We start from the raw sequence: 72089 nt of genomic DNA on the forward strand, positions 1-72089 counted from the left end.
GTACACTATGCAAAGGTTATCCTTGTATTATTCCAATGCTGATTTCTTTGGCCACATTTCTGGTTAAAATTCTTCTTCTGAGAGTCTCCTTTCTCAATGCTGTGTAATCATTGCTCCCCAGTGATTGATTGGTTAATTAATCTAGCTGATCATTTAATTACTGAGCATAGAAGGGAATAATTCTGGATTTTCTCCCAACCAGGGGAATTGGAGAGGCACCAGAGAGTGGGGATTCTCCACCAGGAGAGAGGCTAGGATTCAGCATGAGAGCCAGATCAGTACTAAAATGGAAAATATTTGGCATTTGGGCTGAGAGGTAGCCAGGTTAGTTTAAAAAATTAAAATAGATTAATACTGCTCAGTTTTTGTGCCTTAAACCTGTTTAATAAGTCTAATGGTCTCCTTTTCAGTTGTTTGGGAGCTAGCTAGATTAACAAAAAATGGCACTTTAAAATTTACACTGCCACAAAAAAATATTTCAAAATGGAAGACGGGCCTTAGTTTAAACCAGGAAATACAAACTTTTAGAAGAAAACACAGGGAAAGACTTTCAAGCTACTGAGAAAGGCAAGTATTCTAAAAGCAGACCACCAAAGGCAAAAGAACATAGGGATCAACAGGTGCGACTAATTGAAAATAAAGATGCTGTGTAGCAAAAGAAACAATCATGGCTGAATCCTAACCTAACAGGAAGCTAAGGAGCCAGGTGTTCTGTCCACAACACCAGATGTCTCAGCTCTCCCAATCTGATGCTGTAGCTCCTGAGGATTCCTAGAGAGGTATTGGTCTCATTTGTGATGGAATTCTGAAGAAGTAGATTCTTCAATCAAGGGAGGAGCACCTCAGCAATGGGATGGATGCAGCCAGAAAGGATGGGATAAGCAAGGAAAGTAAGCCTACCTTTCTCCATGTCCTTTTATGCGAGCTGCCACTAGAAGGGCTGACACAAATTTAGGGTCCGTCTTCCATGTCAAATAACCTACTCAAAAAAATCTCACACTGTTGTGCCCAGCTGCTTGGGGTTGGTTACTTCCAAATGCAGTCAAGTTGACAAACAAGAGGAGCCATCACAGGCTATTGTCCAAAACTTACAAAGAATTTCAGAAATTAAACACCAAGGATACAAAACTGCCAATCCACAAATGAGCAAGTGAGTGAAATAGAAAATTTCAAGAGGAAGAAAGGAAGGAAGAAAGGAAAGAAGGGAGAAAGGAAGGAAAGAAAGAAGTAAAAAACTATTTTTAAAAACTTATCCAATATTCTAGAAATTAGTTAAATGCAAATAAATTCTACTTTTAAATGCCACCTCATCTCCCTCAGAACAACTATCACCAAGTCTGAGAACAAAAGTTAGGGAGGATATGTACAGAGAGAAACAGTTTTTCACTGGTGGTGGGATCAATATGGACATTGTGGAAATCAATTTGGAGATTTGTCAAAATATCAAAAATTGAAATGCCATAGGACTCAGCTATTTTATTCCTAGGAATATACCCAGAGATCTCAGTACTCTACCTCAGAGGTATTTGTACCCCCATATTTATTGATGCTCTATTCATTATACCAAATAATTGGAATTCCCCTTGGTGACCATCAAAATATTAATGGATAATGAAAATTGGATACTCTCACAGGTGTGTCTGTGTGTATGAGCCTCTGCAGCGCGAGCACACACACACACACACACACACACACACACACACACAATTACTTGACTCTAAAGATAAAATGAAGCTAACAAACTTGCAGGGTATGTTGTGCCTTCATTTTTATTAAATTGTAAAAAAGTCTTCAATTACTTTGGTTCTTCAATATCCAGAGATCATTGAGTAGAGTTGTTCCCTTTCAATGAGTGTGTAGGCTTTCTGGTGTTTCTGTTGTTGTAGTCCAGCTTTAATCCATGGTGGTCTGAAGAATGGATAAAGAAAATACGGTATATCTATACAATGGAATAGTATTCAGCTATTAAAAACAAAGACAACATGAATTTTGCAGGCAAATGGATGGAATGTGAGAATGTCATCCTGGGTGAGATAACCCAGTTTCAAAAGGACATGTAAGGTATGCACTCACTTATAAGTGGATGTACTGGCTAGTTTTGTGTCAACTTGACACAGCTGGAGTTATCACAGAGAAAGGAGCTTCAGTTGAGGAAATGCCTCCATGAGATCCAACTGTAAGGCATTTTCTCAATTAGTGATCAAGGGGGAAAGGCCCCTTGTGGGTGGGACCATCTCAGGGCTGGTAGTCTTGGTTCTATAAGAAAGCAGGCTGAGCAAGCCAGGTGAGGCAAGCCAGTAAAGAACATCCCTCCATGGCCTCTGCATCAGCTCCTGCTCCCTGACCTGCTTGAGTTCCAGTCCTGACTTCCTTTGGTGATGAACAGCAGCATGGAAGTGTAAGCCGAATAAACCCTTTCCTCCCCAACTTGCTTCTTGGTCATGATGTTTGTGCAGGAATAGAAACCCTGACTAAGACAAATTGGTACCAGTGGAGTGGGGTATTCCTGTGACAACCTGACCATGTTTTGGGGAGGACTGTGGAAGGACTTTGGAACTTTGGGCTTGAAGATCCATCCATTGTTAAGACCTCTGTCGGATGTTGTGTAGGAGCTTGGAAGATAATGTTGAGAACACTGCAGAAGTTGGAGCTCTGGTGTGTGAAATTTCAGAGGGAAAATTAAAGACTCTTTTCAGGGCCATTCCTGTTTTGATTGTGAAGATTCTGTAGTTCTGGTTAGCTGGGGCTGAAGAATCAGCTGTGATTAACAAGATACCAGAACTACTAAAGCAAAAACTTTGCATTACTGGGACTATTGATGCTGGTTAGCTGGAGCTAAGAAATTAGCGGTGATTAAGAAGAGACCAGCATCATTGAGGTGACATCTTCTGGGAAGTATTTTCTGAAAGCACAGTGGCTGTGTTCCAGATATAGCCAAAGTTGTACCTTGTGCTGTGGCTGGACTTGGTAATGTGTAAGGGTCACCCAGGTGGTACTGGTTTTGAAGGCATGAAGGAGTTGAGCAGAGCAGCTGAGGCTTGGCACAGTGAGAGGCCATGGAAGGCCATTGGTGAAAGTGCAGCCTCAGTTGCAATTGATGGCCCAGGACTGAAGGGGTCATGCAGTGTTTTGGAGATGCCAGTACCATGAGATGACCACCAAGAGCAGCAGCAGCAGTGGAGTACAGGCATCTGGAGCCTAGAGGATGACTCGTGTGCTACAAAGGGCCTGGCTGGAGAAGTGACCCAAGCCCTTGGAGGAGCCCAGAAGATCGTGAGTTGGATCCCAGACATTGGACAGTTGGAGATTGACTTTTGCTTTTGATTGTGACTGTGCCCTGATATTTTCCCTCTTGAAGAAAGAAACTGTTTTAGTGGAGCCCACAGTTAAGAGACTTTTAATTGTAAAAAGACTTTGGATTTTAAAAGAGATGGATATTTTAAAGAGATTGAAATTTTAAGCATATGTAAAGACTGTGGGACTTTTAAAGTTATTTAGAATGGGGATGAATAAGATTGTAAGGGTTGAGGCTTACTAGTGATGTTTTTGTGTGTCAAGTTGACAAGGGGTCAATTGTACTGGCTAGTTTTGTGTCAACTTGACACAGCTGGAGTTATCACAGAGAAAGGAGCTTCAGTTGAGGAAATGCCTCCATGAGATCCAACTGTAAGGCATTTTCTCAATTAGTGATCAAGGGGGAAAGGCCCCTTGTGGGTGGGACCATCTCAGGGCTGGTAGTCTTGGTTCTATAAGAAAGCAGGCTGAGCAAGCCAGGTGAGGCAAGCCAGTAAAGAACATCCCTCCATGGCCTCTGCATCAGCTCCTGCTCCCTGACCTGCTTGAGTTCCAGTCCTGACTTCCTTTGGTGATGAACAGCAGCATGGAAGTGTAAGCCGAATAAACCCTTTCCTCCCCAACTTGCTTCTTGGTCATGATGTTTGTGCAGGAATAGAAACCCTGACTAAGACAGTGGATATTAACCAGAAAATACAGGATACCCATGCTACACTCCACAGACACAAGGAAGCTAAACAAGAAAGAAGGCACAGTGAGGAAGCTTGAATCTCACTGAAAGGGGGAATAAAATAGTCATAAGAGGCAGATGGAGGAAGGGAGCTCAGTGAGAGAGTGAATGGGGAGGGAAACTGCTGGGGTCAGGATCACTTGTGGGGAGGGGCAGGAGACATGGCCACATGGCCATGGGAATGAATGGAAATCTGCAAACACCATGGGTGGTAAGGTAGGGGTCATCTTCAGGATGTGACAGAGACCTGGGATAAAGGAGGTGCCTAAGAATCACCAGCTTAGCTGTGATACACAGCATTGGGGATATGGAACTTGAAGATGCTGCCTCACATAGACAGCCAGGAACCACAATGGAGCGATAGGCACACCAACCACCCACAGAATTTCAACTCAAAATAAATCTATCTACAAGAAATTCGGGGATGGAGATTAGAGCAGAGATGGAGGTAATGGCTAACCAATAGATGGGAAAGCTTGAGATCCATCTGTTGATGTTTGGTCCTGCTGTCTATTGAAATGCTAAGTGTGGGTCCCCAAGACCTGGAGTCTGCATGTAGACCTGTGACCCTGCCCCTGAGTTATTTCTGAGTGGTATAGCAAGATGCCAACACCCAGTAGCTGGCCAGAAGTGGCATAAATGGCGTAGCTTTCCATTGCTTGGGGTCAGAAAAGAACCACAAGCAGAAGAAGGTACAAGAGCAGGAAGAAGAAGCTGCCATGGGTTAGGAGTCAAGAAAGCATGGCCGAGGACTGCCCAATTGGAGTTAAGAGCAGCCTGAATAAAATATAGTAAAAACTCGGGGTTATAGATAGAAAACTAGATTATTTTTTTAATTTTTTATTAGATATTTTCTTCATTTACATTTCAAATGCTATCCCAAAAGTCCTCTCTACCTACCCCCTGCCCTGCTCCCCTACCTACTCACTCCCACTTCTTGGCCCTGGCATTCCCCTGTACTGGGGCATATAAAGTTTGTAAGACCAAGAGGCCTCTCTTCCTAATGATGGCTGACTAGGCCATCATCTGCTACATATGCAGCTAGAAACGCAAGCTCTGGGGGTACTGATTAGTTCATATTGTTGTTCCACCTATAGGGTTGCAGACCCCTTCAGCTCCTTGAGTAATTTCTCTAGCTCTTCCATTGGAGGCCCTGTGTTCCATCCTATAGATGACTGTGAGCATCTACTTCTGTGTTTGCCAGGCACTGGCATAGCCTCACACGAGACAGCTATATTAGGGTCCTTTCAGCAAAATCTTGCTAGTGTATGCAATAGTGTCTGCGTTTGGTGGCTGATTATGGGATGGATATCCGGGTGGGGCAGTCTCTGGATGGTCCATCCTTTCATCTTAGCTCCAAACTTTGTCTCTGCAACTCCTTCCATGGATATTTAATTCCGTATTCTAGGGAGAAATGAAGTATCCACGTGTTGGTCCTCCTTCTTGATTTTCTTGTGTTTTGGAAGTTGGGTCTTGGGTATTCTAGGTTTCTGGGCTAATATCCACTTATCAGTGAGTGCATATCAAGTGACTTCTTTTGTGATTGGGCTACCTCACTCAGGATGATATCCTCCAGATACATCCATTTGCCTAAGAATTTCATAAATTCATTGTTTTTAATAGCTGAGTAGTACTCCATTGTGTAAATGTACCACATTTTCTGTATCCATTCCTCTGTTGAAGAGCATCTGAATTCTTTACAGCTTCTGGCTATTATAAATAGGGCTGCTAGGAACATAGTGGAGCATGTGACCTTATTACCAGTTGGAACATCTTCTGGGTATATGCCCAGGAGAGGTATTGCTGGATCTTCCAGTAATACTATGTCCAGTTTTCTGAGGAACCGCCAGACTGATTTCCAGAGTGGTTGTACAAGCTTGCAATCCCACCAGCCATGGAGGAGTGTTCCTCTTTCTCCACATCCTTGCCAGCATCTGGTGTCACCTGAATTTTTGATCCTAGCCATTCTGACTAGTGTGAGGTGGAATAGAAAACTAGATTCTAATAGCATAGAGGGTAGGTATTTGTCCAGATCATGTGCTATTTAATGGTTATTGTGATTATAAAGGTTGCATGTGTCTTTTACCTGGGCCCTGAATAGTGAAAAGCTGGGTAGAAATTCAGGGACAGGATTAAAAATTTCTACAACCTGTTGGTGCCTTAGCATCTGGCAAAATTCACTTTTTAAAACCAAATTAATTTCAGATTCCCAAATGGAAAACACATTTGGTCCCTTTAAGACTAGGAGGCAAGGAGATTTGTTTTGTTTTGTTTTTTAACTGCATGTTTTTTTGCCCAACCCCAAGGGGGTTTGTACTAGGACAAAATAAATGCTAAGTCGGCATGCTTGATTCTGGGGTCCATAGCATAAACTAAGATACAGCTGCACTCCCCAAACTGAACCAAACAACACACCAAGGAGCTCAGCTTGGTGTTATCAAATGATGTTCTATGCTAAGAATGATTTTGAAAGTCTATCCTCCTATCTCAGCCCAGGAAGAGTTGGAATGACAGGCAGATATCACTGGACCTGGCTCAGAAGCAAAAACAATAGAATGTGATCATTTTGGGAGGGGATAATTTGTCTGCCTACACCTTTGATTTGGAAACTTTGGATTGCAGCTTTGGCTTACACTTTCAGCTTAAAGGATAAACTACTTCAAGTGGGCCATCAGCCTGATCTTGCAGTCAGTTTTGTTCTACTGTGGCTATTTTCCTCCTAAGTGATCCCATGATGCTTTCAGGCCAGGCAGCCCTGAGCAATATGGCAAATGAGCCCATTCCTGCTCTTCTGTCCTGACCATGTTGGGTGAAAGCACATGATTTATTACCTGTGTATTACTGAATAAGATACCATGATGAAGGCAACTTCTGGTAGATTGTCCAGTGTTCATAGCTCCAGAGGCATATGAATCCATCTCTGTTAGGGGCATGGCAAAAAGTGGCAGAGAGAGCAGGAAGCTGAGGGCTCAAATCATTTATAGTAAATACACAGACACACAACACACATACAGAGAGAGAGAGAGAGATACGGGGGGGAGAAGGAGGGGAAGGGGAGGGAGAGAGAGAGAGGGAGAGAGAGGGGAGGAGAGAGACAGAGTTAAGAATGGCATGGAGTTTTAAAACCTCAGAGCTCCAGTATTATTCTGCAAGGCCATATTTCCTAAACCTCTGCAAACAGCACTCACAACTGGGAACCAGGGGTTCAAATACATGAACCTAGGGGGTCATCATTTAAATATCCACCAAATAAAGGTAAGTTGGGACAAAAGTAGAGACCAGAAAACTGTGTAATAACTAAGTCCACAGAAAATGGTACGTGCACACTATTAACTAGGGACAGAACAAAGGAAGTATAGCAGTGCATATTTCCCAGCACAAACTGGGTAAACCTTGACGCATTTAGCATCTGGACTGTGTCCTCCATGGGTATCTTACAGTCTTCTCTTGCTGTGATGGGACTGCAATGGCCTGGAGGAGCAGAGAGTTTGGGTCTAGATCAGTTGAAGCATTTCCTTTCAGCAGAATGGGTAAAGTGGGGGGTTGTTTTGTTTGTTTGTTTGTTTGTTTTTTGCCTTTATCATGGTGTTTTATTTTATTTTATTTTATTTATCTTTTGTATTAGATATTTTCTTTATTTACATTTCAAATGTTATCCCCTTTCCTAGTTCTCCCTCCAAAAACCCCCATCCCTTCCCCCCTTCCCCTGCTCACCAACCCACCCACTCCTGCTTCCTGGACCTGGCATTCCCCTGTACTGGGGCATAGAACCTTCACAGGATCAAGGGCCTCTCCTCCCACTGATGACCTACATATGCAGCTGGAGCCATGAGTCCCACCACGTGTACTCTTTGGTTGGTGGTTTAGTCCCAGGGAGCTTTGGAGATACTGGGTAGTTCATATTGTTCCTCCTTTGGGGATGCAAACTCCTTCAGCTCCCTGGGTCCTTTCTCTAGCTCCTTCCTTGGGTCCCCTGTGCTCCATCCAATGGATGGTTGTGAGCATCCACCTCTATTTGTCAGGCACTGGCAGAGCCTCTCAGGAGACAGCTATATTAGGCTCCTGTCAACAAGCTTTTGTTGGCATCCACAATAGTGTCTGGTTTTGGTGGTTGTCTATGGGATAGATTCCCAGGTGGGGCAGTCTTTGGATGACTATTCCTTCAGTCTCTGCTCCAGACTTTGTCTCTGTAACTCCTTCCATGGGTATTTTGTTCCCCTTCTAAGAAGGACCAAAGTATCCACACTTTGGTCTTCCTTCTTCTTGAGTTTCATGTGTTTTGCGAATTGTATCTTGGGTATTCCAAGCTTCTGGGCTAATGTTAAGGGAGGACAGTATGCTCTTTTGCCAATGGTAAGGATGGAGAGGTACTTCTATAGATCAGAGGAATCTGAAGCAGGCTGCCTCTAGGGCATTTATGTGCATCTAAGTCTACTCACATATGTGCTCATGGGTATCAAAGCAAGCTGGCTGTGAATAGCTTTAAACATGCAGCCCTAGCAGGAAGCAGGGGTCTGAGCATGGGCTCATCTGACTGTTGATAACACTGAAGGTCACTTCTTCCTTGGTGGCCAGGGAATCCTAGGTTCAGGTTCTGTCCTAGCATATTTGATGTAGGGGTCTGCTGTTGGCTCAACTACTACTTTTTTGAGAAATATTTTCTCTCCTTCTTAAGGATACACAATTGTGATTTTCAAAGTTATTTTAAGCCATAGAACCACTGCCTCAATGTAATATAGCACCCACACTGAATGCATATTTGCCTGGGTGACTGTCAACCATGTGTTGATCTTCCATTCTGCACTTTTCTTGCTTTTGTAGTCTACAGCGGTGCTAGGTTCTTAGAGTGTCTATAGGGCAGGGACTGGTTTCCAGTTTTCTTTCACAAACTGTGTGACACTAGCTTCTCTTCCTACATACATACATGCCATTGGAGTTTATGGGATCCAGAGGGAAATTTTACTTCATCTCACAAAAGAATGTATCACTGTGACTACTAGGAACACAGAAACATTAAGGTGTAGCTACAAGTCATGACATCTGTGAAGTTTCTGTTGCTACAAGACCCTCAAGCCAAGGCTACTTAGGGTTTCTATTTTGCTTAAGTTAAATCAAGCAATTTTTAGTGGACTCATGGGGATCCACTTGCCTCTGCCTTCTAAGTAGTGGTTTACAGGTGTCAGCCCCCAATCCTAGCAGCTTGGACTTTTTATCAAAGTGAATCCAACACAGGGAGACTTGTGTTTTACATAAAAGCACACATTCTTCCTACAGCCTCATGCCAAGAGCTGTCTAACGTGGAGAGAAGCCCAGGACATCTTGCACACTGTGGACACAGCAGTCGCTGCAAATTTCTAACTTCTCCATGCCAGGTTTTCTTTTTTTCTTTTTTTTTTTTAAACAGCCTCCTTGATTCACGTTCATTTGTGTTTCTGAATTATGCTTCTGCATACGTGCATCTCTTATGACTTCAGCCCATACAGTGGTCATTTCTGTTATCTTTAAAAAACACACACACCAAGGCCGTCCCAGCTGTATTGTTCTCCAGCAACTGCCCTCTCCCCGAGACAAAAAAACCACCGCTGTTCACACTAGGTTCCCACTAGAATCTCAGTGAGTGAAGTCATCTGCAAACCTCCTGCCCTTCTGTGTTGTCTCACAAAGAAGTAGACTTTTCTAGGCCTTTTAACCATTTGGATATAAAACATGGATAATGTCCAGGTGACCAGCAGGGATTCTTAGCCTAGACGTTGCAGTGGCTGAGATGAACTAGCTGAGAGAGCCCATGCTGCTATGGATGCTGAGCACACAGTAGGGGATGGAGCTGATTAGGATGGGCTACCTTAGGCCTGGGCATGTAGGAGTTGGGGTACAGGGTTTTGGGGAGAGACGCTAACACTTCCGTCCTCCAGGGACCCTCTGTGATCCCACTTCTGCTCTGGACTTTTGGGAGACCCATCTCTGAGAGAGGACAAGTTGGTGTGTCAACACAGGGCTGAGGCCCTAATACACTGAACCACATGCTGCATTGGGTGTCCTAGGTCAGGGGAAGAGGTAGGATTGTGCTTAGACCCCCCATAGACTTTAAAGCACAGAAGTTGCTAGACTCATCTGACTAGGAATGAAAGAGATGGGGGAAGAGCTGGGAGGCTGGAGAAAGCCTGGCCCTGGTTCTAGAGGAGGACAGGGAAACTATTCCTAGATGAGGAACAGGGTTTACTGCAAGAGCTGTCCCCTTAATAGAGAAGCTGTGGGAGAAAGACATTCTACTCAGGAAGGCCCATCCAACAGTGACCTCTTCTGTGTCTCAAGGACAATGGTGCTTTCACTCTCCTGTCTCCCATATGACACAGAGGAGGGAGCAGGAGTCCCAAGACTGGAGTCACCCAACTTTTCTATGATGGTGCTCACTTTAGGCCTGTCAGAAGGGCAGGCACTGGAGAGTGGAACATGTAAAAATGAGCTGAGCCTTGGAGTTGCCTGAGCTGTGGGGAGATGTGTGTGTGGAGCTGGGATGAGCAGAAAGCACTGTTCCATTGACTTCCCTAGCACAGAGTTGATCCCTGTGAGTGGACACGAAATCAGTGTTTGCAGTCAGAGAAAGTTCTTTATTCAGTTGCTGCCATCTGTCCTAGAGCAATCCTGGACTCAGCTATGGGGAAGATGGCTGGTCAGATCAGGATCTAGTTTGCTTCTTGTAGTTAGCTGTGTTTCATCGTTTTCTTTATCCACGATACAAAACTCAAAACTCTTGTGAAGACTTGTGGAGCTGATCCATCAGTTTGCCCGTAGGAGACGATGCCTGCAGCTGCTCTTTTACACACAAGCGGGCCTCCAGAATCCTCCTGTGAATTGAGTGGGTACGGGACACTGAGCTGTTGTTCCCAACCTCCTTCTCATGTCAAGGCTCCTCTCAGAGAAGCATGACTTATGCTTATGGGAGGTCAGTCAGCTCTGACTGTGGACATGGTTAGGGCTGCACCTCCCTCCTGAGGCAGCCTCTGCCCTTTCCCCAGGTCTGTGATCCACTCTCTAGGAAGGTGTGTGGGACCCTCGTCTCTAGGCTATTGTTTAAGGACATGGGGACAGTGAGTGGGCCAGGTGTGAGCATGGAGGGGAAGCCCACTGACAAAGTGTGTGTCTGCTCAGAGGAGACACATGGGTGTGGTTATGACACACCCAGGGAGCCCAGCTTTCTACAGCCTGGGCCTGGAGACAGGTATTGTGTTGCCAACACCTCCTTTTGTACAAGCTACCTTCAGCAGAGACTCCTTAGTCAGCTCTGGGGGCCCTGCTTAGTTTCTGATTCCTGCTGTTCCCAGGGAGAAAGATCACAGCCAGTGGACAAAAGAGTTCCTTGAGGTCTCTAGGTCCCAGGTTCCTTTTCCCTCCAACTGAGCCCAGTGTTGAAGGCAATCCAACTTACCTCAAAGGAAGCTCCCTTGATCTTTGAGTCTCCCACACATATCTCATTAGCTCTGTTGTAAGAACTTTGGAACTGGGACTCACACACCTGATCCTTCTGTACTGTCAGCTTAACTTCGTGCAGTGTTTTTGGGAATTCCCCGTCCGGGGTTACCTTTCCCCAACCAGCCACATAGCACTCATCCCCTGGCTTCACATGAGCATTGCGCCTGGGCAGGTTGAGGGGCCTCACAGCTCTAGTCCTCTTGGCATTTCTCACCAGCTGATAGGGAAGAGACAGGAGAAAGAAGCTCAGCCAAGAGGGTGATGCTCTGGGTCACACTGAAACTTGTAATGGAAGAAGGGAAGAAGCAAGATCAGAGAAGGAGGGCAGGGAGGAGCCCTGTACCAAGCAGAGCACAGGCACCAGAGGTGGGATGAGGGGTGGGGGTATGTGACTGGGAGGATGGCAGGTCTCACCTTTAATAGCATGATGTCATTAGAACGGTCATCAGGATTATAGTCTGGATGGGGAATGGCTTTTGCCACAGGGATGATCTGCTGTGTCTCCTCCTTAGCCTTGATGTTGTGAGCCCCCAGTGTGACTGTCATTGAGCTGTGGAGAGAGCAGAGTGGAGAGCAGAGATGTGGAGTCAGAGGGGATGTAGTGCAGGACCTGTGTAAAGCAAGGTAGGCAGGATGGAACTGTAGCTGAGGGGACTTGAGGACACAGGAGGGTCTCAAAGACATGAAATTCCAGGAGGTTCACTCTTGCATCTAGGCATTATTCTGAAGTTTACATAAACTTTTAATGTGTTTTTTTTTTTTGTTTTTTTTTTTTGGTTTTTCGAGACAGGGTTTCTCTGTATAGCCCTGGCTGTCCTGGAACTCACTTTGTAGACCAGGCTGGCCTCGGACTCAGAAATCTGCCTGTCCCTGCTCCTTGGACTCAGAAATCTGCCTGTCCCTGCCTCCTAAGTGCTGGGATTAAAGGTGTGCGCCACCACAGCCCGGCTTAATGTGAACTTTTTTAAAAAATATTTTTTATTACATATTTTCCTCAATTACATTTCCAATGATATCCCAAAAGTCCCCCATACTCTCCCCCCCACTTCCCTACCCACCCATTCCCATTTTTATGGCCCTGGCGTTCCCCTGTACTGGGGCATATACAGTTTGCGTGTCCAATGGGCCTCTCTTTCCAGTGATGGCCGACTAGGCAATCTTTTGATACATATGCAGCTAGAGTCAAGAGCTCCGGGGTACTGGTTAGTTCATGATGTTGTTCCACCTATAGGGTTGCAGATCCCTTTAGCTCCTTGGGTACTTTCTCTAGCTCCTCCATTGGGAGCCCTGTGATCCATCCAATAGCTGACTGTGAGCATCCACTTCTGTGTTTGCTAGGCCCCAGCATAGTCTCACAAGAGACAGCTACATGAACTTTTAATCTCAACCACTACTTTTGTTTGGCCAGTGCAGTTGATCAACTCAAGTATGATGCTGGATTTAACCTCTCACCCTTTTACCTCAAATATACCTCTTGTCAGACATTAATTTTTGCAACCCTGACTTCTAGTGAGCCCTCAGGGGAGCTTCCACAATAGAGGACAGAAGCCCCTGTGGATGTTTCAGAAGATGTGAGCTATCTGCTTCTCCTCACCTTCCTTTGCAGTGAGCAGCTGTTAGCACGAATTTGTCTCGAACCAGGAAGCCTCCGCAGAACATCTTCTTCCCACCAACTTTCAGAAACTCATAATATGCCATGTAGGGACGGGAATGTGGACTGATCTCATTGCCTCCGATTATCTCCTCTGAAAGAAAAGCCTAGAATATTTGGTGTCTGGGAGCAATATTTGTGGCCAAGAGGAATCTAGGGAGGGAATAATTAAGAGTGGAATCTGAAGTCCCTCAAGGCTTTTGAAGACTGGATTCCTTGCACATAGAATAATCCTGGCTGAATCTTAAGCCTCATTAAAGCTGCTCATTCCCTAGGCTGAAATAAAGTAAATGGTGCACATTTTTGTATCTTTACATTCTCTGTCACATCTCTTTGTAAGGATGATCCAGTCTCCAGGTGATGAAAAAATGTTGGGAGAAGCTAGTGCCTACTAAGTTTTCTGAAAGCATCTCCTTTCTTCAGACCTTGTTGAAAATTAGGCCAGTGTCAGATTTCTAAGTCTGGGTTTGTTATGGGACCTGACATTCAGAAACATCCTGGGTCCAGTGCCAGAACAATTCCTGACTACCGCTGGGCAGAAAGTCAGCAGAGGTGCCATGGGACGGCATCACTGCCACAGGGGTGTTCACTCACCTGCTCCAGCTCTGAGAGGCAGAAGTAGGGTCAGGAGAATCAGGACTGGTGGCATCTTCCCAGGAAGGCTGCTCAGGATGGAGGAGGGCAGAGTAGACAAAGCCCTTGGAAGGGGAGGAAGGAGGTGTGGGCTCAGGGGGCTCACAGGCATTTTGAACCTATGCACCTCTGCTTCTGATTGACGTCACATTACTTAAGGAATTTTTCTGGTTTGGGTAAAAATGACACTGTTACCACACTGACCTCCTGAGGTAAGCTAAACTGGGATGAAGATCAAGAAAGTAGAGGATGTGGAGGCTGTGGTTAAGGAGGCCTGAGACCTCAGGAAGTCCATCATGACTGCACGGAGACAAACATGTGTCCTTTTCTAACTCTTACACCCTTTTCATTTCAATAAGATCTCCCTTGTTCTTTATCTTTTGCTTTCTTTCTTTCTTTCTTTCTTTCTTTCTTTCTTTCTTTCTTTCTTCCTTCCTTCCTTCCTTCCTTCCTTCCTTTTTAAAACAATATTGACAACCAATTTATCTTACAGCAGTTATAATACTCACAGTTACACAGTGCTTAGTGAGAGTTCACACTGTATTGCAGAATATCATCTCATTAATATTTGGGACTACTGATCATACTGTGGAACAATCTCTTTGAATATCCTCATGAATTAATCTTAACTCTAATTCTCCTGATACTGCTATGAAAATTTCACAAGAGAAATCTTAAAGGCAAGTGTTTGCCCCATATCCAATGACCAAGTGTTACAGGCATACATAGTTAAGTGTAATAACAAATCAAAAATGACACTTAAAGTTTACTAGGTATTGCCTTTTATCTCTGAGGCAAGAGCTTCAGGACTGAACTCAAAGATAGGTAAGATTAGATCAGCACTGGCTTCCATGCTGTTGACTCTCAATGGTATTTTCTACCACTTTGCCTAGCATTTTCTATCAAGTAAGAAAGTCCATTATTAGATCATGATTGTTATTTAATGGGCTACATCCAAGAGGGAGAGAGACAAGGATGCAGGTCTTGAAATGTTTGATGTTGACTGGGGGATCTGAGAGCCTCTTTTAGAACAGTAGATAGTAAGAACTGAGTGAGATTACTCTGGGAGGTGAGACTGGCTGACCTCACTCTAAGCATAGGTGTGTGTGTGCGCGCACGCATGCATCCAAAAGACTGCAGAGCTACCAAAACCTACATTTTTATCCTGCTTTATGGATTTCAGATACTTTTAAATTTTCTCCTGTCATATTTTGGAACCAAGAGAGGCTTTCTCATCTTAGTTATAGACTAAAGTCTTTAGTCTTTATGCAATTAAAAGTACTAACTGCCTAAAAATTAATTATCTAGTCCATGGGTATGCAGTATGTTGGCTTCTCTGCTCTACATTGAAAGGTTACTGGTTTAGGCTGCACATTGCTTATACAAGCTATAATAAATGTTGATCATTCACCCTGAAAGAGACTGTGCATAAATGACACAATATGTGCACACACAGATAAGCAACAAAAGCCTACAGAATAAAATAATCTTAATGATATGAGAGTCCATTTGTAGAGAATCTTTTTAAAATAATAGAGCAGGGTCCATGTTTGTGATATCTGAAAACCTGTAAGTAGTAATATTTATTTTGGTATGCTTTATCATACAAACAAAGGAAGACAACAAGAATCAGGGTGGATATTCTCTATTGCTTTTAAAAACAAAAGTTTCACTCTTTGGTTTGATCAACATAGCTCTGATCTTAGTGAATTCTTAAGCCAGAGGAGCTGAAGTTATAAGTGGTGATGAGCTATTCAATGTGGCTGCTCAGAAATGAACTTGGGTCCTCAGCAAGTGTAGTGTGTACTGTTAATACTTTTCTGCCATCTCTGCAGTCCTGTGTGCTCAATTCTTGAAACTAGTTGCTCACAAATGTAGGTGCTGTGAATAAGTGGTGGTGTGAATACAGTGTCATGGTAGCGTGTGAACATTTATCTCTGAGAAAGATCCATGAAAGTCCTATAAAAGTCATGAAGGGACATGATGAAAAATATTTTTCATTTGAATGAAGGATTATAGTTCTATGCATTCCATTTGAAGGACCAAAAATGGACTTTTGAAAATATCAAACTAATGGCATTATATCTGGACATCTTGAAATATGATTTTAAATTCTCATGTTAAATGTCAAAGCAAGGCCATGTCACTGTTCACAAATCTCCATTCATCTGGGTTGAAATGCATACAATTAATTGAGTTTAATTTGAACTCACTATAATTCCTTCTTTATCCAGAACATTCATGGTTTGAAACACAGTATTGACAAGTTGATTTTCACCTTAAAGATGAAATGAGTAGTTAAATACACTGGAAGATTAAAGTGGTAATTCAGATTTCATTGTGAAGTCTGTCCCAAATTTTGTTTATTTCATGCTAAGTAACTTGATAATGTTGCTAGAGTGTCCTCAGCTCAGCCATCCTACTTCTGAAATGACAATGATGCCACTGGAGTCAGCACAGTCACTCCTTAAGAATTCTTGGCATGGGAGATGATTTAATCCTGTGAACCTTATGAAATTCTTTGACAACTTTATAATGTTTTCAATGTATTTTGATTATATTTACCCATGATTGCTCTCTCTTATGCTTCTCAAATTCTCATTGAGACCTTCTTCCCTGTGCATAAGCTTTCTTGATGTTCTGTGCAAAGACCCTTTTGCCTACATCTCCAAACTCTAATGTCCCTTGCACTTAACCAGTCTCAGAGGCCTCATACCCATCATTCAGTTTCTTTTATCTAAACGGATTCTACACCCTACCTCTTCACCTTCAATACTCCCATATTCAGTCAAAAGTGAATCTTCCACTTATCCAAAGCCTCTGCTCCATCAATACTGCCTGTGTTCCTCTCCACCTTACACTATACTTTCCACTATCACTGGAAACACTACTCACTTCTCAATCCTAGACCTTAAAGGTAGTTTTTTAAAAATCTCTCTCAATATCCATGGATGCTCACTCTTGATATCATTTTGCCATCACTTGGACAGACCCCTATAGTCAACAATCCCAACAACTGACTTGGACTGTCTTTCTTCCAGGATTCAGACACAGTCCCTCCCCACCTTTTCTGGTCAGGCAGTCACTAAGGTCCTGTCCTGCCTTCCCCACTTTTCCCTACTGCCTGCTACAGTATGTGGAAGACCAACTGTGTGCTACAGTATGTGGATGATCAACTGTGTGCTACAGTATGTGAATGACCTCCTGCCTGCTACAGTATGTGGATGACCTCCTGCCTGCTACAGTATGTGGATGACGAACTGCCTGCTATCATATGTGGATAACCTTATGCCTGCTATAGCATGTGGATACCTTCCTCCTTTGTAGTCCTTCCCTCTCTGACAGCCAATCTCATACTGCCTCACTCACCACTGTCTTCAGCTCCAGGGATTCAGAAATTCAACTCTCTTCTCCTCAAGTCACCTATCTTGGAATTTCTCTCACCCCAACCCAGACCACCTTACCCATATCTGCTCCTTATCTCTGCCCTCAACAAAATCTGAACAGCTTCTCTTGGTAGGGGGGATCAGTTTTCTCTGCTCATGGGTCTCTGGATTCTCACTGCTACATCATCTATACCAAGTTGCTTCTGCATCTTTCCATGAGTCTCTCTCAACAAGCAATTCTTTAAACAAACAAACAAAATCTCTTTTCAGCCTGGCCCTCAGCCTCCCATATCTATGCAGAGCTTTCTGCCTTTACACTTCCAAAAAGCAATGCACTTTAAGTCTTGGGACACTTTCTAGTACTGATTTTGCCCCTGTAACTTACCTCTTCAGAATCTAAGAACCATCGTCCTAGGCTGGCATCCCTGTCTAAGGGTTCTTGCCACAGATTTCTGTTCATCTCTAAATTGAACAAGCTAACTCTTGGATTCCCCCTCACAGTGAATTCTCTCTCTCTCTCTCTCTCTCTCTCTCTCTCTCTCTCTCTCTCTCTCTCTCTCTCTCTCTCTCTCTCTCTCTCTCTCTCCTTACAAAGGACTCCAAACCCTTCCATCACCTCAGATTCTATCCCTTCAAGCTTCTCTTATTAAAAACTCATTATCCTCATTTCTTACCTGTCCTCCCCTCAATCCCTCCATATTTTCCTTTACCCCACCATTTACCTCTTCAGTTCTATCCAGAGACTTCCAAAGATCTTCTCCCTCATCCCTGTCACATAAAGAGGATCCTCTAGCGACTTCTGCTTATACTTTTTATACAAATGCAACTCCCTCCTCCCAAGAAGCCACAATGCTGCAGGTTATGCAGTGGTTGCAGATGATGCCATCATCAATGTGGACTTCTTAACCCCCACACACTATCAACCAACAGGCATAATTAATAGCCTTCACTAGAACCTTCCAATTTGCCAAAAATACATTATTAACAGAGTATACACACTTCATATATGTTTTCCTTGTCTTGCTAACATACTCGACCATCTGGAAGCAACAAGGATTTCAAACACAAAAGACAACTCAATTACTAATTCTTCACATACACATGACCTCATCAAGGCCTCACTTTTGTTTTCTCAAATTGGCTGGGTTTGTTGCAAGGCACATGAGACAGACCTCTTCATCATCAGTAAAAGCAATAATCACACCAACATGGAAGCCTTCCCTCCAGGCCATCCTACTACATAACCCAGAAAACAACATACCTAACCCTCCTTTAACACAGGACATTAGCTGCTACTTACATCAAGTATTTTACTCTAATAACTAAATTACTTCTACCCTTTTCTCAAAACCATATGACTCTCACTGCATCAGATAAGACTTTTTTTTTAACCTGCAATGTATGTCAGCAAACTAACACCACCTCCACTATATGATGCCCTAGTTTTTCTACTCACTAAGTTATAAAAGTTTGAAGTTATGAAAGTCTAAAATCATGTTCTAAGGTATGTAAATGCAAGTTGTAAAGAACTGAGAATTTAAAAGCTAAGCTGTGAGAATCTGTATGATGGACTAAAAAAGTGTTTTAAGGTCTGAAGATGTGGAAGCTTAAGTAAATTGAGAGGGTTTAGAGAAGTTATTTATGGGTCTGAGAACGTGATTCAAGGTAAATAAAAAGTTGTTTCAGATTTCTTTCCCTCTTTTTATGCTATTGTTTGTGTCTCCAAAATTTTACTATAATACAAAGATATAAATCTACTGCTCTTTCTACAATATGGATTTCAGTAAAGATTGCAAACAATGGTAAAATTGTATCTCTTTTTATAACTTAAGAATTCTCATTGCTGGTGAGCAGACAAAAGAAAGATCGCACTTGTTTGGGGACTACAAAGTGTATGACATCTGCATTGGTGAACTGCGTTTACTGTTCTAAGTCTTGTTGGCACAGTGGTGCACACCGGTGACCCTAATATTTGACGCATGGACACAAGAAGATCAAGAATTCAGGGTCATTCTCAGCAGCATAGTGAGTCCAGTGAAGTGAGCTTAGGCTACATGTGAGCCTCTCTCTAAAAGCAAGACAACAGCAACCAAAAACAAGGGTATGAAGGTGACTTATACAAACCTCACTTTGAAATGCTGTCATCCTGAGGTAATTATTCATCCTCTGAGAACTTGGTTGTTTGACTTGGGGCTGTAAATAGATTCTTGTTTCTAAGCACATTAGCAAAATTTATTTTTTTTAGAAAGTGCCCACTGTGAATGTCAAAGTATATTCCTAAACTTTTGTTAAACTGAATTGAGTTTTTGTTAAACTGAATTGAGTTTTTGGAAGATGTCTTAACATTACTTTTCATACTTGAAATAAACATTTATTTTTTAACGAAAAAAAAAAGAATTCTCATAAATTGACTTAAATCTACCTCATACAGGTTAAATGAACTCCAAATTGACTTCTGTCAATCAACAGCCTAAAATTTCCCCACCTGTCTATTTCTGGTCCTCTCTCCCTTTTCCATGGTATTGGGACTCCCCTCCCTAACTACCAGAACCATGGGCCTGGAAATTTCATATGTACACCCAAGATTTTTTTAAAAGTCTCCTGCTTGCTGCCCCTAGAGTCACTGTAGATGTGGCTGCTGTATCACATGTGCATCAGTAGGTGGCAGAGAGGAGAGGCAGTATGTCCACACTCAATGTTCTGACCTATGAATATCTGAATTAGTGTAACATTCCCTAGAGAAAGCAAGCCTAAGCTCCAGTCCAGCACCAAAGATCAAGACAGGGAGCTAGCCTGAGCTGAACACCAGTCTCCCACATGCAGGCCTGGGAGGGGGGCAAATTATACTCTCAATGACCCATGCCTGGCACCATAATGCATGAACAGGGCACAGCACTCCTGAGACTACTCCTGGAAGACCCCAGACACTCAGAGACCACAGGTACCACTAAGAAAAGCAAGCAAGGAATTAAGTAGTGGAGAAATGGAAAAGAAAGAGAAACAGAAGGATGTGGGCACAATGAAGAGAGGCAGAACTAGATACTTGAGGTAGTGAGAAAGAGTTTGTTGTGAGTATCTGGTGATGCTGCCTGAGACCATGATGAGGTCCTAGCCTGTGCTGCCACTGGGGGCCACATCTGGGGCCATGACCCTGCAGTAGCAGGTTTCTGTTATCATCAAAAGCCTGGTATGGGATGCCACCAGAGGATATATTGTTGTCTGAGGACTGTGCATAACGGGCCCCACCCCTCGCCTGGACATGCTGGGACAACTGACCCTAGAGGCATGAGAGCAGGAGAGCTGACTTTTCCCTTCTGCTGCTAAGCTGCAGTACTAGGGAAATCTGGGCCCCACACATTGCAGGAGTTATGAGTGAACTGGCCCTGAGGATACAAGCATGGAAGAGCTTGATCTACCACTCATTTCTCTGTTCTGGCATGAATGAATGAGAGATACCTGCCTTCTCCCTCACCCCTCACCACTTGTGGCAGGTGTGAGAACTGCCCCTGGGGTCATGAGAGCAGGATAATTAGCCCTGCCCTACCCCCAACACCACCACCCCCCCTGCTGCTGCAGCACTCTAAAGAGCAGGCCCTGCAACTCACCTGGGTAGCACAGAAGAGCTGGGCCTGGATATGGGACTTGCAGGTGAGCCAGCCCCCAGGGCTTGAGTGCAGAAAAGCTGGCCCTGTCTCTTGTTTGCTGGGCAGTGGTGCTGGTGAGGGAGAAACACCCTTCTCCCCTCCTTCAACCTCACCATCTATGGCATACTGAAGAGCTGGTCATATCCCTTATTGGCAACAACATGCAGGAAGAGCAGGCCCTGTACCTCACCTGGGCAGCAGGGTAAATCTGGCCCAGATTGCAGGGATTGCAAGTGAGCTGGCCTGAAGAGGAAGAGAGCCAGCAGGCTGACATCTCAGATACCTCTCAGGCCCAGATTCAAGACTTTGAATTGATCTGTCCCAATATCAGTGAACTGCTGGAGTACATGAAGAAGCTGGTCCTACAAATCCAAAGCTATAGAATCTCCATGACACAGGGCAACAACAGAATATCTGAGAGGAATCCCAATGAGATTCCAGTATTATTAGAGTAGCAGAAGCCAGAGGCAGATCAGTGAGTCATTCCAATGAATGACTTTGTGAACCAGAGAAAAAGGAAAGAAAAATAATTAAGATGCTTTATAAAGGCAATTAAGTACAGACACATATAAATTCATATATACATTTACATTTTCATTCACATTCTCATTTACATATTAACACATTCACATTTTTCTTGGGCACAACCAACTTTCTCATTTACTCCACAAGTATTCATGCAAGCACCAGGCAACCTTGGGCGCAAATTCCATTGGACAGTCCCATGGTCCCCAGAGGATTCTCCACTCCCCAGGCACCCTAGCACAGCCAGGATCTTAGGATCACTGGTGAGTAGAGCACAACATCTGCTCCAACACCACAGAGAGTGCCTGGGACCAGCAGGAGCAGGGACACAGGAATCCCACCCAACCAGTGGCTTGGGTTCCTTCCAGTCTGTGCTGGTCTACCTTGGTTAAAAACTCACTGGACGACCCCATGATACCCAAAGAAGGTACCACTTCCAGATGCTCTAATATGCCCAGGATCTTAGGATCCCAGGAGCTTGGTCACACCAGGATCTCAGAGTTTCAGAGGCAGCTTGACTCCCAGGAACTCTGACACACCCAGAATCTCAGGATCACAGGATCCTGGAAGGAGGACAGGATCAAAGAGAAAGCTGGACTCTGAGGAGTTCTGACTCAGCTGGGATTATAAGAAGGACAGGCACCAATCAGGTATATTGAGGGCAGGGAGCACTTGAAATAATCAGATGGCAGGAGGCAAGAATAAGAACAGAAGCAACAGAAACCAAGACAACTTGGCATCTTCAGAACCCAATTCTTGCACCATAGCAAGTCCTGGATATACCATCACACCAGAAAAGCAAGATATGGATCTAAAGTCACTTCTCATGATGATGATGGAGGACTTTAAGAAGGACATTAAAAAAAAACTCCCTTAAAGAAATACAGGAGAACACAGGTAAACAGGTAGAAGTCCTTAAAGAGGAAACACAAAAATCCCTTAAAGAGTTACAGGAAAACACAATCAAACAGGTGAAGGAATTGAACAAAACCATCCAGGATCTAAAAATCAAAGTAGAAACAATAAAGAAATCACAAAGGGAGACCACTCTGGAGATAGAAAACCTAGGATAGAAGTCAGAAGCCATAGATGCAAGCATCACCAAAAGAATACGAGAGATAGAAGAGATAATTTCAGGTGCAGAAGATTCCATAGAAAACATTGACGCAGGGACAGGCAGGAGCCACAGAGCTTCTAAGGCAGCCCCCTTTTCGGGCCCCAGACATCCAGCCACTTACCCAGCCAGAGGATAGGGGTCCACCCGGGCCGGGAGCGCTTTGCCTGAGCATCGGCAGCAGACATCTTGGTTCCAGGACCCTGCTGAGAGTATTCTGCACAGGCCCCAGACATCCAGCCACTTTCCTGGCCAGAGGATAGGGGTCCACGCAGCCCAGGAGCACATTGCCTGAGGATTGGCAGCAGACATCTTGGTTCCAGGACACTGCCGAGAGTATTCTGCACAGGTGAGAGTGCGGAATAGAGAAGCTAACAGCTTCTGGGACAGGCGGGAGCCACAGAGCTTCTAAAGTAGCCCCCTTTTCGGGCCCCAACATCTGGCCACTTTCCCGGCCATAGGATAGGGGTCCACCCGGGCCGGGAGCACTTGGCCTGAGCATCGGCTGCAGACATCCTGGTTCCAGGACTCCTCTGAGAGTATTCTGCAGAGGTGAGAGTGTAGAATACAGAAGCTAACAGCTTCTGGGACAGGCCAAAGCAACTCATCCGCAGGACAAGTCCTGTTTTGGGCCTTCATCTTCAGCCAGGAAGGAGCTCCTAACGCCAGATATCTGTGCACCTTCCCTGTAAGAGGAGAGCTTGCCTGCAGAGAGTGCTCAAACCACTGAAACTCAGAGGAGAGATCTGGTCTCCCAGGTCTGCTGAAAGAGGCTAACAGAATCACCTGAGGAACAAGCTCTAACCAGAGACAACTAAATCAACTAACTCCAGAGATTATCAGATGGTGAAAGGTAAACGTAAGAATCTTACTAACAGAAACCAAGACCACTCACCATCACCAGAACCCAGCACTCCCACCTCACCCAGTCCAGGGCACCCCAGCACACCCGAAAAGCTAGACCTGGATCTAAAAGAATATCTCATGATGATGGTAGAGGACATCAAGAAGGACCTTAATAACTCACTCAAAGAAATACAGGAGAACACTGCTAAAATGGTAGAAGATCTTAAAGAGGAAGCACAAAAATCCCTTAAAGAATTAAAGGAAAACACGACCAAACAGGTGATGGAATTGAATAAAACCATCCAAGACCTAAAAAGGGAAGTAGGCACAATAAAGAAAACCCAAAGTGAGGCAACGCTGGAGATAGAAACCCTAGGAAACAAATCTGGAACCATAGATGCGAGCATCAGCAACAGAAAACAAGAGATGGAAGAGAGAATCTCAGGTGCAGAAGATTCCATAGACAACATCGGCACAACAATCAAAGAAAATACAAAACGCAAAAAGATCCTAAATCAAAACATCCAGGAAATCCAGGACACTATGAGAAGACCAAACCTACGGATAATAGAGGTAGATGAGAATGAAGATTTTCAACTCAAAGGACCGGCAAATATCTTCAACAAAATTATAGAAGAAAACTTCCCAAACCTAAAGAAAGAGATGCTCATGAACATACAAGAAGCCTACAGAACCCCAAATAGACTGGACCAGAAAAGGAATGCCTCCTGACACATAATAATCAGAACAACAAATACACTAAATAAAGATAGAATATTAAAAGCAGTAAGGGAAAAGTGTCAAGTAACATATAAAGGCAAGCCTATCAGAATTACACCAGATTTTTCACAAGAGACTATAAAAGCAAGAAGAGATTGGACAGATGTTATACAGACACTAAGAGAACACAAATGCCAGCCCAGGCTACTATACCCGGCCAAACATTCAATAACCTTAGATGGAGAAACAAAAGTATTCCATGACAGAGCCAAATTCACACATTATCTTTCCACAAATCCAGCCCTTCAAAGGATAATAACAGAAAAAAACCAATACAAGGATGGAAACAACATCCTAGAAAAAGCAAGAAGGTAATCCCTCAACAAACCTAAAACTAGACAGCCACAAGAACAGAATGCCAACTTTAACAACAAAAATAATAGGAGGCAACAATTACTTTTCCTTAATATCTCTTAATATCAATGGACTCAATTCCCCAATAAAAAGACATAGACTAATAGACTGACTACACAAACAAGACCCAACATTTTGCTGCTTACAGGAAACCCATCTCAGGGAAAAAGATAGACACTACCTCAGAGTGAAAGGCTGGAAAACAATTTTCCAAGCAAATGGTCTGAAGAAACAAGCTGGAGTAGCCATTCTAATATCTAATAAAATAGACTTCCAACCCAAGGTCATCAAAAAAGACGAGAAGGGGCACTTCATACTCATCAAAGGTAAAATCTTCCAAGAGGAACTCTCAATTCTGAATATCTATGCTCCAAATACAAGGGCAGCCACATTCATTAAAGAAACTTTAGTAAAGCTTAAAGCACACATTGTACCTCATACAATAATAATGGGGGACTTCAACACACCACTTTCACCAACGGACAGATCATGGAAACAGAAACTAAACAGGGACACAGTGAAACTAACAGAAGTTATGAAACAAATGGATCTAACAGATATCTACAGAACATTTTATCCTAAAACAAAAGGATATACCTTCTTCTCAGTGCCTCATGGTACCTTCTCCAAAATTGACCACATAATTGGACGCAAAACAAGCCTCAACAGATACAAAAATATTGAAATATTCCCATGTATCATATCAGATGACCATAGACTAAGGCTGATCTTCAATAACAAAATAAATAATAGAAAGCCAACATTCATGTGGAAACTGAACAACACTCTCCTCAATGATACCTTGGTCAAGGAAGGAATAAAGAAAGAAATTAAGGACTTTTTGGAGTTTAATGAAAATGAAGCCACAACATACCCAAACTTATGGGACACAATGAAAGCATTTCTAAGAGGAAAACTCATAGCTCTGAGTGCCTCCAAAAAGAAATGAGAGAGAGCACACATTAGCAGCTTGACAACACATCTAAAAGCTCTAGAACAAAAGGAAGCAAATTCACACAAGAGGAGTAGATAGCAGGAAATAATCAAACTCAGGAGTGAAATCAACCAAGTGGAAACAAGAACTGTTCAAAGAATCAACCAAATGAGGAGCTGGTTCTTTGAGAAAATCAACAAGATAGACAAACCCTTAGCCAGACTCACTAGAGGGCAAAGGGAAAGCATTCTAATTAACAAAATCAGAAATGAAAAGGGAGACATAACAACAGATCCTGAAGAAATCCAAAACACCATCAGATCCTTCTACAAAAGGCTATACTCAATAAAACTGGAGAACCTGGATGAAATGGACAAGTTTCTAGACAGATACCAGGAACCAAAGTTAAATCAAGATCAGGTTAATGATCTAAACAGTCCTATATCCCTTAGAGAAATAGAAGCAGTCATTAATAGTCTCCCAACCAAAAAAAAGCCCAGGACCAGATGGGTTTAGTGCAGAGTTCTATCAAACCTTCAAAGAAGATCTAATCCCAGTTCTTCACAAACTATTCCACAAAATAGAAGTAGAAGGTACTCTACCCAACTCATTCTATGAAGCCACAATTAGTCTGATACCTAAACCACAAAAAGACCTAACAAAGATAGAGAACTTCAGACCAATTTCCCTTATGAATATCGATTCAAAGATCCTGAATAAAGTTCTTGCTAACCGAATCCAAGAACACATCAAAACAGTCATCCATCCTGACCAAGTAGGTTTCATCCTAGGGATGCAGGGATGGTTCAAATACGGAAACCCATCAACGGAATCCAGTATATAAACAAACTCAAAGACAAAATCCACATGATCATCTCGTTAGATGCAGAAAAAGCATTTGACAAAATCCAACACCCATTCATGATAAAAGTCTTGGAAAGATCAGGAATTCAAGGCCCATACCTAAACATGATAAAAGCAATCTACAGCAAACCAGTAGCCAACATCAAAGTAAATGGTGAGAAGCTAGAAGCAATCCCACTAAAATCAGGGACTAGAAAAGGCTGCCCACTTTCTCCCTACCTATTCAACATAGTACTTGAAGTCCTAGCCAGAGCAATTCGACAACAAAAGGAGATCAAGGGGATTCAAATTGGAAAAGATGAAGTCAAAAATCACTTTTTGCAGATGATATGTTAGTATATATAAGTGACCCTAAAAATTCCATCAGAGAACTCCTAAACCTGATAAACAGCTTCAGTGAAGTAGCTGGATATAAAATTACCTCAAACAAGTCAATTGCCTTTTGCTACACAAAGAATAAACAGGCTGAGAAAGAAATTAGGGAAACAACACCCTTCTCAATAGTCACAAATAATATAAAATACCTTGGCGTGACTCTAACTAAGGAAGTGAAAGATCTGTATGATAAGAACTTCAAGTCTCTGAAGAAAGAAATTAAAGAAGATCTCAAAACATGGAAAGATCTCCCATGCTCATGGATTGGCAGGATCAATATAGTAAAAATGGCTATCTTGCCAAAAGCAATCTACAGATTCAATGCAATCCCCATCAAAATTCCAATTCAATTCTTCAACGAATTAGAAAGGGCAATCTGCAAATTCTTCTGGAATAACAAAAAACCTAGGATAGCAAAAACTCTTCTCAAGGATAAAAGAACCTCTGGTGGAATCACTATGCCTGACCTAAAGCTGTACTACAGAGCAATTATGACAAAAACTGAATGGTACTGGTATAGCGACAGACCAGTAGACCAATGGAATAGAATTGAAGACCTAGAAATGAACCCACACACCTATGGTCACTTGATCTTTGACAAGGGAGCACAAACCATCCAGTGGAAAACAGACAGCATCTTCAACAAATGGTTCTGGCACAAGTGGCAGTTATTATGTAGAAGAATGCGAATTGATCCATTCCTATCTCCTTGTACTAAGGTCAAATCTAAGTGGATTAAGGAACTCCACATAAAACCAGAGACACTGAAACTTATTGAGGAGAAAGTAGGGATAACCCTCGAAGATATGGGCACAGGGGGAAAATTCTGAAATAGAACAGCAATGGCTTGTGCTGTAAGATCAAGAATTGACAAATGGGACCTCATGAAAGTGCAAAGCTTCTGCAAAGCAAAAGACACCGTCAATAAAACAAAAAGGCCACCAACAGTTTGGGAAAGGATTTTTACCTATCCTAAATCAGAGAGGGGACTAGTATCCAATATATATAAAGAACTCAAGAAGGTAGACGCCAGAAAATCAAATAACCCCATTAAAAAACAGGGCTCAGAGCTAAACAAAGAATTCTCACCTGAGGAATACCAAATGGCTGAGAAGCACCTGAAAAAATGTTCAGCATCCTTAATCATCAGAGAAATGCAAATCAAAACAACCCTGAGATTCCACCTCACACCAGTCAGAATGTCTAAGATCAAAAATTCAGGTGACAGCAGATGCTGGAAAGGATGTGGAGAAAGAGGAACACTCCTCCATTGTTGGTGGGATTGCAAGCTTGTACAACCACTCTGGAAATCAGTGTGGTGGTTCCCCCGAAAACTGGATATAGTACTACTGGAGGATCCTGCAATACCTCTCCTGGGCATATATCCAGAAGATGTTCCAACCGGTAAAAAGGACACATGCTCCAATATGCTCATAGCAGCCTTATTTATAATAGCCAGAAGCTGGAAAGAACCTAGATGCCCCTCAAGAGAAATGGATACAGAAAATGTGGTACATTTACACAATAGAGTACTACTCAGCTATAAAAAGAATGAATTTATGAAATTCCTAGGCCAATGGATGGACCTGGAGGGTATCATCCTGAGTGAGGTAACCCAATCACAATGGAACTCACACAATATGTACTCACTGATAAGTGGATACTAGCCCAGAAACTTAGGATACCCAAGATATAAGATACAATTTGCTAAACGCATGAAACTCAAGAAGAACGAAGACCAAATTGTGGACACTTTGCCCCTTCTTAGAATTGGGAACAAAACACCCATGGAAGGTGTTACAGAGACAAAGTTTGGAACTGTGTCAAAAGGATGGACCATCTAGAGCCTGCCATATCCAGGGTTCTATCCCATAATCAGCTTCTAAATGCTGACACCATTGCATACACTAGCAAGATTTTATCGAAAGGACCCAGATGTAGCTGTCTCTTGTGAGACTATGCCGGGGCCTAGCAAACACAGAAGTGGATGCTCACAGTCAGCTATTGGATGGATCACAGAGCCCCCAATGGAGGAGCTAGAGAAAGTACCCAAGGAGCTAATGGGATCTGCAACCCTATAGGTAGAACAAAATTATGAACTAACCAGTACCCCAGAGCTCTTGACTCTAGCTGCATTGTATCAAAAGATGGCCTAGTCGGCCTTCACTGGAAAGAGAGGCCCATTGGTCTTACAAACTTTATATGCCCCAGTACAGGAGAATGCCAGGGCCAAAAAGTGGGAGTGGGTGGGTAGGGGAGTGGGAGGGAGGGAATGGGGGACTTTTGGGATAGCATTGGAAATGTAAATGAGGAATATACCTAATAAAATGTATAAAAAAAGAAAGAAAGTAAACATTGACACAACAAAGAAAATGTGAAATGCAAAAAGATCCTAACCCAAAAATCCAGGAAATCCAGGACACAATGAGAATACCAAACCTAAGGAAAATAGGTATAGACAAGAAGGAAAATTCCCAATTTAAAGGGCCAGTAAATATCTTCAACAAAATTATAGAAGAAAACTTCCCCAACCTAAAGAAAGAGATGCCTATGAACATACAAGAAGCCTACAGAACTCCAAATAGTTAGGAACAGAAAAGAAATTCGGGCTCTCTGCTCCTCCCTGTTCCAGAGACAGCTGCATCTTCTTGTGCAGTGCCAGCCTCATCCTGTAGACAAAATGGTGAAGGTCGGTGTGAACAGATTTGGCCATATTGGGTGCATGGTTACCAGGGCTGCCATCTGCTCTCCACATGGCAAAGTGGAGATTGTTGCCATCAACGACCCCTTCATTGACCTCAACCACATGGTCTACATGTTTCAGTATGACTCCACCCATGGCAAATTCAAGGCACAGTCAAATCCAAGAATGGGAAACTTGTCATCAACAGGAAGCCCATCACCATTTTCCAGGAGCAAGACCCCCCGCTAACATCAAATGGGGTGATGCCAGTGCTGAGTATGTTGTGGAGTCTACTGGCATCTTCACCACCATAGAGAAGGCTGGGGCCCACTTGCAGGGTGGAGCCAAAAGGGTCATCATCTCCACCCCTTCTGCCGATGCCCCCATATTTGTCATGGGTGTGAACCACGAGAAATATGACAACTCACTCAAGATTGTCAGCAATGTATCTTGCATCACCAACTGCTTAGCCCCCCTGGACAAGTTCATCCATGACAACTTTGGCATCATGGAAGGGCTCATGGCCATGATTCATGCCATCACTGCCACTCAGAAGACTGTAGATGGCCCCTCTGGAAAACTATGGCATGATGGCCATGGGGCTGCCCAGAACATCATCCCTGCATCCACTGGTGCTGCCAAGGCTGTGGGCAGGGTCATGCCAGAGCTGAACGGGAAGCTCACTGGAATGGCCTTCTGTGTTCCTACCCCCAATGTGTCCATGGTGGATCTGACGTGCTGCCTGGAGAAGCCTGCCAAGTATGAAGACATCAAGAAGGTGGTGAAACAGGCACCTGAGGGCTCACTGAAGGGCATCCTGGGCAACACTGAGGACCAGGTTGTCTCCTGCGACTTCAACAGCAACTCCCACTCTTCCACATTTGATGCCGGGGCTGGCATTGCTCTCAATGACAAATTTGTCAAGCTCATTTCCTGGTATGACAGTGAATACATCTACAGCAACTGGGTGGTGGACCTCAGGGTCTACCTGACCTCCAAGGAGTAAGAAACCCTGGACCACCCACCCCAGCAAAGACAGTGAGCGCAAGAGAGAGGCCCTCAGTTGCTGAGGAGTCTCTATTCCCCAACACTGAGCATCTCCCTCACAATTTCCACCCCAGACCCCCATAATAATAGGAGGGGCCTAGGGAGCCCTCCCTACTCTTTTGAATACCATCAATAAAGTTCTCTGCACCCCCCAAAAATGAAATTCCAACTGTCACATAATAATCAAAACACCAAATGCACAAAACAAAAAAAGAATATTAAAAGCAGTAAGGGACAAAGGTCAAGTAACACATAAAGGCAGACCTATCAGAATTACACTTGACTTCTCCCCAGAGACTATGAAAGATCATGGGCAGATATCATACAGACTCTAAGAGAACACAAATGCCAGCCCAGGCTACTATACCCAGAAAAACTCTCAATTACCATAGATGAAGAAACCAAGGTATTCTAGGACAAAACCAAATTTACACAATATCTTTCCACAAATCCAGCCCTTCAAAGGATAATAAATGGAAAGCTCCAACACAGTAGGAAAACTACGCCCTAGAAAAAGCAAGAAAGTAATCGTTCAACAAACCTAAAAGAAGACAGGCACATGAACAGAATTCCAACTTTAACAACAAAAATAACAGGAAGCAACAATGGCTTTTCCTTAATATCTCTTAATATCAATGGACTCAATTCCCAAATAAAAAGACATAGACTAACAGACTGGTTACATAAACAGGACCCAACATTTTGCTGCATGCAGGAAACCCACCTCAGTGATAAAGACAGATACTACCTCAGAGTAAAAGCATGTAAAACAATTTTCCAAGCAAATAGTCCCAAGATACAAGCTGGAGTAGCCATTCTAATATTGAATGAAATCTACTTCCAACCCAAAGTTATCAAAAAAAAGATAAGGAGAGACACTTTATTCATCAAAGGTAAAATTTTCCAAGATAAACTCTCAATTCTGAATATCTATACACCAAATGCCAGGGCATCCACATTCATTAAAAAAATTATACTAGAGCTCAAAGCACACATAGCACCGCACACAATAATACTGGGAGACTTCAACACCCCACTCTCATCAATGGACAGATCATGGAAACAGAAACTGAATAGAGACACAGTGAAACTCACAGAAGTTATGGAACAAAGGGAATTAACAGGTATTTATAGAATATTTTATCCTTAAACAAAAGGATATATCTTCTTCTCAGCACCTCATGGTACCTTCTCCAAAACTGTCCATATAACTGGTCACAAAACAGGTCTCAAAAGGTTTTTAAAAATTGAAATAATTTCATGCATCCTATCAGATTACCATGGAATAAGGCTGATCTTCAATTACAAAATAAATAATAGAAAGCCCACATACATGTGGAAGCTGAACAACATTCTACTCAATGATAACTTGGTCAAGGAAGCAATAAAGAAAGAAGTTAAAGACTTTTTAGAGTTTAATGAAAATGAATCCACAACATACCCAAACTTATGGGACACAATGAAAGCAGTCCTAAGAGGAAAACTCATAGCTCTGAGTGCTGCCAAAAATAAACTGGAGAGAGCACACACTAGGAGCTTGACAGCACACCTGAAAGCTCGAGAATAAAAAGAAGCAAATTCACCCAAGAGGAGTAGATGGCAGGAAATGACCAAACTCAGGGCTGAAATCAACCAAGTGGAAACAAAAAGAACTATACAAAGAATCAACCAAACCAGGAGCTGGTTCTTTGATAAATCAACAGGACAGATAAACCCTTAGCCAGACTAACTACATACCAAAGAGACAGTATCCTAATTAACAAAATCAGAAATGAAAAGGGAGACATAACAACATAAACTGAGGAAATCCAAAAAAATCATCAGATCTTACTACAAAAGCCTAAAGTCAACAAAACAGGAAAACCTGGATGAAATGGACAAGTTTCTAGACAGATACCAGGTACCAAAGTTAAATCAGGATCAGATTAGGGATCTAAAGAGTTCCATATCACCTAAAGAAATAGAAACAGTCATTAATAGTCTCCCAACCAAAAAAAAAAACAAAAACAAAAAAACAAAAAAACGCCCAGGACCAGATGGGTTTAGTACAGAATTCTATCAGACCTACAAAGAAGACCTACCACCAATACTCCTCAAACTATTCCACAAAATAAAAACAGAAGGTACTCTACCTAATTCGTTCTATGAAGCCACAATTATTCTGATACCTAAACCACACAAAGACCCAACAAAGAAAGAGAATTTCAGACCAATTTCCCTTATGAATTTTGATGAAAAAATACTCAATAAAATTCTCACTAACCAAATCCAAGAACACATTAAAAGGATCATCTATCATGATCAAGTAGGCTTCATCCCAGGGATGCAAGGATGGTTCAATATACTGAAATCCACCAACATAATCCACTATATAAACAAACTCAAAGAAAAAAACATATGATCATCTCATTAGATGCTGAGAAATCACTTGACAAAGTCCAACACCCCTTCATGATAAAAGTCTTGGAAAAATCAGGAATTCAAGGCCCATACCTAAACATATTAAAAGCCATATATAGCAAGCCAGTAGCCAACATCAAACTAAATGGAGAGAAAGTTGAAACAATCCCACTAAAGTCAGGAACTAGGCAAGGCTGCCCACTCTCTCTCTACCTATTCAATATAGTGCTTGAAGTCCTAGCCAGAGCAATCAGACAACAAAAGAAGATCAAGGGGATACAAATTGGAAAGGAAGAAATCAAAATATCGCTATTTACAGATGATATGATAGTATATGTAAGTGACCCCAAAAATTCCACCAGAGAACTCCTAAACCTAATAAACAACTTCAGAAAAGTGGCTGGATATAAAATTAATTCAAACAAATCTGTGGCCTTCTTCTACACAAAGGATAAACAGGCTGAGAAAAAAATTAGTGAAACAACAATCTTCTCAATAGTCACAAATAATATAAAATACCTTGGTGTGAATCTGGGCAAGTGAAAAAATTGTATGATAAGAACTTCGAGTCTCTGAAGAAAGAAATTGAAGAAGATCTCAGAAGATGGAAAGATCTCCCATGCTCATGGATTGGCAGTATTAATATAGTAAAAATGGCCATCTTGCCAAAAGCTATCTACCTATTCAATGCAATCCCCATCAAAATTTCAACTCAATTCTTCATAGATTTAGAAAGAGCAATTTCGAAATTCATTTGGACTAACAAAAAAACCCACATAGGGAAAACTATTCTCAACAATAAAAGAACTTCTAGGGGAATCAGCATCCCTGACCTCAACCTGTACTACAGAGCATTTGTGATAAAAACTGAATAGTATTGGTATAGTGACAGGCAGGTAGATCAATGGAATAGAATTGAAGAACCAGAAATGAACCCACACACCTATGGTCACTTGATTTTTGACAAAGGAGCTAAAACCATCCAATGGGAAAAAAGACAGCATTTTCAACAAATGGTGTTGGTTCAACTGGCAGTTATCATGTAGAAGAAGGCAAATTGATCCATTCTTATCTCCTTGTACAAAGCTCAAGTTGAAGTGAATCAAAGACCTTCACATAAAACCAGATACACTGAAACTTATAGAAGAGAAAGTGGGGAAGAGCCTTGAAGATATGGGCACAGGGGAAAAATTCCTTAACATCAAATGACATGTGATATAAGATCAAGAATCGACAAATGGGATCTCATAAAATTGCAAAGCTTCTGTAAGGCAAAGGACACTGTCAAGAAGACAAAAAGGCAACCAACAGACTGGGAAAAGATCTTCACCAATCCTACATCCAATAGATGACTAATATCCAATATATACAAAGAACTCAAGAAGTTAGACTCCAGAGAAACAAATAACCCCATTTAAAATGGGGTACAGAGCTAAAAACAGAGAATTCTCAACTGAGGAATACCAAATGGCTGAGAAGCACCTAAAAATATTCAACATCCTTAATCATCAGGGAAATGCAAATCAAAACAACCCTGAGATTCCACCTCATACCAGTCAGAATGGCTAAGATCAAAGACTCAGGTGACAGCAGATGCTGGCGAGATGTGGAGAAAGAGAAACACTCCTCCATTGCTGGTAGGTCTGCAAGCTGGTACAGCCACTCTGAAAATCAGTTTGGCGGTTCCTCAGAAAATTGGACATAGTACTACCCGAGGACCCAGCAATACCACTAGTGGGCATATACCCAGAAGATGCTCCAACTTGTAATAAGGACACATGCTCCACTATGTTCATAGCAGCCCCCAGATGTTCCTCAACAGAGGTATACATACAGAAAATGTGGTACATTTATACAATGGAATACTACTCATATATTAAAATCAATGAATTTATGAAAGTCATAGGCAAATGGATCGATCTGGAATATATCATCCTGAGTGAGGTAACCCACTCACAAAATAACACACATGATATGCACTCACTGATAACTGGATATTAGCCCAGAAGCCCAGAAACTCAGAATACCCAAGATACAATTTACAAACCACATGAAATCCAAGAAGGAAGACCATAGTATGGATATTTCTATCCATCTTTGAAGAGGGGAATAAAACACCCATGGAAGGAGTTACAGAGACAAAGCATGAAGTAAAGACTGAAGAAATGATCATCCAGAGACTTACTCTCCTGGGGATCCATCCCATTTACAATCACCAAACCCAGACACTGCTGTGGATGCCAACAAGTGCTTGCTGACAGGAGCCTGATATAGCTCTCTCCTGAGAGGCTCTGCCAGTACCAAACAAATACAGAAATGGATGCTCACAGCCATCCATTGAACTGAGCATAAGGTACCCAATAAAGGAGCTAGAAAAAGGACATAAGGAGCTGAAAGGGTTTGCAGCCCCAAAAGAGGAACAACAATATGAACTAACCAGTACCCCCAGAGCTCCCAGGGACTAAACCACCAATCAAAGAGCACACATGGTGGTACTCATGGCTCCAACTGCATATGTAGCAGAGGATGATCTAGTCAGACATCAATGGAAGGAGAGGCCCTTTATCCTATGAAGGCTCTATGCCCTAATGTGGGGGAATGCCAGGCTCAGGAAGCAGGAGTGGGTGGTTTGGTGAGCAGAGGGAAGAGGGAGGGGATGGGGAAGGGTGTTTTTCTGGAGGGGAAACTAGGAAAAGAGATAACATTTGAAGTATAAATAAAGAAAATATTCAATTAAAAGAAACAAGTATTCATGAATGCTTAACTACACATATAGACAAACAAATGCATTTGGATGAATGGCTGACTGGATGGATGGATGGATGGATGGATGGATGGATGGATGGATGGATGGATGGATGGATGCATGGATGCATGGATGCATGGATGCATGGATGCATGGATGCATGGATGCATGGATGCATGGATGGATGCATAAGGCAGAGCTACCCAAGCCAAACTACTCAACCAAGAGCTTTATTTCTTTTCCCTGGCCTTTTTATACCTTCTTAGACACAAAGATCTTTAGAAAATTATCTCAGAGATAAAATGTTACATAAAATGAGAGTTACAAAAGGATGTTGATATTAAGTTCGAAGCAGTGTTTCATTCTAAAATACTCATTAAACATTCAAAGCAACAGTTTTTACATGGCCTGGCTTTATAGTGCACAACTATATCTATATCCTTGGACCCAAATATTTTCCTAGAACACAAATTCGTCCCAAGTCTTTTTCTCTTTTTTAGTGTGATTATAAAAGCTCATTGTATTTCCTATTATGCAGCCTTTACTTACTATTCTGAGGAGTGGGCACATTCTATTCTTGATTCTGCTTTACTACATCTTTCTAGTAGAGCAACTAAGACCATCTCTTAAAGCTTTCTTCTTAAGCCCCTACCCTAGCAGAAATTTGAAGCGCCAGACACTTCTCTGGGCCCCCATCTGCTCAGACGAGAAGGGGAGGAAGGTTGGGGAAAGGATTCTAGGAGGGGGTGGCCAGGAAGGGGCAATGAGAGGGATGTAAAGTGAATAAGTAAAAAATAAAACAAAAATTTAAAAATTTCTTCCTAAAATTGTTTGAATCAAATCATGAATTCTATAAAACCATTAGTTTATCTAAACAACATTAATTCATGAAAGTTCATCTTTATGTTGATCTTCAAGAAATCTGATCAATAGGGTGGGCTAGTGCCCAGGGTTTATTGTAGTAATTTAATAATGACAGGAAAAGCATATCAGCTGCAAGAAACAATCCTGAGATGAGATCTCTTTGGAACCTTGCCATTGAACTCACACATCACAGACCATGCAAAAATAGTGGGCCACCTCCAGGAGGGCCACCTGCTAGCCTTACCCTCCCCTAATTGCCTCCTAACAGTGCATGATGTGAAATTCACAAAGATCCCAATAAAAAGTTTCTTTTTTTTTTTTTTTAATTTTCCCCTAAATACCTTAACTTAACTTCTATCCCTAGTCTTGTCAGTCCCAACAGGTTTCAAATCGATTACAAGATACTTCAGCAACCCCCAAATGCTCCCTCAGAATCTGCATTCCAGACAACTCCAAAGCAGCTAGCCCCGTATAGTCCCACAAAGCCTGGAATCAAAAGTCACAGTCTATACTCCCAGCCTTGACCAACATTTCAGCTTTCTTGGGTCTCTATCAACACTCCCAATATTAACAGGGAGCAACCCGAAAGCAATGATCTTTTACCTGATGTCCAACAACCCAATAATAAAACAAAAGGGTGGGAATTAGTGGCTCTCTAGCAGTCCCAAGCAAGGTGCCAAAAAGTCTCTCCCACACCCAACCCCTAACACTTCTCCCTAGCTAAACTGTTAGATTACATTTCTAAAGAGAGTCTTCAACCTTTACTTGGCAACTGACTCACTCCTGAGACTAACTACCAAGGTCTAGCAATCACAATTTATTGTTTGTCTACAATGGCTAAGCAATCCCATCAGGGACTACCAATTCACCCTAGCACAGACTTCCCTTAAAAACTACTTTTGCAGAAACACCTACTGCTGCCTTCATCCAATACAAAGGCAGTCACCTCCCTGACGCCAAACCTACTTGTCTGTCTTGGGTAATAAGTCTCCTTTGTATGGAGAACTTGGTGTCTGGGTATGCTTTCCCAGGTCCCCTACATCTATACTCTCATGCTTATTGTAACAATATTCCCAACAGCTAAAGGTTGACCCATCTTCATCAATGAATGGGAGCATAGAGACAATGTGGCACATGCATAAGATATTAAATTTTAAAATTGTATTTATGTATGTGTGGAAATATTTGTACATGGTGTGTGTGTGTGTGTGTGTGTGTGTGTGTGTGTGTGTGTGTGTGTGTTGCCCTGGAGGTTGGAGTAAAGATGGTTGTGAGACATACATAATGTGTATTCTGGCCATTGAACCTGAGTCCTCTGTTAAAGTGCTATAAACTGTTGAGCCATCTCTTTATCTCATTATCCAGGCATTAAGATGATAAAATTCTACTCTTTACAATGATAGACTTGACACTGAGACATGATTCCAAGCCAAATAATCTAGGCATACTAGAAAAAAATGCATGATCTTACTTGTGTTTAAAATCTAAAACAATGGAAATTTGTAGAAGTAGAGAGAATAGTGGTTACTGGAGGCTGGGCAGATTAGAAATGGAAAATATTGATCAAAGACTACAGAATTTCAATTAGAGGGCATGAATCACTTTTTGAAGCCTACTGCATAACTATTAACTAATAGTACCTTGTACATTTCAAAATTTCTATCAAACATACTTATGACTTCCCTTCAAAAATAAAAAGTATTTAAATTAATGGATATATTAATTAGTTTTATTTGATTTTACATCATTTTTGTCCATAAAAAAATCAGGTTGTACCTTGAAAATAAGCCATTAATGTAAAAATTAAAAGATGTCATTTGATAAGGAAATTAGCTTTATAAAACATACAAATCTTGGTATTTGGGGGAAAATAGTACAGAGAGGCAAAAGGAATTCTGTTTACTATTTCTTGCTCTATTCTAGAGAACACATCAGCAACTTGGGTGCAACTGTATGAAAGTTCTGTAGGGAGCTATTAATGATGACTAGCATTAGATAACATTCTCGGGGCACTGAGGGGAAGCAGAGCATGCCCAGCTCCAATGCAAACATTCTACTTCTTTTGTGGAGAGGGCAAACTTCCATAGGAAGATGTCAGTTGGGTTGTCACAGCATGGTGGCAGAAGAGGTGTTCCATTGGCCTGCCAAGGACAGAGCTGGTCCTTGTGAATGGACATGAAGCCAGTCTTTGCAGTCCTTTATTCAGATCCTGCCACCTGTCCTAGAGCAATCCTGGACTCAGCTCTAGGGACGATGGGTAATCAGAGCAGGATCCATGTTGCTTCTGTAGTTAGCTGCTTTTCATTGTTTTCTTTATCCAGGATAAGAAACTCGAGACTTTGGTGAAAGCACGTGGAGGTGAACCATCCTTATATCCATAGGAAACTATGCCTGCAGCCACTTTTTTACACACAAGCGGGCCTCCAGAATCCCCCTGTGAATTGAGTGGATACAAGGCACTGAGCTGTTGTTCACCCTGGTCCCAACCTCCTCATGTCAAGGCTCCTCCCAGAGAAGCATGATTTATGCTTATGGGAGGTCAGAGGACAGTCCTGGGGCCCCCGGCCTTCCCAGCTCTGACTGTGGACATGGTTAGGGCTGCACCTCCCTCCTGAGGCAGCCTCTGCCCTTTCCCCAGGTCTGTGATCCACGCTCTAGGAAGGTGTGTGGGACCCTCGTCTCTAGGCTGTTGTTTAAGGACATGGGGACAGTGAGTGGGCCAGGTGTGAGCATGGAGGGGAAGCCCACTGACAAAGTGTGTGTCTGCTCAGAGGAGACACATGGGTGTGGTTATGACACACCCAGGGAGCCCAGCTTTCTACAGCCTGGGCCTGGGACAGGTACTGTGTTGCCAACACCTCCTTTTGTACAAGCTACCTTCAGCAGAGGCTCCTAGTCAGCTCTGGGGGCCCCAGTTCATTACTAGTACCTGCTGTTCCCAGGGAGAAAGATCACAGCCAGTGGGTAAAGGAGTCCCTTGATATTTGGGTCTCTAGGTCCCAGATTCCTTTTCCCCTCCCACTTAGCCCAGAGGGGACTGCAACCCAACTTACCCGAAAGGAAGCACGTTTGGTCTTTGGGTCCCCCGCACATATCTGATTGGTTTTGTTGTAACGATTTTTAAAGTAGGACTCACACTCCCGATCCTTCTGTACTGTCAGCTCAACCTCTTGTAGCGTGTTTGAGTATTTGCCCATTGGGGCCATCCTTCCCCAACCAGCCACATAGCACACATCTCCTGGCTTCACATTGACATTGCGCCTGGGCAGGTTGAGGGGCCTCACAGCTCTAGTCCTCTTGGCCTTACTCTTCAGCTGTTGGGGAAGAAGCAAGAGTCCAGCTCATGGCCTGCTGGTCTGAAACACCATGAAGGCCAGGATGAAAGGGAGGAAATTGAGAGGATGAGAGCAAGAGGGGCAGTCCGTGGACCAAGACAGGGACAGGTCTCACCTTTAGCAGCATGATGTCATTGGAGAATGTCTTAGGATTATAGTCTGGGTGGGGAATGCATTTTACCATAGGGATGACTTGCTGGGTCTTCTCCTGTTCTTTGATGTTGTGGGCCCCCAAAGTGACATTTATTATACTGTGAAGAGAGCAGACGTAAGAGACGTGGAGTCAGAGAGGATGCTGCCCAGGAGGTGTGAAGGACAGGCAGGGCCGGCAGGGTGGGGCTCCAGCTGAGGGAAGTAAAGGGATAATCTGAAGCACCAGTTGCTGCATTAGAGGTGCTCAGGAGCCCATCAGCTCTAAGAAGGCAAACTGAGTTATTCAGCTCATACTGCAATGCTAACCCTGGTTGAAATGTGCTTGACTCCTTATCAGTGACTCTGGTGACAGTCTGTTTCCCCCTCATGAGACTTGCTAGACCCTCTCTCCTCCCAAGCACCTTAGGATGAAGGCGGAGCCTCCATGGAATCTTTCTAGGCAGGTATGGACTGGTTTTTTTGCTCCTCACCTTCCTTCACAGTGAGCAGCAGTCAGCACAAAGTCCTCTCGAATAAGGAAGCCCCCACATATCGCCTCAGGCTGCTGATCCTTGATCGAAAGTAAGGCCATGTAGGGTCGAGAGTGGGGCTTGACTTCATGTCCCCCGATGATCTCCCCTGAAGGGAAAGCCAATCATTTTGTGGGCACCTGCTAGATCACCAGATGGGTTTTGTCTGGTAGCTCCAGACTTGCTAGGCATTTGGGAGCCAGGGAGTCCTGGAGTTGGAAGGAGGTTGGGAGGAGTGCCCTCATTTTCCCCTTCTTTAAAAGGAGAGAAATATAGGTCTTGGCTTATCAATCTTCCTTCCACACAGTTGGAGGCAAACATAATTCTCTGGACAAGGAAATCCTAAGGATTCAGCTTGTCTGTCTTCTGACTTCTGGTCCCAGAGTTTCTAAGACCTTCTCTCCCTTGCTCCCAGCCCTGTGATGCCTGGAATACTGCTGCTTTCTAGGGGCCAAAGTTCACACTTCACAGCATCTTATTTCTTCAGGCCTCCCCACTGGCTTTCATTCCTAGATGTAGGTGCTGGCCTTCCAGAAAGCAGAGTGCCCAGTGGCTCATCCTTGAACACTGGGGAACCACTAGAGCCCTGTGAAGCACTGAGTTAGAGGAAGAGACCAAGTAGCTAGGGACAAGCAAAATCACTTGTTCTGAGGACAGCAATTCCATCTACTCGGGGGTCATAAACACCTAGGCTTCTTTGATGACTGAGTTTGGGGTGAGGGGAAAGCCTGTATCATCATAGTTGCAGAAACCAGGCCCATTCTATCTGCTCCAGGAGAACATATTGTTTTCTGATTTGCAGGTTCCTACCCTTGATCATGTACTTCTAGGAAGATCCACTTTGCAGATGATAAGGGAATGGCTCAGGGAGCGGAGAGCATTCAGTGGCCCTTCCTGAGAAAGACCTCTGCCCTCCTGCTACTGGTGACAGCGGGGTTAGACCACTAAAGGAAGGTGTTGCTTACTCACCTGCCTTTGTCCTGGAGGCCAGAGACAAGGTCAGCAGTAGCAGGAGGATCTTCATCTTCCCCGGAAGGCCGCCTAGGTCCCAGCGTCAAGAGTGTTGTCCTTGCTCTCTTTTAACCTCTAGGAGAGGAAGAAGGCAGAGGGGGCTCTGTGACCTTGTACCCCCTCTCTGCTTTTATGATGCTTCATCACATGCTTTCTATGAAAACTCCTGCCCTACTGCCCCTGCCTGATGACGTCTTCTGAGTACTTGTGTGAGAATCATGAAGTAACCACAGCAGAACCCACAGCGAATGACTCAGAGAACCACCACTTACAGCCCAGGGCAAGACCACAAGGGCATAGGGTGGGGTTTGTAGCCTATGGTATCAGAGTCCCAGAAACCCAAGCTCCCAGTGGTGGAGCATCAGTGTTTTGGATGCTGAGTCCATCAGGACAGATGTGCATTTGGGCTCATCTCTTGTACCAGGACCAAGCATGACCATCTAGTGAGGGTAATCAGGAGCATCCATTAGCAACGTACAGTCTGGGAAGAACAATGGAAGAGTGATGGACAAGGCAGTAACAGACAGGCCCACCAAGCACCCATCAGCCTATTTAGCACCATAGCCCCAAATGTTCCACGTGGCAAAACCCATTCTTATGAAAAGCCCACATCTGACCTTTACTGACAAAAAATAAGAGATGACTGCAGGCTCTGAAAGTGGAATCACTGACTGACTATTGAATCACCTAGACATTCCTACTTCTTTGGGAAAGATGATATTTGTCCGATGCAAACCTGTGAACTAAGGATGGGAAGAGCCTGGTTTCCCAAAGGACATTCAGCTCACTAAATTTCTGTCATAGTGCAACATAAGAAAAGCCAGGCTGCTAAAACTCCACAGTAGTTCTTTAAGTGGCACGGGGTGGGGGACAGAGGTGAACCTTGGGAGTCATTCTCACATTCTGTCTACCTTGAGGCATGGTCTCTCGATTAACTTGGTGATTACGTTAAACTGGCTGGCTGGCCAGAGAACCTCAGGTGTCTCTCTCTGTATCTCAGAGCTTGGATTGTAAGTGTTATCAGCACACCCAGCTTTATCACATAGGCTCTGAGAATGGAATTCAGGTCGTCTTGTTTGCATGGAAAACACTTTACAGACCCAGCTGCTTCCCCACTTCCTCTTAGCATCTAGAGGATTCTATGTAGCTATTCTTACTTAGTGTCCAGAGAAGGAAAAATATTTATTTACTATAAACAAATCCATTTATATTCAATATCAATAGATATTCATTATTTACTACAAGTCAGCCTGTGATAATAAAATAAAATAAAACCTTGGAATTAAAATACCACCTCATGATACAAAAGTGAATCAATTTATTTCAATGTTAGAGAGTAATGACTTGCTTACATGACACACCAAAACATATCCAAAAAGTCCATCATTTCATCTCACCTATATTACAATAGACAATGATTTTGAGTCATACTATGTACATTCTCAATAATCTCATCTTTACCAATGTATCAAGTCACAGACACTGTGGAGTCACACCACCATAGAATTTAAAACTTCTCATCACCTTGGTTTTATTGACAATTATTGTTAATGAATGAAACAAGTCTTACAAAGTCAAAGGTGCTTTAAGTTGATCTTTCCTAAGAGAAAAATAATATAATCAGATTTTAGTGAAGAAAATCTTCCCTCATGCAATGAGTGTCCTAGCAGAAAAAAATTAAAAATTTTGAACACATCACATACTTTTGACTCAGGACATGTAGGACTCAAGCTGGACCTGGCCTTGAGCCTCTCCTTGAGTAATAGCTCTCATAATATCTCAGGGTGCTGTGCCAAAGCTAATGGCAATTAACCGTCCTACCTAGCTGTAAAAACACCACAATGACCAGCACAGCAACATATACCCAAGAGTATAATAATGGCACCTACACCCTGGATGTAGCTAATGGCTTTCTAATTAGACTTATGGCCCACTCAGTGGGAGAGAATTCACGCATGATACTAGAACCTAGTCAACAACCTGTGGCTGCGAGGTCATGGACCCCAGTAGAGAACCTACAATTGACACTTTCCCAAAACAGTGCAATCACTGTGTTCTACATAGCTATCCTTGCATCACAGATATATAGCACTCACTTCTGATCGAAGAAGTCTTGTTTTCAGCAGATGGAGACCATTACAGACATCCACACACCTGTCAAAATGCAGAGAACAACAGACTATGGAGAGCCCACCCCCAGTGGATACATCCACAACACAATTTGTATACATAAGGTTCCAGAAATATCACAGAAAAGGGAGCAAAAAAATCATAAGGACCAGAGGACTAGGGTGTCTGCTAAAAAAAAAAAAAAAAATGGTGTCTTCTAGACATAGCAAGGATACTGCATCAATGAAATCTAAACAACATGTCTGCCTAAGCAATACCTTCACAATGACAGCAATTGACATTCCAGTGTCCAGTGGATGGGGGCACAAGACCCCACTCCTAGATAAAGAATTACACTGAATTAATGGCTAATAAGTAAGGGAAAATCAATCTTCTACGGGAATAAACCTCCTGATAGGTTATCCAACTCAGTCCTAAACACATGTACACACAAGCAACACTAAGTGGACTCTCAGGCTGTATTTACATAGGTGTGTGTGTGTGTGTGTGTGTGTGTGTGTGTGTGTGTGTGTGTGTGTGTGTGTGATAACTAAAGAAGAACCATAAATTTGAGAGGGAGTGAGATAGACATGAGATGAGTTGTAGGAGGGAGAGTGTAGGGCAGAAACTATGTAAACACAGTACTTGAATATTTTGCATACACTGCAATGTTGACTTAGTGGTCATGAATTGCTTTAGTTTGTATTTATCTTGAATTTATTACTCCATTAATTTTAAAAAGTAACTTTGCTGGACATCCTAATCTTCACTGACAGTTATTTACTCTTATGGCTTGAAATATACACATTCTGTTTTGTCTTAGCCTTTACAGTTTCTGCCGAGGGGTCTGAGGTTATCATATGAGTTTGTCTTTGTAAATGAGTTCCTGTTCTTCTCCTTCAGCTTTTTGTCTTTGTTTTGTAGCGTTCACGTTTATCTAAAATGTGTTGTGGAGAGAATGTTCTGTGTTCATTTTTCCCTGGGTTTCTAAATGCATCTGGTGTTTAGATATCCACTTCATTACATAGATTTGGGAAATTTCCTTCTGTAATGTTTTTGGAATAGGTCTTCAATGCCTTTAAGGTTTTCTTTTAATCTCAGCTTATTTTTCTATCCCATGGATTCTTAGGTTTTGTTTCTTGATCACATTATAGAATTTTTAACAAATTATGATCATACCTCATTCTTTATTATATCTGAATATCACACTCATCAGGTTTGTCTCCCAACTTAGATATTTTTTTCTGTTTGAGCTAGTCTATTGGTGATGCATCTACATTGTGATCCTTAAAAAGAAAGATTTATTTTATTTTTAATTACTTTCCAATGCAAGCATTGTGTATATGTGTGCATGTACATGACACAGAGCCTGTGGAAGACAGAAAAGGGTATTGGATCCCTTGGATCTTAAGTTACAAGCAGTTGTAAGTCACATGATGTGAGTACTGAGAAAAGAATTTGAGTACTCCACAAGAGAGGTAAGCATTCTTAACTGCTGAGCCATGTCTCCAGTATGAGTCTCCCTGATTTTCCACTCTGCTCCAATTTGCTGTTCAATCCCATAAGTGAAGCTTTCATCTTGGCTATTGTCCCTTTCAGTGTTGAAACTTCGATGTGTTTATGAACAGTTTCTACTTTTTCATATGCTCTTACTGATTCATTCACTTTAGTTCCTTCTCAAATTTTTCCTCAGCTCTGAATACTTTTAAGAAACTAAAAACCTTTGTGAACTTTGTAACATCTAAGATCCCTTAAAAATATTCCATGTAAAGTGTCTCCTGCATGACGAGGTCATTCTTTACTCCTTCTTTGCCTCCTCTGTCGTTTTATGTTGAAAATTGGACATTTTGGATTTTGCCCATTGGATCTTTTGTTTCTACAAATGGGACTCACATCTTAACCTTCTAGAACAATGGGCTCTTCCCATCATCTCTCTCAGGGTCTCATGCTATGAACTCTCTGACCACATCTTCTTAGGATGTGGCAAATAGTTTGGTTTGAGGCAGGTAAGATAAATACTGCTGAATCACTTACCAGAAGCATGGGTTTGTAACTGCGAAACTGTGGTTTTTGCTTATCATTTGCTCATGTGAATAAGTCTTGTGTCTTATCATGTATCATTCAGTCTTCATGTTATAATAATCAGTTATAAATAACTGTGATATTTAGTTTCTCTGTTTCTGACCAAATAATTCACAAGAGAACTGTGAAATACACATGATCATAGTAGAGAAACTGGACCAAGTATTCTCTATGAGAAACCATGTACTGCAGAAACCTGTCTCTGGGAGCTGTGTATGCATAGCACAGTAGCATTGCTTTACCTTGCCACTCGTGATACTTGAGAATTAGTGACAACATTGTTCTGAGCATATTTTTGTTGTAAATTACCTTTCAGAGCCTCTGAGATGACTAGAAACTCTACACATTTTAAATGTTTTCCCATTTTAAGTTTATAAGTATGGAAGGTTAAGGATTGGTTGCTAGGCCATGGTCAATCTACCAAAGCATTGAATATTTCCTAAGGGCTTCAAGAAATCCTGCATTTAACTCACTTTGGTGTAATATACTAAAGATCTGACTCTATAGCTAGGAGTATAATAACATCTATCCAAGTTACTCAATAACTCTTGTCCTAGCCAGAGCAATTTGACAACAAAAGGAGATCAAGGGAATACAAATTGGAAAGGGAAAAGTCAAAATATCACTTTTTGCAGATGATATGATAGTATATATGAGTGACCCTAAAAATTCCACCAGAGAACTACTAAACCTGATAAACAGCTTCGGTGAAATAGCTGGATATAAAATTAACTCAAACAAGTCAATGGCCTTTCTCTACACAAAGAATAAACAGGCTGAGAAAGAAATTAGGGAAACAACACCCTTCTCAATAGCCACAAATAATATAAAATACCTTGGCGTGACTCTAACTAAGGAAGTGAAAGATCTGTATAATAAGAACTTCAAGTCTCTGAAGAAAGAAATTAAAGATCTCAGAAGATGGAAAGATCTCCCATGCTCGTGGATTGGCAGTATCAATATAGTAAAAATGGCTATCTTACCAAAAGCAATCTACAGATTTAATGCAATCTCCATCAAAATTCCAACTCAATTCTTCAACGAATTAGAAAGAGCAATCTGCAAATTCATCTGGAATAACAAAAAACCTAGGATAGCAAAAACTCTTCTCAAAGATAAAAGAACCTCTGGTGGAATCACCATGCCTGACCTAAAGCTTTACTACAGAGCAATTGTGATAAAAAACTGCATGGTACTGGTATAGTGACAGACAAGGAGACCAATGGAATAGAATTGAAGACCTAGAAATGAACCCACACACCTATGGTCACTTGATCTTTGACAAGGGAGCTAAAACCATCCAGTGGAAAAAAGAAAACATTTTCAACAAATGGTGCTGGCACAACTGGTGGTTATCATGTAGAAGAATGAGAATTGATCCATTCCTATCTCCTTGTATTAAGGTCAAATCTAAGTGGATCAAGGAAGTCCACATAAAACCAGAGAGAGTGAAACTTATAGAGGAGAAAGTGGGGAAAAGCCTCGAAGATATGGGCACAGGGGAAAAATTCCTGAATAGAACAGCAATGGCTTGTGCTGTAAGATCGAGAATTGACAAATGGGACCTCATAAAACTGCATAGCTTCTGTAAGGCAAAAGACACGGTCAATAAGACAAAAAGGCCACCAACAGATTGGGAAAGGATCTTTACCTATCCTAAATCAGAGAGGGGACTAGTATCCAATATATATATAAAGAACTCAAGAAGGTGGACTCCAGAAAATCAAATAACCCCATTAAAAAATGGGCTCAGAGCTAAACAAAGAATTCTCACCTGAGGAATACCGAATGGCAGAGAAGCACCTGAAAAAAATGTTCAGCATCCTTAATCATCAGGGAAATGCAAATCAAAACAACCCTGAGATTCCACCTCACACCAGTCAGAATAGCTAAGATCAAAAATTCAGGTGACAGCAGATGCTGGCGAGGATGTGGAGAAAGAGGAACACTCCTCCATTGTTGGTGGGATTGCAAGCTTGTACAACCACTCTGGAAATCAGTCTGGCGGTTCCTCAGAAAATTGGACATAGTACTACCGGAGGATCCTGCAATACCTCTCCTGGGCATATATACAGAAGATGTTCCAAGTGGTAAGAAAGACACATGCTCCACTATGTTCATATCCGCCTTATTTATAATAGCCAGAAGCTGGAAAGAACCCAGATGCCCCTCAACAGAGGAATGGATACAGAAAATGTGGTACATTTACACAATGGAGTACTACTCAGCTATTAAAAAGAATGAATTTATGAAATTCCTAGGCAAATGGTTGGACCTGGAGGGCATCATCCTGAGTGAGGTAACCCAATCACAAAAGAACTCAAATGATATGTTCTCACTGATAAGTGGATATTAGCCCAGAAACTTAGAATACCCAAGATATAAGATACAATTTGCGAAACACATGAAACTCAAGGAGAAGGAAGACCAAAGTGTGGATACTTTGCCCCTTCTTAGAATTGGGAACAAAACACCCATGGAAGGAGTTACAGAGACAACGTTTGGAGCTGAGACAAAAGGATGGACCATCTAGAGACTGCCATATCCAGGGATCCATCCCATAATCAGCCTCCAAAAGCTGACACCATTGCATACACTAGCAAGGTTTTGCTGAAAGGACCCTGATATAGCTGTCTCTTGTGAGGCTATGCCGGAGCCTAGCAAGTGGATGCTCACAGTCATCTATAGGATGGAACACAGGTCCCCCAATGGAGGAGCTAGAGAAAGTACCCAAGGAGCTAAAGGGGTCTGCAACCCTATAGGTGGAACAACAATATGAACTAACCAGTACTCCAGAGCTCTTGTCTCTAGCTGCATATGTATCACAAGACGGCCTAGTCGGCCATCACTGGAAAGAGAGGCCCATTGGTCATGCAAACTTTTTATGCCCCAGTACAGGGGAACACCAGGGCCAAAAAGTGGGAGTGAGTGGATAGGGGAGTGGGGGGAAGAGTATGGGGGACTTTTGGGATAGCTTTGGATATGTAAATGAGGAAAATACCTAATAAAAATATTTAAAAAGAAAAAATAACTTTTAGGACACAGTGGGGACGGGTCATGATGGGGTCAAGTGTCAGAGCATGCCTTTAGTTTATTTCCTTTCTATACTGAAATGTCACCTTTAACCCAACCTAATATTCACAGAGGGAAGGAGAATGGGTGTTGTCATTTATCCATTGAGGTTATAAGAGTTAAGAAGGGGACAGAAAGCCCTCTTCCAAAAAGATACTCAGCCTGGTGTCTGTCAGATGTCTCTGAAAAGTGTTTGGAATGTCTATCAACCCCCAGGTCACTTATGTGTAGAGAAAAAATGAAATGGGGCAGCACACATCATAGATATCTGAAACAATTTGTGTGTGGATACACACATGCACATTTATCAAATTCTAATACTCAAAAATGTTAAGTGATGTGCCCAAAGGCCACATGGTTTCAGAAACACGTGGACATGCATGTAAAATATGTGCCTACCACAGTGATTTTTTTTCTTTACCACTTTCCAAAGTAGTAAAAGCCATAGTGGGTAGATTTCAGCAGAGAAAAGTGTTCTTAGTAATCAGAGTTCATTTGAGAATGTTTGTCCTGAGGAGACCAGATGCATTCTCTCCAGGGAACTATAGAAATTGGAGAAATCTCAGTATTCTTTCTGGGAATTAGCCATGAGTGTGAGCCCAAATCACTCTGGGGCCTCTTGCAGTTCTGTGTATCTCTCAGCTGGAAAAGACTTGTTCTGAGGTCTTGGGGTCTTGATTGCCACGTTCTAAGCTGTATGATCTTTATCTATCAAAAGGCAGTGTTGACTACAATAAGGATTAAAAACTTAAACTGTGTGAACATTTCCTCAAACATATATGTATATAAATGTATAACATTATATATAAAATATATAAATATATATGACTCAAGGTATCATTTAAAATTATATTTATATTCTACTTTTCTCCATGACTAAACTATATACCCTTTACATATGTATTTATATAATGTGTGAACTAAACTATATATAATTTTATAATGTGGTTATATTTGTATATTGGTGTGTGCATGCATATTGCTGCTAAAGTGTTCTGGTTTTATCCTTTCATGTCCTCTTTCCAAGTATAATCTTGGTACATGTTTTCTTAGGGGTATTTTCAAGCACTCAAACAGATCATACAAGGCCAACTACTCTCCCTCATTATGAAAGTAGCCTAATTCATTAAGATAGTCTGCTGTAAAACTATTTATGGACAACAAGACATGAGAGTAACAGGAACCTAGAGGAAAGAATTTCTACTGTGTGAAGATAAGTTTTGTATAGATTGTGTGTGTGTGAGAGAGAGAAAGGGAGAGAGAGAGAGAGAAAGGGAGAGAGAGGTGGAGGAGAGAGAGAGGAAGAGAGGGAGGGAGAGAATGTGAGAGAGAGTAAGTGAGTGTGTGTGTGTGTGTGTGTGTGTGTGTGTGTGTGTGTGTGTGTATGTGTGTGTGAAAGAGAATGTGGGGGAGAGTGTATGGGTAGGGAGTGTATGCAGGGGGAGAATGTATGATGGGAAGAGACAAAAAAGTGTGTGTGTGTGTGTGTGTGTGTGTGTGTGTGTGTGTGTGTGTGTGTTTTGGTAAGTAGGCATTCACACACAACTAGGATTAGACTCAGTTCCAAAGCAGTGCCCCAGATTGGCATCAAGGCTTGCAGAGAATGGCTGCTGGTCATGTCTTACTAGAATTTCCAAAGTACAGTGGGACCTGGTAGCAATGGTAGCCATAGACATGGAATCCAAGTTTCCCTTGTGGGCTTGTAAACTAACCATGATGGCTTATGAGTGAGGGCCTGTCTTCCTTTTTTATCTGGTGCTACATGAATCCCCTCAAATCTGGTGTTATTTAGGGAAGATGAAGATAGATGGTATTTATTCCATGTCACAGTTTGTAGTGGTCTATATACCCTATAAAATGTCCTAGATATGCTTCTCCTGGTTGAATTTATTCCTCTAAGGATAACTTCCCTGGTTGTGTTTTACTCCTTGCATCACTTCCTCACCCAGTGGCAAGGTTCTATTGAGTATAGAGTTAGAAACTTCCAGACCAGAAGGTTTCCATGCTATTTCCAGCCCTATGCACTGCTGTTCTGGGCTCAAATATGACAATAAACATATAAACTGTAGGTTATGACACAAGTGCTATTATTATCAAACAAGATGTGTTTCGTCTGTATGGATTTTTCACTTGGGACCCTTTTTATGACAGTCTCAAGACTGTTTCATGAGGGTGTGGACAGTGTCCTCATCCTTGTTTTTGAATATCCAGCATCTGGCACTTCATAGATGCTCAATATCTGTTTGGTGATTAATCACCTTTCCAGTTCTGCTATGCCAAGTTTCTTTCTTATGGCATCTAGAGCCTTGGAGGGCAGTGAACCACACTGCAATTGGTGATTAAAAATGATAAAGAGGCTGTGGTTACTGAATGTCCTTTCCAGTGAACTTTGATCTCACAGGGGACATTGGCTGGACCTAAGGGCCTCAACTAGGCAGAAGTGAGGTGGGATTGTATGTTGAAGGGTTTGCCTGGCTACTCTCTATGACTATTCTGGAGCCAGCAGGTGCTAGTGTCTCAGAGCTTGTCAGGCAAGGTATGAGAGAGAAGGGTATCTGCTTGATTCCAAGACCCCTTCTAGTCCATTAGAAAAGTCCTGATAGAACAAACACCAGCTCAGAGAGAATGGGGGCACTTGCTCAGAGCAAGGTCAGCTGCATGGGCTGGAAGTAGGGCTGGGAGCCATCGAGGCAACTGTCTAAGTGTCAAACAGAGCTGAAAAAGAAACCTGAGGTGACTTGGGGTTAGAGTGGTCAGTCCCCAAGGGGTTAGGAGTAAGGGGCTACTTCTCAGTTCTCCCCAGCACCAGACAAATGTGTTCACCAGACAAATTGTGCTCACTCTTCTTGTACTTCTACATTTCCTTGGTTCAGAGGGTGTAGACAAATAAGAATAGATTATATTTACACAAAAGATTTTGTAACTTGTTTTGTGAATTATGCATGACTCAAGAAATGTTAATCTATGTCACATTTGTTTCATTTTGGTGTTTTTTGAGACATGGTCTAATACAACACAGGCCATCTCTGGAACTCAGAATGTAGGCAAGGAGGGCCTTGAACTTCTGGTTTTCTGATTTCTGGGGGCACAAGTGCACACCAGCACACCATGCTTACTTACGGCTAGAAATTAACTTAGCACTTCATGCATGCTAGGCAAACATGCTTCCAGCTCAGATACACCCCCCAGGCTCTGTATTTAGGATATATTCTCAATAGAATCATTGTCACATAATATAAACATTAAAACACTGGTAACTATTTAAGTCTCTCTGTTTACTGCTGTGAGACTTACTAAAGAAGAAAAACACCCAAGAGTCCCGCTGCATCAGATAATCTCTAATGTCAGAGTCATTACTGCCTGTGATGCTCCTTTCATTAATACAGGCTGGCACGGCCAGGGCTCCCACCAGATGCTAATACTCATGAGAAGAAAGAAAAGCCTTAATTCCTGCTCCTAAGGAACAAGGGGTATATTTATGAGAAGGAATAAATGCCTTAATTCCTGTTCATAGAGAGCAAGAGGCAGCGGGGATTACCCTTCTCTTTAGCTCTAACACTAAGCCTTTATCTTTGCTCAGGACACTTCCCCTGGCATGGCCTTAGTCTCTCTCCCTTGGCTTCTCGGTTGCTTGTTGCTTGACCATCAAATGGTGACCTGAAATGGGATGTCTAGACTTTGGGATCCTGGTATCCCTGACCCCTCTCCCATGAGACCACCTCCCCTTTATCTTTACACAACTCCCCTTTTATGAGTAACAAACTAGATAGAACCAACAAGTTCACAAGAAAATAAGCCAATGGGAACAAGAGTCAGCAAAAAGATCTTTAGAGCAAATAGATCGGCAAGTGCTTGAGATTTTGGAATTGCCTGACCCATGTCATCACAAAACTGAAGATAACTGGAGGAAATAGGAATTTATGAAGTCATACCTTTCTTTTTAAAAGATAACTAATAAATATGTTTTCCCTTTTATGATTTTTTTATGTGCATTGATGCTTTGCTTGCATGTCTTTATGAGGGTGTTGGATCCCCTGGAACTGGAGTTACAGACAGCTGTGAGCCACCATGTGGGTGCTGGGAATTGAACACAGGTTCTTTTTTTTTTTTAAGTTTTTTTTTAAAGTTTTTTTTTTTAAGATTTATTTATTTATTTATTTATTATATGTAAGTATACTGTAGCTGTCCTCAGACACTCCAGTCAGATCTCATTATGGATGGTTGTGAGCCACCATGTGGTTGCTGGGATTTGAACTCCTGACCTTCGGAAGAGCAGTCGGGTGCTCTTACCCACTGAGCCATCTCACCAGCCCCACAGGTTCTTAAATAACAAATATGAGCATGGGTCAATGTCTCTGTGGGTAAGACCACTTGCTGTACAAGTGTGTGGACTGAGTGTGAATCCCAGGCACCCATGTAAATCTGGGTGTTGTTCACCTGTAATCGCAGTGAGATAGGGGGCTGAGTCAGGATAATTCCATAGGCTCCAGACTAGGATTACACAGCAGTGAACAACAAATACATCCTGCCTCAAATAAAGATGGGGCTGAACACTCAAGATTGTCCTTTGACTTCCATGCATGCACCATGCACATACATGCTATACACACACACACACACACAGAGAGAGAGAGAGAGAGAGAGAGAGAGAGAGAGAGAGAGAGAGACTGAGAGAGAGTGAGAGAGAGAGAGCAAAAAGAACTTTAAAAATAATAAAAATTATATAATTAAAACAAAATTGAAGACAACAGAAAGGATAATTATTAACTCGAAGAACTATCAGAAGGCATCACTAGAGTACAAAGCAGAAAGCTAAAACTACTCAAGCAACTAAAAACCACTGAAGGAAGATGAGCCTTGTTTATAAATGTCTAATGTATAAACAATTTCTAATGGCATTAAGAAAAGGATAGACTTAAATAAATAAATGTCCAGAAAAAAAAATGAGTTGGGTTAAAAGTCCAGAGTTCCTTGATTAAATTTTAACTTTGATAAGTTTAAGAAATGTAACTAATTAAAGTATGTGACTTCCAAATAAGGGGAGGGAAAGAAAAAGGCAAAGTGAAAAAACACAATCCACCCAAATGAAGGCAAGGGAAAAGAGTCAGATGAAGACAGTCTCTGAAAAGACTGTGTGCTAAGACTCTCAGTACACTGAAAAGCAAAACTATACAGAGACAGTAAAGGATAACATAGTTGGCAGGAGTGGGTGGTGGGAAGGGAAGGAAACAATGAAAAAGTGAGCGTAGGTTTTTGGGAGCAGTGAGGCTGTTCTGTGTGGTGCTACATGATTGTGGTGCTATGTCAATATCTGTGTCCACTGTAAAAAAACAAAAAACAAAACAAAAACAAAAACCACACTGCTGGGGAAGGATGCTGACCATGGAGGAGGCTATGCACATGACATGTGTAGCCCGGGGCCATGGATAACATCTTTGTATCTTCTCAATTTTACTATGAAGCCGAAAGTGCTGTAAGACCCAGAGGACTTGAAAACAAACAAAAACACCCTCTCCATAGAAATCATGATGAGCACAAAACATAAAGTCAGGTGGATGAAAGAGAAACAAGTCAATTACTATATCTAGTATAAGTGCTCTAAAAGCCCTAGCTAAAAGTTATAGGGCATCATACCAATAAAAAAAGCAGAGCAAGTCTGTTCTTTGAGCAGAAGGTCTAAAAACCTAAAAATAAAGAGAGGAAACAGAAAAAAAAATGCTCATAGGTGTATCAGTATCAAAGAAAACTGACCTTAAGAAAACTCTTCTGTAAGGATCATTTCTGTAAGGGGTCATTTCACACAGAGACTCCCTTTCATCAGGAAGAAATAGTCATTTAGAATGCCATGCCTTTAAGTATGTGACCAGAAAACGTGTAAAACAGAAGTTGGAGCTAACCAAATCTATCCTATCTTGAAACTTAACTAACAACATTTGATACACTGGACCCAACAGCTGGGACTTGACACCCACCATGCAGATAATGCCTCATGATACCCTTAAAAACATTCAACAACACAGATTACATACTCAGCCATAAAATGAATCTTGAGGCATTCCAAAGACAATGTTTTTTAAATGTTTCCTGTGTTGTGAAATTAATAAAATGATAACTAGAAAATCTCTATAATCTTAGAAAAGTTGAAACACAGTTTCAAGTAACAAATACAAATGAAGTTAATATGATATATAATGTTTTGCATGAAATAACAGTGGAACTTATTTTAAAACTGTGTAACTAAAATGGATGTATAAAGAAAAAATTTTAGTCTTAAAACTCCTGAACACAACAGCCATTGCAGTACATTGAGCTCCATCGAGACAGCGCCAGGGCAAGCACGAGCCGGTTGGGCACTGGGCGACTCTGTGCCTCGCGGAGGAAAATCAGCTAAACATGGGCAAAGGAGATCCTAAGAAGCCAAGAGGCAAAATGTCCTCATATGCATTCTTTGTGCAAACCGCCGGGAGGAGCACAAGAAGAAGCACCCGGATGCTTCTGTCAACTTCTCAGAATTCTCCAAGAAGTGCTCAGAGAGGTGGAAGACCTTGTCTGCTAAAGAAAGGGGGAAGTTTGAAGCTATGGCAAAGGCCAACATGGCTCGTTATGAAAGAGAAATGAAAACCTACATCCCCCCGAAAAGGGAGACCAAAAAAGAAGTTCAAGGACTCCAATGCACCCAAGAGGCCTCCTTCGGCCTTCTTGTTCTGTTCTGAGTACCGCACCAAAATCAAAGGCGAGCATCCTGGCTTCTCCTTTGGTGGTATTGCAAAGAAACTAGGAGAGAGGTGGAACAACACTGCAGCGGATGACAAGCAGCCCCGTGAGAAGAAGGCTGCACTATGTACCTACTGGGGGTGGGGGGGTGGGGGGGTGGGGGTGGGGGTAATCTGACCTCAAGTGTGCTCTGAGCCCAGGTTTTCTCATGTGGTGTCTTTTACCACGAAATTATGACACATTGCAAATCCTGGTATTGTGATCTTATTCTCTGTACAAAGAAAGAAGCTCTATGCCGTGAGCTGTGGTTAAATGGTCACAGAATGTCAGCACTGCTATCATTCAGCACGTGTAACATTTTTAAATTTATAAATATTAAAATTTTAAACTTACACTAAGACTTTTAAGTTTTTTTTGTTAAAAGAGACCCAGGGAGTGTATACTGTTTAAATATTTACCTCTATTAATATAACTAATGAAGGCATTTAATTTTTCAAAAGATAACTGCAGTATGATTTTAGGGAATAAACCAAGGCTGTGTGTAGAGCCAGTTATAACCTGAATATCAAAATGATAAAACGTTATTTGTATTTTTTAATCCATCTATGGGCGTTAAAATGTTTTCACTAAATATTTTTATTACAAAAAAAAAGAAGAAGGCTGCCAAGCTGAAGGAGAAGTACGAGAAGGATATTGCTGTCTACAGAGCTAAAGGAAAACCTGATGCAGTGAAAAAGGGGGTGGTCAAGGCTGAAAAGAGCAAGAAAAAGAAGGAAGAGGAAGATGAGGAGAAGAGGATGAAGAAGAGGAGGAAGACGAAGATGAAGAAGATGATGGTGAATAAGTTGGTTCTAGCACAGTTTTTTTCTTGTCTGTAAAGCATTTAAGCCCTATGTACACAACTCACTCCTTTTACAGAATATAAATTGAAATGTAAGGCTGTGTAAGATTTGTTTTTAAACTGTACAGTGTCTTTTTTTGTATAGTTAACACACTACCGAATGTGTCTTTAGATAGCCCTGTCCTGGTGGTATTTTCAATAGCCACTAACCTTGCCTGGTACAGTCTGGGGGTTGTAAATTGGCATGCAAATTTAAAGCAGGTTCTTGTTGGTGCACAGCACAAATTAGCTATATATGGGGACAGTAGTTTGGTTTTTTTTTCTTTTGGTTGTATTTTTCGGTTTTATTTTTCTCATCTTCAGTTGTCTCTGATGCAGCTTATACGAAGATAATTGTTGTTCTGTTAACTGAATACCACTCTGTAATTGCAAAAAAAAAAAAAATGTGGCTGTTTTGTTGACATTCTGAGTGCTTCTAAGTAAATACAATTTTTTTATTAAAAAATAAAAAACTCTTGTAATACTAGAGAAAGAGAAAGATGGCAGGGTGGTGGAGGATGAACCTGCAGAGGGTACAATGTCTCCAGAACATTTCTTTTTAACATCCCAATCTCTGCCCCATCCCATCCCCGTTCCAGAGTCCCTCCTCCTTTCCCCCTCCTCTTCTCCTCTGAGAGGGTGGGGTGCCCTCTGGGTATCCCTCAACTCTGGTGCATCAGATAATATTTTTTGGAGAGATGCACAGCTTGGGTAGAAGCAGAGTGGGAAAGAGAATGGAGCAATGTAATGTGGCATGTTCTGTTGCTGCAGCTGCTCACTGCTTCTAAGGTGTTTGGAAGGAAGGCAAATTTCCCAACAAGCCTGGGCACTCGGCTCATGGCTTCTCTCCAGAACAGTTGCAGGGGAAGTCACCAAAAGAGAATGAAAGCCAATATCTGAAAGCAAAAGATTTAATTTAGCATGAAAGCTACAGACTAAGCAAGAACTAATCGTTTAGATTTTGGAAAGGTAAAATTCAGAGTTTAAGAGACTTCAGAAGTAAGAATGTTTGGGGATTGGCCAAGTTTCAGCTGTGGACACCTGGACAGTGGGACTAGGATAAACTGGCTGAGCGACTGCACTCTCCCAGAATCCCTTCTGCCCCACCCCAGGGAACCTATTTGCACACTTCATAGTGTGCTAGTTCATTCAAGTCCAAGCATGGAGAGAAAGCATAGTATAGACAAAGTATCAACTCATAGAATGAGGAGGGGAGAGGGAGAGGGGCAGAAAAAGAGACTGAGTCACATCCCCATCCCAGTCATCCCGTTGACCTGACCCCCTCCCCCAGAAGCCATAAAGAGCACAGTGAAGAGAGCTACACTGTTATCAGTTTTAAAGGACTCTTCAATAGCTTCTGTCTGGACTGTTTCTGGTTGTTTTGTTTTGTTTTGTTGGCGGGGAGGGGGCGGGGGAGTTGTCACAGCAGCCTTTAATGTCTCTCATTCTCAGTTATGAGTCTGCAGTCATCAATACCACTGCAGAAGAAGCCTCCTTGACCATAGCAGCTGGTGGCAGTATGGATCATGAACAACATAGCCTTTAACAGCAACAGCAGAGGTGGGTCAAGGTTGGACCATAGTGGTTCCACCTTGGGTCAAATGGCAGCTGCTCTCCCATACCCGTCATCACGTGACTCTAGTTCTGCTCTCTCCACTGAGCACACTGAGCCATCTTTTTTTTTTTTCCAATTTCAGAAAACCACTTTTTTAAAGCATCTTACCATAAGATCTGCCTTTTAAAAAATTATTCCAGAGCTCTCAGAGTCTAAACCACAAGCCAAAGAGCATACCTGGGCTGGATGGAGCCCCCTGCTGTAGTCTCCCCTCCCCCAGCCTGAAACCTGCTTGCTCAGGGGTGGAGCTTCCCGCTCAATCGTTCTGCCACGCCCACTGCAGGAGCCAGCTGCTTTGCTGTTCCCAAGCCATCACGTGTTCACCTGCAACCTTACTCCAAGATTATTTGGCGGGAATCGGGTCCCTCCCCCTCCTTCATAACTGAGTGTCAGAAATAAAAAATTGAGCTTTGATCAGAATGCCTGTCTTAGCTACAGCATTTTCTCTTGTCACCTAGCCCGTCTTCTCTCCTGGGTTTCCAAAATGCCTTTCCAGCCTAGAACCCAAACATGTAGTCCGATGGCCAGACACAACACCCTGCCACACTCTCTCATCCTCCACCCCCCACATATGCTACTCAGTCTCCATGAGGGTCCCCAACATCTAGTGTAAGGGCTATTCCTTTTTTTAAAATACATTTTTATTAGATATTTTCTTCATTACATTTCAAATGTTATCCCCAAAGTCCCCTATACCCTCTCCCCGCCTGCTCCCCAACCCTATGCCAGTTCCTGGCAAATACAGAAGTGGATGATCACAGTCATCTATCGGATGGAACAGAGGGCCCCTAAAGAAGGAGACAGAGAAAGTACCCAAGGAGCTAAAGGGGTTGGCAACCCTATAGGAGGATCAATAATATGAACTAACCAGTACCCCACAGAACTGTGTCTCTGGTTGCATAAAATATTATATTAATCTCTGCCAGTGCTCTGCCTTCTAACAAAGTGGGATCAAGTAGCAGGGTGCAGTCTGGGGTTCTCCTTCCCTTACCTCAGCCTGAAAGCTGATGCTCACAGGGAGGCTTCTCATAAAGTACTAACAAGACAACTTCTTGGATGTTCTTCCACCAAGCCACCCTCTGCACAGAATCCTCCCCTCAAAGTCTAGATTTTTCTCCTCTATGGTTTTACCAGGGATTAGAATGGAAGGTCTTTTCTTCTTTCTCTTCCCCCTCTCCTCCTCCTCCCTTTCTTCCTTTTTTCCTTCCTTCTTTCTTTTCTTTTTGAGACAGTTTCATTATATCTACAAAGTGGGTCTTGAAGTCGCAGAGATCTGCTTGCCTCTGCCTCCTGAGTGCTAGGACTAAAGGTGTGTGCTGCCATACCTGAACATACTTTTGCTTTGCTTTGCTTTGCTTTGCTTTGCTTTGCTTTGCTTTGCTTTGCTTTGCTTTGCTTTGCTTTGCTTTGCTTTGCTTTGCTTTGCTTTGCTTTGCTTTGCTTCGCTTCGCTTCGCTTCCCTCCCCTCCCCTCCCCTTCCCTCCTTCCCTTCCCCTTCCTTCTTTCCTTCCTTCCTTATTTCTTTTCTTTTCTTTTCTTTCTTTCTTTCTTTCTTTCTTTCTTCCTTCCTTCCTTCCTTCCTTCCTTCCTTTCTTCCTTCCTTTCTTTCTTTTACCTTTTCTTGTTCTCTTTGCAATGAATGTCTGGGAAGTGGCTCGGGGTTTTACCCCTTGCATCCTCTTGGTAAAGCCAGCACACGTCCTTCTGGAAGAGATTGTCAGTCTCACCAAGGGAAGCACAACCCGTGCCTTCAACAGCAGACTCTCCCGGAAAGAAATGTCTATACTGACCAAGACTTTGTTAGAAAAGGGAGTTCCATGGCTCAGTGCTCCTGAGTCCCCACAGAAAACCATGAGCCTCAGAGAAGTGGACTCTCCCTGTGCCCTGTCTCATGCTCTGTCCCCTGTTTTATGACTGTGTGATAAAAACTGTCATGTTCGCCTGAACAACTTGCACACATGGAGCAGACAGAGCTTTCTGGACCTGAGGAAATGATGGGAAGGGCAGCAAGTGGCACAAAACAGAAAGGAGAGGATGGTAGGAAAGCCCCAATACTTCCAAAGTGACTTAGGGACATTCAGAAGACAGAGGAGACTAAGGACCAGAAGAGAGCACCTTCCCAGAGCCTCTGAGACTCTCCATGGCGTTGGGCTGGGGAGGGCTGTTTAGAAGTACCTTGTCACCAAAGTGCTTTTGCATTTCTCTGACTCTGAAGATATAGGGGCTAGGAAACACTGCAGCTCTGAGTTTTTCTGACTTTATCAATGACTTAGTATCTGGCATATGATTTATCCCCTTTGTCTATTTTAAATATGTAGTAATTTTCCACATACACAATGCCCAGCCTCCTTCCTACGTGCTCTTTTAAGAGTAATCATGTCACCTTGTGTTATCATTTTATATGAACTTTTTTATCCTTTAGTATCCCACCAACTCCCTCTTTGTGTGCTTTTCTGAGGCAGGATCTTACTAAATAGCTCAGGCTAGCCTGGAACTTGTGGTATAGTCCAGTCTGTCTTTGAATTCCAGATCCTCCTGCCTCAGCTTTCTGAGTGCTGGGATTGAGGCATGTACCACAGTTCTTGGCTAACCCCCTTCTTTTCGTGTAATTTCCATCCCAGTTTCCCCAGTCTCACATAAAACGACTGTAATCACAGTCTGGTGTTCCATATCAGTGCCAGCATCTGACATCGAGTTCCAACTTGAACTCTGGATAGCAGGAAGGGGGGAGGTGTAAATGATAATTAAGGGAAAAGTGAAATAGGCTGATGATGGGAATGTCTGGGCAGAAGGCCAATATATTTAAAATCCTCAGTATTACGGCTTCTAGATAAATAGTAGGCATTTCCGTGGCTCAAACAATCAATATTTTTGAAAGTTCTTTCAGTACTTTAAATATAATAATAATACAAAAGTACTTCCCTGAAAATGTGTTAGAGAAAAAAATACAAACTACTGGGGCTGGGGAGTGAAGTGTGGCTGAAAATTCATTTAATTAGTCAAGAACCATAAATGAAATTCTGTAACCATAAACCACCATTCGGGGGTTTACTTCATCAAAAGAGCCATTGACTTTTTAAGGTCATAGCCACAGCTGGAGCCTCAGAGAGGGGGATCACTGTGAGCCTGTGACCACAGACAAGGGTATACTTCTTGCTCATTTTGAAATTTTCCATTCTGCGTGCTGATTCTGGAGAAGCCAAATTATAACAACTCTGGAGAATGAGTCTCAGGGACAGGCTTTCACGGCACAGGTGGAGATGGGACGTCTGACTTGGGGCAACTTTTTTTTTTCACTCAAGCAATACACTGAGTTCTCTGTACCTGCTGTTGTATAAAACGCTGGGACCCAAGTGGCAAGCACTAATGTGTTTTTCCTCTTGAGACCAGAATGCACACACACACATGCTTATTAATGACAGCAAGCATTCTGAAGAAAAGAAAGCACAAGACAGGATGATAGGTTAGCCTGACCTTTTCATAGGGTCATCAAAATTTTCCTGGGAAGTAAGTGTTTGACAGTTATGCAAAAATATACATGACCATGAGAAGTGTTCTCTGACCTGGTCACCCAGGTCGAGGCTCACATGTACTGATGCTCTGGAGTGCTTGAGTCTTATAAAAAAAATCACGAGGAGTCATGCCAAATCATGACTCCTTCTGTTTTCCATCAAACATATGAGTTCAAAAACAATAGGAATATGTTAATGAATTTAGGTCTTTTAACACTTGAATCTTCTGTTCAACAAAGGCACCATTAAATGTCAAAGCAAGTTTGGATTCAGAGATAATATTAGAAGATCTTCCTGGTGAAAGGAAATACTTTTAAAAGATATTAATTATGGAAGACAGTCAACTCAACTTTAAATTAAGAGGCTTGGAAGATGTTTCCTGGAAGACCAATCTCAAGGGGTTAACGGATTTTGGAAGCAATCATGAACCTCACCAGTATTGAAGGCCCTGCATTGCAATGTGCATGCCACACACAGACACCCATTCAAGAAACTGCCTGCAACTGTTCTAGAAGTAAAGACTGGAAACAAGTAAGCTGTGTTAAGAATGAACTCTTATTTTCATAGGAGATAAACTGGTAAAATGAAAGCACTGTATTCACATGTGTCAACTGAAGTAAATCTCAAACATAGGTCAGTGATTAGTTTCTCTGGAGGAAGTTTCATAAATAATAGACTAAAAATTTTAACAATGTGTTTGAAATTCAGAATATGGGCAGCCTTCTTTAAAATGCAGTTATTTTAAAATATCAAGTGAAAGTGGGGTTTCTGAAGGCTTAGCATGGGGTAAGCCACCTTTTAAACACTAATAAAGATAGATAGATAGATAGATATGGCTTTGCATGTGTGTGCCTGGGGCTCTTAGAGGTCAGAAGAGGTTATGAATCTATGGAACTGGAGTTACAAATGGTTGTGAGCTGGCATGTAGGTCCTGGGAATTGAACTCTGGTCCTCTGAAAGAGCAACCAGTGCTCTTAACTACTGAGTCATCTCTCCTGCTGCCCTCCTCCTATTTTTAAGTTGGGAAGCAAACAAAATGAAAGGCAACAGTCACCCACGATGCTTTGCTGTGTAATAGCCTCACTTCTCATAGCTACTGTCCACATGGCCTATAACCCTGAGCAACAGCTGTTCTTTTCTGCGCCCCCCCCCCCATTATTGGCTTTGTCTCTCAGGACAACACAGAAATAAGACATAGTGAGGACAGCCAGTGCCAGAGTCCTGGGGCTAGCGGATGAACTGTGGCCATAGAGATCATCTTTCCTTCCTTCTCCAGCGGCCATCCCTTGGTACATCCCCCCAGGGGGCCCCCAGGCAATATCTGCTTCTCTTGGTGGTCTTGTTAGTCATGCCCTTTCTTCACAGGGCTCCATCTCAGAGGTCTTCTGAGTATCCAAGATGTGTTGAAACTTTGCGGGAAGTTGCCATAGGAGTTGAATATTAGCTCACTTCACTCTTTCTTCTCCATGCCCCCAGGCCTTCCATGGGATACTTTGCCTGGAAAACCCCATGAGTTTCCATGGAAATATAGGGGACCAGATGATTTTTATCCTCATATCTAGAATTATCCTTTCCCTGTACCCCTATATCACTATTGCTAATCATTTAAAGTAGGGTATCTCAGAAGCCTTGCAAATTCTGCATAACTCATTGCCTATGCCTATATATCCCATCCCTTCCTTTGCCTGGTGTTTCTTCTCTCTCTCTCTCTCTCTCTCTCTCTCTCTCTCTCTCTCTCTCTCTCTCTCTCTCTCTCTTGCTGCCTTTCACTTTCACTTTCCTCATGCCAGTTACCAGTTGCCAGAGTCAAATCCTCAATTTTTTTAATCTGATTGTTTGACTCTTTTTAAAGCTAGTTAATAAGGAGATGGCTTAGTGGCTAACAGCACTTGTTGCTCTTGCAGGTTCAGATCCCAGAACCCACATGGTGGCTTACAAACATCCCTAACTCTAGGTCCAGGGACTCAGTGCCCTCTTCTGATCTTCACAGATCACAGGCGCCAGACATACATGTGGTATATAATGCACATAAAATAATAAATAATCTAACAGCAGATGGATGGCAGAGGTTCAGTCTGCCCCTGGAGCTTCTAGGAGAAAGAAAAACTCTGGGCCCTCTCATTACAGCCTTCACCTCAACAGAAATAGGGTGCCTAAGTCAAGTGTGTGGCTAGCTCTCATTTATAACTTCAGCATTCTAAAAACATGTTAGTAGCTTTCAATTTCCTACAAATACAAGAAAGCAAAACTTTCTTAGGTGCCAAAAGTGTGTGGTGTGTGTGTGTGTGTGTGTGTGTGTGTGTGTGTGTGTGTGTGTGTGTTGGGGACAGGGGTGACTCAGAGGACTGAGTCTGAAACTGTCATTGGCTTCCCATTTGGTCTTGGAGCCATGTAGGGTTACTTGAGATCACCAGGAAATGTCACCTTTCTTTTCTCTAAGCTGCAGCTGTGTGGGCTGTGTGGTCATTCAGCTTGCCTGGAACCTGTTATCTGCCTTTGATTGAAACTTAATGCAAGTCCTACCACCTCTAGCAGCACTTCCTATGGATGTTTGAAAGACATTTCGCATATGAATTATTCTAACTTTTTTATGCAAATCAGGGCAGGGTGTGTGCCAAGTAAGCTTTTGATCTTGAGATCTTGCCACAGATGACAGAGGCTCAATCTGTCTCTGGAGTGTCACCTATGAAGCTTCCAGAAGAGAGGACAATTCTGGGCCCTCTCATTATAGCCCTCACCCCAATAGAAACAGGGTGCCCAAGTCAAGTGTGGTGGCTGGCTCTCATTTATAACTTCAACATTCAGAAGTCTGGGACAGGAGGATTGCTTTGAGTGTGAGTTCAACTTCAGGCTGTGCTAAAAAGCTACAAAGTGAGACCTGTCACAGTCAAACAAGAAAAGGGCATCTAGACTGGCATTAGAGGCCGTGCTGCTGTGCAGCAAAAAGGCTGGGTCGCTATATATCTATATATCTGTAGGAGATTAAGCTGGGAACTGGACGGGAAAATGAAGCAACTTCAAGATTAAGGCATGGACCTTTCTGTCAGTCAGAAACCCAGGGTGCAGGTGCTAACTGGGGGTTAAATGAGAACCAACCAGTCTTCATCCCACATTTTACATTTCTTATTCGTTTCCCAAATCAATGCAGATCCAGAAAAGTGTGCTCAAAAGGATGAAAGGCAAGCCTGTGCGTGGTAATATGGCTGCCGCCTTCCACATGGCACTGCTGTTCACAGTAGACACAGTGCGCTTTTCTCAAGATAGTTTGCTTTTTTTCCCTCAGAAAACCATGCCAGCACACTGGCCGAGTTAGGACAGGACACTTTCCTGAATTGTGCAGCTATTTTGTCTTAGTGGATATGCATATCACCTGGTGTCTAGATCATGAATGACCTTCCTCCTGCTTACTTGTCCTGGTGTCTCTTGCCTTTCTCTCGAGTAAGGGTGAGTCGGTCTTTCTTAGGTCACACTAGAGAAGCTCTGAGTTTAAGCTCTGGGTTCTCAGATCACCAGCTTGTCCTCCTCTTCACAGTTAATCCTTCTTTGTCTCCAATCAGTCTATGCTGAACCCCTTTTTGGGTGTCTAGGAGAAGCCCAGGGACAGGGAAACATTCCTTGTCTTTCAGGGATGTTGGTTGGCCCTTCCCTAGTGTCTCATGGTCTCCTAGGTCAGAGTCAGGTTAGCAATGTCCCACGTCCTCTCGGTTGTTCACGTTGTCATCTCAGTTTCTTCAGGCCTCTGTACCTTTTGATTGGACTGGTGTTCATGTTTCTTGAGTGTCTGACACATGAGGTACTTTTGAAATTGATCCAGAAAAATCCTAATGTCCTTGAAGGGGGGTATTACAAACTCACCTCTTCATGCTTCTCTGTGCAGAATCCTCCCGGTTTTGTCCCTTCTTTCACCTAAGATCTCTGTCCTTGCCATTCTTGGAGTCCATGGAAAAACCTTTGTGATCCTCAGTCTTATGTACCTCCCCTCTTCACATTTGGCTAAACATCATGGATATATCAAGATAGGGCTTCAGTGATTGCACTGGACACACAGAAAGGGTCCAATCTACAGGTGCCACTCAAAAGCAGAGTTTTCTACAACTGGTCGCAGAAGAGAGACCCAGGGAAGATCCAACTTTGGGAAGAACTTGAGAGACTGCTGCCAGTTTGAAAATTAAGGCATGGAGTGGCAAGGACAAAACTGAGAGTTGCCGCACACTGATGGTAGCAAGAAACCAGCCTAGCTGCAAGGAACGGCAGCCTATTAATAACCTGAGTGAGTGTGGGCTCTCTCGGTTCTTCTCTGGTATTTCCAGATGGGAGCTCACCCTTGCTGGTGCTTTGGCTTTGACTTTGTAACACTCGTGCCAAGAGCACAGCTACGGCCACCCAGACTTTACTTCTACAGAACTATGAGACATTGGGGGCTTTTTAAACTGCTGAGTTTGTATAATTTGTTACACAGTAATAGGAAAGTGAACACAGTTTTAATAAGAGATGATTCACTATTGAAAATTTAATATCTTTCTGGGTAATTGAGAACAGAGAAAATAGGAGGAAAGGACACTAACCCCCTCACCTAGTGTGTGGTCTGAATAAATAAAAATTAGCATCCTATCTTTTGTTATCCTCTTGTTTACTTAGTCTGCTTCATTTAAGCCTTCTCTTCCACTTTCTTTCTCTCCATTTAAGAAATAGTATCTTGCATTGACCCTAGTACTAATCAAGTATCATCCCTCCACATTTCCTCTGAATATAGTGTGTGTGTGTGTGTGTGTGTGTGTGTGTGTGTGTGTGTGTGTGTAGCATGGAAGTGTATGTGTCAGGGGCTGACTGGATAGGTTGAGTATCTTGTATCAAGATAGGTTGAGTATCTCAGCCCTGGTTGACTGAGAGGTTGCTGGAAGCAAACATTTCCCCCCTGCATTAAGGTCTGGTTCAGCTTTCCCATCTCAGAGAATCCTGGAAGAGACAGCAAGGCAAACTTGAGCTGTGTTGTTATGTGCTCCCTGTGGCAGAAACTGGATAACTACGAAGAGATTAGACTCACAGGGAACCTATTCTGCGCCCGCTTTAGTTCCAAAGCTTCATTTAGTTCATTTATTCCCATAGGAGCCCAGGATGTCACTCACTATCTCACAGTTGCAGAAACTAGACCCAGCCAGGAACAGCTCTGCCAGGACTGATCTGGGCAGCCAGATCAACCCATGCAGTCTGGTGATGGAATGTGCTTGCTCTCCTGCTCCCCAGTTGAAATTCTGTTCAGGAAAACAACACATGCCAGGCGTTTTGCTGAACTTCCAGCTGCTCTGGAAATCTGTCTATCTATACCATGTTCATGGTCAGTGCCACTTGGTTTCTATAAAGTTCTCCTGCGCTTCCAAAACAAAGTCAGCTCTCTTTTACCTCCTTCAGGAGGTGATGGGAGGATGCATCATGATGCTCTTTCACCTTGCAGCTTCTGGAGTTAAACGAAGAGACAGAGTTCTCAGAAATATTATCTTGCATTGACCCTAGTACTAATCAAGTTAGGTCAGGAGGAAAGAAGCATCAGTTCAAGGAATACAACAGGGAAGGACCTGAGGGTCGTGAAGCTTGCTTGTCTCTGGTGCTGTAGCCTGAGACTCTGAGGAAGAATAGCCCCCTGCAGTTAGGCAGATACTATGCCAGCAAAGCACCCAAACAGTATCTCAGTCCCACTCTCAAACGTCATTGAAGTCTCCATGGTGGTCTCAGAACAGGCTACCTGCCTCTGGCTAGGAGACGCTGGATGACAGATGCTTAAAGTGCCACAGTGACTCTCAGTGACAGGCTTGCAAGGTTTGCAGGAACAATTATTCAGCTCTTCCAGCTGAGCACCAGCGGGTGGGGTGAGGCATTCTGCTTCCTGTACACCACCACAGATCTGCCTGCAGAAGTCCCCTTAATGGACAAGCAGGTACCACATCAAAGTGGGTGCTACAGTCCCAAGGTCTAGCAGGGTCTTTTTAAATTTAGTTACAAATGTAAAGCACGTAGGTGCATTACCGAGTCCATATTTGTCTGTATTACAATGTAAATCTAACCAAGGGCCCTCCAATCATCCCCAAAGAATTTTTCCTAGCTCATTTTTGTAGACAAGGTTCTAAGATCTAGCATGTTTGTTGTAAAATTTGGCTATTATTTGTGACAGTGGCCTGACCAACATTTCTTTTTCCTGATTCCTTACTGAAGCGCCCTGCTTTTTCCCAGAGTGGAAATGGACATAGCTAGAAACAACATACTCACCCTCCCAGGCTCCCTTGTATATGACACCTTATATGTGACATGTTGACCCATTTCTATCCAATCCAAGTCAGTGAGTGAGATTTCCAGAACACAGTCTGTCTTCAGTAATGGGGAGGGAACCCGGGACCTTATACATGCTAGCTAGTCACACACTCTTCCACAAAGCTATGTTCCCAGCACTTCAGGAAAGACTTTTTCTTTTTAAATGGGGCCTTTTCTCTCTTACTTTTTTGTCCAAATTTGAGATTGATCATTATTACATCTGTGGAAAGAGAGATCATCTACGTCAGAGAGATCACATCAAGAGCTTATCCCTACCCTTTCTTTTCCCTTCTGACTGCTCCCACTCTCTTTCTATTTCTATCCAAAGGCCTTATTTACAGCCCACATTTCTGGCCATGAAGTCGCTGCTGGCGCTCTGAGGAAGCATCTTGTAGATTCACCTTCTTGTCACATTTTTCAAAAGTTGTCACTTCCTCTACAGAATGTTCAGTAGCAGCTCATTCATCCAGAGACCACCGGACAGCTGGAACTGAGAGGATGTCATTAGCATAACAGTCATTGTTCCTGGTGGAATGTGACTAGAGCATTCTTCGATTTCAGAGAAAGGAACCTTTTTTAACTAAAATAATTATGAATTCCAGGAGATCTTGGCTTAAAATGATAAATCCAAAAGAGAAGTAGAAAATACAAAGGAGGGATCAGAATAAAAATGACAGAATAATTAGAAAGAACCAGTGGAGTGGGAGCTTGTGAAGGGCTGCCAGGATTTGACCTTGAAACACAAAAAGAAGCCCCAGGTAGAAAAAAAAAAGAAAAGAAAGACAGAAAGAAAGAAAGAAAGAAAGAAAGAGAGAGAGAGAGAGAGAGAGAGAGAGAGAGAGAGAAAGAAAGAAAGAAAGGAAGGAAGGAAGGAAGGAAGGAAGGAAGGAAGGAAGGAAGGAAGAAAGAAAGAAAGAAAGAAAGAAAGAAAGAAAGAAAGAAAGAAAGAAAGAAAGAAAGAAAGAAAGAAAGAAAGAAAGAAAGAAAGAAAGAAAAGAAGGAAAAAGTAAGACCAATTCTTCCACTTTAGGGGCAGAGCTCAGTCAACTCCAGGAATCCTCCTAACATAATTTCACGACATGTTAGAGTCATGGAAGATTCTGGTTTGCAGGAGCATTTTGACAAAAGAACAAGCTTACAGTACGAACTCTCTGTTGAAGCTCTGAGGTCTCTCTCTTGCATGCAGCATAGCAGAGGCATGTCCATTCCCCAGTGAGCAGGCCACAGACCTGGAGCTCAGCAGAGGCCTCCACATCTAAGTTCCTATCCCTGGGGGCAGCAAAGCCTGCATGCGGACCAAGCCCAACCTCTACTGAGTCTCAGCTTTGTCTAGTTAAGGCCTAAAGTAGCAGACAAGTAGCTTAATAGTAAAAGAAAAGAGAAAATCTTGGGGCGAAAAAAATCATGTAAAAATGCCACTAAGTTAGCTCAGTACTTTGTCATAGACAGTATATGCAGCAAGTGTCAGAAAACATGGCTGGCAATGATCTTTAAAGACTTAAGTATCAGATAACAAGTTGGCAGATGTGAAAAGTGACCATTAGGACTTGCTAAATATGAAAATATTAATATTTTACTTTTTCTTTGCCTTTCTTCTTCTCTAAAAAGGTAAAAAAAGAATCGTCAATCTCCATTCTTTATTATTAAGTTTTGGAAAAGTTAATTCTGTGTAGTTTGTTAGAGTTCATCTAAAAAGGAAGAATATAGAGGGCTGTCTAGGGCAGGAGACCTGCACAGGGGGGACAGATCTCCTGACCTGTTGACTTGGCAAGCATGGTGTTAAAACCTTGGAGCCATGATTTGGCACTAGACTGAGGCAAGTCTTGAGAATGGCCAACTGAATTTAAATTCTCTGCCAGGTCAAAAGCATGGTATGCAGGAATCAAAACGGCATTGCCACATGGAAAATAAAAGATATATTTGAAATGTTGGAGTTTCTGAGCTCAGGGAACCCCTCAAAAAAGGAGGCAAAAATTGTGTAAGAGCCAGAGGACATGGATGACACCAGGAGAACAAGGCCCTATCAACTGAGAAAAGCTTGTATGAACTCACAGAGATTGAAGCAGCAAGCACGGATCTGATGGGGTCTGCACTAGGTCCTCTGTGTATATATTATATGTTTCATCTTAATATTTTAAAGAGACTCCGAGTGTGTGGATGAGTGGATCTCAGACTCTTGTGCCTGCTCTTGGGGCTCCCTTTCTTCTGTTGGGTTACCATGTCCAATTTTCATGGTACCCCCTTGGCCAACAACTCAATTGAATGCAACCCAGTCCCGCTACTGGAAGCCTAGCCTGGACAAAAAAGATGGCCAAGTGAAACTCTGTATCCCCCATTACTAGGAGTTCTCATTAGGATCATCTTTAGAGATTCCAGGAAGTTTCAACACTACCACCCAAGTCTCCCCACCCCAATTTCAGCTGTCTCTCCCCACACTCTCTCCCTCCACCCCATCTCAGCACACATACCTAATTCCCCCATTCCTGTCCCCACCTGTCCTCATTGCATCTTATTCTATTTCCTCCTCCAAGGGAGATCCATGCTGGCACCCCAGATCTCTCCTCTTTACCTAATCTCTCTGGGTCTGGGCATCATAGCTTGGTTATCATCTACTTAATAGCTAATATTCACTTAGAAGTAAATACATACCATATTTATCTTTCTGGGTATGAGCTGCATCACTCAGAATTTTTTTCCTAGTTCTATATTTTGCCTGCAAATTGTATGATGCCACTTTTTTAAAACAGCTGAGTAATACTCCATTGTATAAATGTACCACATGTTCTTTATCTATTTTCTATTGAGAGAAATCTAGGTTGTTTCCAGATTTTAGCTATTATAAACAAAGCACCAATGGTTGAGCAAGTGTTCTCATGGTAGGATGAAGCATCCTTTGGACATGTGCCTAAGAGTGGTAAGTCTGGGTCTTGAGGTAAATTGATTCCAAACTTTCTGAGGAGCCATCATATTGATTTCCATAGTGGCTGTGCAAGTTTGCATGCCCACCAACAATGGAGGAGTTTCCCCTTGCTTCATATTCTTGTCAGCATGAACTGTCACTTGTGTTATTGATCTTAGCCATTCTGACAGGTGTGAGATGGAATCTCAAAGTACTCTTGATTTGCATTTCCCTGATGACTAAGAATATTTAACCTTTAAGAGTTTCTCAGCCATTTCAGATTCCTCTATTGAAAATTCTGTTTAGATCTGTACCCCATTTTAAAATTGGATTATTTGGGGATTTTTTATATTTATTTTCTTGAGTTCTTTATATATTTTGGATATTAGCCATCTATCAAAAGTAGAGTTGTAAGAGAGAGAGAAAAGAGAAAGAGAGGGGAGGGAGAGGGAGAGGGAGAGAAGAGAGAGAGAGAAAGGGGGAAAAGAAAACCTTTTCCCATTCTGTAGACTGCCATTTTGTCCAATTGAGGTCCTTGGCCTTACAAAAGTTTTTCAGTTTCACAAGGTACAATTTATTAATTGTTGATCTTAGTGCCTGTACTATCGGTGTTCTGTTCGGAAAGTCATTTCCTGTGCCAGTGTGTTCAAGACTGTTCCCCACTTTCTCCTTTATAAGGTTCAGTGTATATGGTCTTATGTTGAGACCCTTGATCCACTTGGACTTGAGTTTTGTGCAGGGTGATGAATATAAATCTATTTGCATTCTTCTGCATGTAGACATTCAGTTAGACCAGCACCATTTGTTAAAGATGTTGTCTTTTTTCCATTGTGTATTTCTGGCTTCTTCATAAAAAATTAAATCAGGTGTCTGTATGTGGGATTAATATCTGGGTCTTTAATTTAATTCCATCGATGAATGCTTTTTTTTATACCAATACCATGCAGTTTGTTTGGTTTATTATTATTACTATTACAACAACGATGGAGACTGCTGCTGCTACTACTACTACTACTACTACTACTACTACTACTACTACTACAACTACTACTATGGCTCTGAAGTAAAACTTGAAATCAGGAATGATAGGACCTCTAGCAGTTCTTTTATTGCTCAGAATTGTTTTAGTTATCCGTTTGTTTGTTTGTTTGTTTGTTTGTTTCTGAGACAGGGTTTCTCTGTTGTGTTTTTGCTTTCATTAAGTTATTTCCTTCTTGGTTTCTATGCATTATTTGGTAATCAACTGTTTAAGCTCCATGAGTTTGTGCATTTACTGGATGTCTTTGAAGTTTTATTGCATAGTGGTCAAGAGGGATAGAAGTGGTCTCAATCCTTTTGATAGAGAATTTGTTTTCTGTTCCAGGAAGTGTTCTATTTTAGAAAAGTTCCCATGTGCTACTGAGTATAATGTGTATGTAGTGTTTGGTGTCTGGATAGGATATTCTATAGATCTCTGTGAAGTTCATTTGATGTATGCTGTCAATTGATTCTGATGTTTCTCTGTTTATTTATGTCCAGATGAACTGTCTATTAGAAAAAGTTAGTATTAATGTAC

General features: G+C 42.3%; 2 protein-coding genes, 1 non-coding gene and 2 pseudogenes across 5 annotated transcripts; 3 read left to right on the forward strand and 2 right to left on the reverse strand.

Moving 5' to 3' along the window:
• Window positions 1-10608: 10608 nt before the first annotated feature.
• Window positions 10609-20859, reverse strand: Gzmc (granzyme C). 3 transcript variants are annotated; one of them, XM_011244963.3, is made up of 6 exons: window positions 20770-20859; window positions 13740-13843; window positions 13089-13239; window positions 11909-12044; window positions 11451-11711; window positions 10609-10869 (listed from the first exon to the last, which is right to left on the reverse strand). In XM_011244963.3, the coding sequence occupies exons 2-6, from the start codon at window positions 13792-13794 to the stop codon at window positions 10726-10728; spliced, it is 747 nt and encodes a 248-aa protein (XP_011243265.1). In that variant the 5' UTR covers window positions 13795-13843; window positions 20770-20859; the 3' UTR covers window positions 10609-10725. The 3 variants fall into 3 exon arrangements, with proteins under 3 accessions (XP_011243265.1, XP_006518631.1, NP_034501.2); XM_006518568.2 differs by lacking the exon at window positions 20770-20859 and adding an exon at window positions 17887-17978; NM_010371.3 differs by lacking the exon at window positions 20770-20859 and having other exon boundaries at window positions 10612-10869; window positions 13740-13869.
• On the forward strand, window positions 19772-19897 carry Gm24118. The gene has a single exon (XR_003951294.1). It is a non-coding gene; the product is annotated as a small nucleolar RNA SNORA17 (small nucleolar RNA).
• On the forward strand, window positions 29263-30480 carry Gm4819 (predicted gene 4819; annotated as a pseudogene).
• Gzmb (granzyme B) lies at window positions 38048-41546 on the reverse strand. The gene is made up of 5 exons (NM_013542.3): window positions 41307-41546; window positions 40299-40446; window positions 39791-39926; window positions 39394-39654; window positions 38048-38774 (listed from the first exon to the last, which is right to left on the reverse strand). Exons 1-5 carry the CDS (start codon window positions 41359-41361, stop codon window positions 38631-38633), a joined length of 744 nt encoding a protein of 247 aa, NP_038570.1. The 5' UTR covers window positions 41362-41546; the 3' UTR covers window positions 38048-38630.
• Window positions 41547-54965: 13419 nt separating this feature from the next.
• On the forward strand, window positions 54966-56169 carry Gm48200 (annotated as a pseudogene).
• The last annotated feature ends 15920 nt before the right edge of the window (window positions 56170-72089 follow it).

This window comes from Mus musculus, chromosome 14, assembly GCF_000001635.26.
Source record: "Mus musculus strain C57BL/6J chromosome 14, GRCm38.p6 C57BL/6J".
Lineage (NCBI taxonomy): Eukaryota > Metazoa > Chordata > Mammalia > Rodentia > Muridae > Mus > Mus musculus.

Bases quoted from the DNA above. Each gene is read 5' to 3' on its own strand.
- Gzmc (XM_006518568.2), bottom strand. From the start codon at position 17,930: ATGAGGGAGAAGATCTTTGGAAGTCTCTGGATAGAACTGAAGAG. The intron at 13,844-17,886 runs GTAAATGGTGGG...TCCCCTTCCAAG, and splicing joins CTCTGGATAGAACTGAAGAG to GGCTTTGTCTACTCTGCCCT. The intron at 13,240-13,739 runs GTGAGTGAACAC...CTTTTCTTTCAG, and splicing joins GCCTCTCAGAGCTGGAGCAG to AGGAGATAATCGGAGGCAAT.
- Gzmb (NM_013542.3), bottom strand. From the start codon at position 41,361: ATGAAGATCCTCCTGCTACTGCTGACCTTGTCTCTGGCCTCCAGGACA. The intron at 40,447-41,306 runs GTGAGTAAGCAA...CTTTCCCTTCAG, and splicing joins GGCCTCCAGGACAAAGGCAG to GGGAGATCATCGGGGGACAT. The intron at 39,655-39,790 runs GTGAGACCTGTC...CTTCCCCAACAG, and splicing joins ATGACATCATGCTGCTAAAG to CTGAAGAGTAAGGCCAAGAG.